Consider the following 72089-nt stretch of genomic DNA (forward strand, 5'->3'; position numbering starts at 1 on the left):
CATGCAGCACAATTCTTGACCACTTTCATAGCCTCCATGCGGCCATGTGTGATCCATGCATACCTGCGGCTTTGCGCCAACGTCTTACGATGGCCTCCATGCCCCAATTCATCGTGGGACTGTTGAAGGATGAGCCGCGCCAGCCTGTTGTGGCGGCTGAGCAAGACAACACCTGGGCTGTCCTTCATAATCTTCCTGGGGCCTCCAGCAGCGGCCTCAAGAGCCTCATCTCCTCTCCCGGACATTTTCAATATTGTAAATGTCCTAAGAGGATAACATCCATCATGACCTACAATGGGCCAACAAACCTGGACCTTGTGATGATAAGGTTGAAGGGAGTCGAATTTCCCTTCGGCGTCCATGGTCATCTCCTTCTCTTGGTTGAAGGAAGTCAAAAACAGGTCACAAACAGAATCCATGTATGTATTTGTGAAAGTATAGTTCTCATAATGCTTAGAACTATCATTGTTGCTAACATCATCCTCAATTGTTGTAACGCCACGTTTCTTGATAAGCAGCGTTTTAAAGCAGTTGGCAGCCTTAAGAACTGCGGCTACAGTCCTCCTTGCCTGCCTGTAGGTCCTTCTTGCCAGGGACCTCCAGAAATCATTGTCCACTACCTGTGTGAACATTACCTTGAGCTTCGCCATCTTGGGATTTAGCTCGCTCTCGGGAATGGATGCATTTACCTCACCCGCCGTCTTAACGGGCCACTGGTCCTGTTCCAGGCGCAACCAGCTTGGACCTTCTTGGTATGTAGATCCAGGTTGTACATCCTCAATCGTACACAAACCACGCGTTGCCAGATCGGCAATGTTGTGCTGGGTTGGAACCCATTTCCAATCTTCAGGGCTCGTCAACTGTTGTATCTCAGAAACACGATGACTGTTAAAAACATTTAACATAACACTGTCACTGGATAGCTGAGCTAGGGCACAGCTGCTATCACTAAAAAATACTTTGCCAGAAATGTTGAAAGGTAGAGCTCTGGCTACAGTATCCACAAGCCTGGCCAAAATTAGACAACTAAGCATTTCTAACCTTGGTATAGACTCAATCTTCACTGGTGCGACACGTGACTTGGCGCAACACAAAACTACATCATATCCTCCAGGAACTGGCCATCTCAGGTAGGTGATGGCTGCATAGGCCTGGTTAGATGCATCGCAGAAACCAACAAGCATTGGAAGCCCCAACGGCTTATCAGGAACCATCGAACGTCTGAACGACACATTTCCAAGTGCCGAACGGTCCTGGAGGCTGGACACGAGCTCCGACCTCAACTCTCCAGGTATAACATCATCCCAGTTACATCCATGTATGCAAACTGAGCGCAGACAAAGCTTGGACTTAAGCAGCAATGGCGCTGCTAGACCCATTGGGTCATAAAGTTGTTGCACAATTCTCCAAACTTCACGTTTAGTTATCAACTCAGGTAGACTTCTCCAGAGATCCTCCAGGTCCAGATCCTCTAGTAACTTTCTACCCTTAATCTTCTCGCCGTGGTTGGCTCTGACAGGTAGGAACAACTTATCCTGTTTAGGGTCCCAAACGAGGCCCAGAACTTTTACACTGTCAACATCATCTCCAGAATAAACAACAGATTTAAACTTGAAATTGCCAGGTGCAATCATATCCTCCAGCTCTTGGACCAGCTGGACAGCTTCAGGTTTACTGTTATGACCGCTCAAACAGTCATCCACGTAAGTACAAGTCTCCAATTTGACCGATGGAGGATCTTGATACAAAACAAATTCAGAACTGAGTGGTTGCTGAACATCTCTCCACACATCCTGCTGGGCTACAACGTCACAACCTCTAATCTTCTCAGATCCATAAACATCTTGAACATCCTGCTGGGAACGTCCACCAAAAATACGACCAGTGAGTCTGAGGGCGGTCACGGCCATATCTCCAGCCAAGGCCTCACCAAAGTTGATGGTTTTGGTAAGGTAGACCTCTGGCTCTCCATCAACTGTATCAGCGAAAAAAACACGTTTCAGCTGAGAATCTTCATAGGTAGCTAATAATGAATTATAGAACTTCTGAATATCAGCCACGAATGCACACTTAAAACTTCTGAACCGAATAAGATTGTGCATCAGAGTATATAATGGAACTGGGCCGTCCATCATAATACTATTGAGGCTTAGCCCCTTGCAGCAGAGGCTGGAATTTGCGCATATCCTCAACGGCGTGGAAATAGACTCTTTATATGCGCAGACTAGGCTCGAATAATACACGGGCTTAGTATAAGCTAGGTCTTCTGGCGAAGCTTTCTGATACACTCCACGAGACACAGCTTCTTGAAACACTTGGCAGAAGGTGCTGTATTCACCTTTTTTAATCATTCTCTGCCGGTCACGTAAGCAGATCTTATAGGCCTGCTCTGAATTGTCAAATAACACACTTGGCGGCTGCTTGTAGGGATATGAGGCCGTCCAAATATGGTTCTCAAGATCTAATGTCAGACCTTCTTCAATCAGCTGCCGCTTACGCACATCCAAGGCGGACTGCCCGGCAGCTATGGCGGCGCAATGACGGCAGTTCTTACAACCGCTGCACATTGATGGCGGCTGTATTCCCAAACTCTCAGTACTCAGGAACTCCATCTTACTGACCTCCAACTTCACAGCTTTACAGGCGACAGGATTAGCAACAGTCCTGCCATCTGCAGACACAACTAAATAGCCTGTACCAAATAAGCTTCTGTACAGTCTAGAATCACCAACCATTTTATCTGCACACGGGAACATAGCTGGTGTTAAATGGCCGATTAAAACATCAATCTTGCCGTCGACCATAGAAAAATTATCAGGCTTCATGTTGAAAATGTCGGCGGCGGCTGTAGGATCAATAGAACGCAACCCTTCTTCAGTACCAATGCTGGGCACTACCGCCGCCTCCAGAATATGTGAATTCCGGTTGCGGTCAACCAAACAAATCTTGACTGTAGGACACGCTTGGCTCTTTCCATCTGCCAGAGAAATAGTAGCTGTGCGACCAGTAGATGGCAACTCTAACTTCTTGGCAATACTTCTAGAAATCAACGTCAAATTTGCTCCGCTGTCCCACATGGCATTGACGGTGACTTGACGTTTGTCAGCCGCCAACGCCGGGACCTGCTGCAACATCAGCATAAAATTGTTCTTGCTAAACAATTGTGACTCATACACTGCCGCAACTTGTCCACTAGCAACCGATTCATGTAATAATGAATTATGAGGCTGGTTGCAACTGTCAATGGTACAGCTGCCAAGCTTATCGGCTCTGGGACAATCGGCCACCCGATGCCCTTTTTGTAAGCAGAGCAAACAGGCGCCTATCTTCTTGATGAAGACTTTGCGTTCAGGAACAGACATATCCCTAAACTTGGAGCACTTGAACAACAGGTGATCAGAGTTACAACCTTCCGACGGGCAAGGCTGTTTCTTCTTGGTCTTAGCTGGAGACCCAGGTTTACCAACGGCTGTAGCTGCGGCCGCAGGATTACCTTTCTTCTTGGAGGGGGTGTCTACATCGAATGAACACCTCATCAAAATGGCACCACGCTGTTCCTCTATAATCTTCAACAGCTTAGGAATATTTGGGGTATCCATCGAGCCCAACGCCAGATTGAGCTTGTCCTGGAAATCACGTGGCAACTTTTTGGATAACATTTCCAAAAGAATAATGGTCAACCACTGGCTTGTGGTGACTTCCTCATCATCATCATCCTTAGTCAGCTGCTCGAGCTGGCTAACTGCACCACCAAACTCTGCTAAGACTGTCACAATCTGGTTGGAGTCCGACGGTTTAGGCTTCTTCTCCCATTGGTTGAAAAGGCAGAGCATCTGACGTGTTTTGGACTTAAAACGTGCGTCGAGGTAAGCCCATTGAGATTCATGTGATTGAATCTGAATTAACTGAAGTCTCAACTCTTTATTTTTGCAGACCTTTTCACTGCTCAACAATAACTGTAAATATGACGGGTCCTGTCCTACGGTAAGCTTTTTAAAATTGTCCTTGAAACTTACGTAGGCTGACTCTGAGCCGTCAAAGCTTGGAAGAAGACGTTCGTCGACACGATTCATATATCCTGGCGTGAATATAGAACCGGTGCCGAACTGTGGTGTGCCAAACGGCGACACAAATGGCGATGCTGTCGAAGCACCCGCCGTCGTTGTAGGCGGCTTCACAGGTTCAAGCTTAACCTCGGCCAGCCGTTTCATCAAAGCAGACAAAGTGTTTATAATTGGTTCTGGCAAGGGAAAGTATGACCCTTTAATAACTTTCACAATCTTTATGCATCGATCATATAGTTCAGCCTTATGGTCAGGCAAATTATCACCAACTAAATCAACAACACTTTGAATGTCACTGAGCTCTTCCATAGCATCTAGAGCATCTTTCAGAGCGTTATAATCCTTTTGCACAGTAATTATATTAGAATAAATGTCACTAAACTCCTCAAGCTCTTGGATTCTCACTCCAAGCTTGCTAAAACCGACCATAATGCTATCGAATGTCTCGAACTTGTCATGGACAAGGATTGACTCCTTAGTGAAATGTCTAACATCAAGCTCTGAAGATTCACTGACCAACTTCATCACTTTATTTAGTTCACTGGTTAGGGCCTCGACGGCTGGGCGCAGCCGTAGTCCCAGTTGAGCGCCTTTATTCTTTTTAGGACCCATGATTGTCACAATAATTAACTGTACTGATTACGATTATAATAGTGTGTGGTAAGGTATCACAACCAACACATTCACAAAACTTCACAGATATTTTCTTAGCCGCATCTGTTCTGTCTCGTTTTCATTGTTTCGGTACGCATGCCTTGCCGTACACGAAATCTTAATCTCCAAGCCCTCCGAATGACCAACATGTGAATGTTTACAAATGTGTATTTATTACCATGAAAACGGTGCATCTAAAACAAAATATAAAAATTAATAACATAATATTAATGGTTTATTATTTTTGTATATCGAGGTTGCGTGATTTCAATTTAATTAAAAATATAAAATTTCTAAAAAACTTTAAATTGGCACGAAACATATTAAATAGCATCAGAAATTGATAATTTTAGATTCAAATGATCAATAAAATTAAGGAAAATATTCGTATGTCAAAAGTTAGCAGTTAAATGGTCTATTTGTTGAAAAATTAATGTTTTAAATTTCTTCGTAAAAAAATATACCATACTACACTTATTATTAAGAATTAAGATAAATTCTTACCACATTATACGTCAAACTAAGCAGGAAGGCTTATTTGAGATCTTCCACGGATTAGAGCGCATGTATATCCATCCAATACATTATTTTTATTCACGTAGCTCTTCACATGGGAATCAACAAGGAAAAAATGTGCGCGCCTTTGTTTGTTTACAAGCTAAGCGCGGAGATAGTTAGGAATGCCGCGTAACACACTCATTCTCTGGAGTAAGGAAAAGGGAATTAATGGGTTCGAACTTGCCAGGGAATATAAGAAAATCATTCCAACACACAGACAGACATCGTTTTACTTTGTATTATAGATGATATGTAAAAGTTGAAATATATTATTTTATTACAAAACAAAACTTTATTAGATAATAATCTATCATACTTTTGTGAGAATTTAATTAGTTGAATTTAATTGCGTTACTTATTGATATAATTGTCCTGTCTAATATTTGATATTTACTTTATATGTATGTTAAAGTTGTAGAGCTAATTATAAAAAGTGTAATAGCTCAGGGATCTAAAGGGATAAGACAATGGCCGAAGAATCAATGTAGAACCCCTATGATGATACACAAAATTACCCCTTCTGTAGCGTAAAATTAGTTTTTTAATGTTTTAACACTCAACTTAATAAACCAACCAATCAAAATTCACAAAAAGTCTCCAACTAAAATGAAAACGTTCTTATAAAACTTTTGGGACCAGAGTAATAATAAAGGCCATTGTCCTCACTCTCTCTATCTGGTATTAACTATTGGTTTAAGTATTAGAAATCAATAATCCATTATTTAACAATGTTCATATTAGCTTTTAATACAAGGGTGTGCAGTGCAATGCATAGTATTTTTAAATAGAAAAAGTGTAAGAAATGTGATAATTTTGTCATACAATACAAATGACCAATGGTGGCCAATAAATAGACTTAGTTACCAATGACAGGCCTGAATACATTTTAATTGACCAATGGTAGGCCAATATAACGTAATTTTTTATGGGCACTATAAAAGCGTCGTATTAGAGGGGTGATAAAATCTAAACTGTTTTAGAGGTCTTAAAAGACATTACTTTATTCATATGAAGTGTATGCTTAACCTGAAATACGCCAATGTAGTGGTAATGAAAATTAGTGTGTTCATATGTATAATAATCATTTATCAATAAAAAAAATCTTATTTATTTTACATTCAACCAGGGAGGGATGAGACATTGAACTATACATTTTATTGGCCCCTAAACTATAAGGGTTCATTTTGTATAACATAATTAAAAGGACGAACCCCAATCTGTCCTACTTTGAGAAAGACGATTCCAGTGACGTCATATACGTTTAGGGAAGGGGGGAAGAAAATCTCTTCCCTTTTCTCCCATCTCTCTTGAAGAGATTTTCTTCCCCCTTCCCTTTTTCTTTCCCGAAACGAATATGACGTCACTGGAATCGTCTTTCTCAAAGTAGGACAGATTGGGGTTCGTCAATTAAAAGGTATTGGCTATTGTCTCATCAATCCAAGATCCCTATATTCTACCATGGATTTTTGTAATGTGGACAGGACTGGTGGCTGGTTTGTTTGAGAATTTCATATTGTTGTGTACACTATCTACGCAGTTTCTCTCTACAATTGTGATATTAAATTGTTTATCTGCAATCATCCCCACACATCCTTATTATACAGTAACTGGATGACTGTTTGTTCTGTGTGTTTGCACCGAAGGATCTCGCTAACCGATGAACTGATCGGGTTCTCCTTTACAGGATAGCTTCTCATAGGTCCCGGGAAGGTTTATAACTATTTTTGGGGAAAGTACCACCAACATCCAAAGAGAAATCATAAAAAAATTTACTTAGAGACTTGAATGAAACATAGAAATAAGTTAACATCTAAAGTGCCACTAGAGGCTTCTAGGGGCGTAGCCGCTAGTAAAGATATATTTTGTTAACAGTATTGATTTTTCATTCTTTAATGTCCTCTTCCACGAAACTTAATAATTTTAAAAGTTTAATTTTACAACGTTTTAATAAAAAATATATTAAAAATTATGAACTTACAAAAATAAATGTTAATTTCATGTGTTATTTTCTTGGGTTTGTGATATTAATTGATAATATTTTACTGCACTCATTTATTATTTATGATTCCACACATGATTTTTATATTTGTGCCTTTTCAATTTTCACTTATAATATACACAAAGACAAACAACTTTTTACAGTTTTCATCTGAATAAATTCGTTAATATTTTTCGTCTATTAATTCAATTAGAATTAAAAGAAAAAACAATATTGTATTGCGTTTTTTAAGCTATAATTTTGGAAATGATGGACTTGTGCTTAACTCAATTGACCAAAACCTGCATCTTTTCAATACCAAGCATTCCAGATAATTATAATTTATGGACCTAATGGTCAGGCATTGTCAGGATCCTACTTGATAAACACCCTTAGACAAGCAGGATTAATTCCAGACCTGGTGATTATATCTATTTAAAAAAAACCTTATGACTGTTTTGTATTTTTCTATAATATAAATGTGAACACAGTAATAGTGTCTGACTGATTATGACGTAACCAAAAAAATTAGCCAATGAGAGGCCGTTATTGACCAATGGTAAAATTTATAGTGGCCTCTCATTAGCTAATTTTTTTGTTACGTCATAATCAGTCAGACACTATTACTGTGTTCAACGCACTAATAAACAAAATGTACTATTGAGAAGCTACGCTTCTCAAATACATGGGTCCATAATATATTTACCTTCTAAACCCATTTATTTAAACATGACAGCAGTGTTTGAAACTCAGTGAGGCCGCGAGGTTATCATGGCCTCAATTCTACACAATACAATTATTTATTAGTTATAGAAATAGAACTTTTAAAAATAAAAGTTTAAAAGACAGTAAAATAATAGAAATTAGGATGGAAATAACAAAGGCAATCTTTATTTTATTTCAACAAAGCATTGCCAAGTGTAATCCTAATGGAAATAAATTTTTGAAAACTTTAAATTCAGATAGTTGTCTAAATCTGACTATTCAGAAAAATTTATTTACTGTATCGTATTATAGACAGTTTTCCGCGGATGTTAAAATGAAAAACTATCATTGTTTTGTTTTTATGATCTTTATGATAATAATTACTGTCTGTAATACAATACTACACATAACTATTCAGTTTGATTATTCAGCGAATATTAATCTATTTGGAAGCCATACTGGAAAATCTTTTATATATTTCATGGTTTAAAGTCTGTTGCTTGAAAGCGGCTGCCGAGCCCTGACTAATAATTAAAGCAACCGCATCCATGTTATATCTTCCTTATTAATATGCAAGCCAGTTCCTACATTTTTAGAAAATCGACAAGAATAGTGCTTTATCATTATCCTAGTAGTAAGGTTTTTTTTGTCTGAAGCTTAAGATCTCATTAACTTCTGAACCGAGTAGGTTCTTTATTTAAGAGAAGCTTCACTTAGATCCTGCGATGGTTCTAGGCTATTTTCAGATTTGAGTCTTATGATGGCTTTTACTTTTTTTTCTAGTCTCTCTCTGCCCCTTCGAATACAGAGCCCATAGATGCTAGGGGTGCATATTAAGTAGTAAGCTTTTATTGTCTGTAGGGAAGGATCTTGCTAAACCCGATATGGGTTTCTTTTATAGTAATGCTTCTTATGTCTATGGAAGGTTTTTAACTATTTTAGGGGAGGGTATCCCATCGCACCGAATAAAAACGACCTCATTTTTCTTCTTTCAAGCTGAATATTCAACATCCAATTATAGAGATATGTATGAACATGTACATGTTTGTTTAGGAGGTTCCAGCAGTGGCCGAAGACCAGTTCTTAGCAGCTATAGGATGCTGGGGAAAATGGCAACTCAGGTAAATAAAAGTTTTACCACCAAGTGTAGCGAAGATCTTTAAAAAATGAGGATAAAATAATCAACATCAAGGAAAAGAACAGCAGAATATAATAATTAAAAAGGCAGAAAAAAACTGTTAATAAACTACATAGATGTTGAAAATGTAGCATTACTGAAGGACAAACAGACAGGGTCAATTAAAAAGTAGCTTAGCTACTTAAATTCTGTATTATTGTCTACTATAACTTATTTTCTTCAACCATCATGAGATCATACATGATATGATGATAGACAAACAACTGCAACGTACATAAAATGTTTACTGAACATTACATACCATTAGATTTTTTGTTAAGAATGTTCATATTATCTGGTCTGTTTTGTATACCTACAGATTGGCATGTTCTCATCATAACATTCATGAATGCAAAGGTAAGTGTTTTCACACCAAGTGCCTGTTGAGCAAAGATATCCTCTCCACTCAGGGGCGTCCAAGCTTTTTTATTTGGGGGGGGGGGTAAAATTTTGGAAATACATTTTTTTTTGGGGGGGTAATCTTTATTCTATAGAGGCATTTTTTTTATTGGGGGGGGGGGGGTTAATTACCCCTTTACCCCCCAACCCCCACTTGGACGTCTATGTCTCTACTATACCTGCGGTGCCCTAATTCTGCGTGGCTACCCACCACCCAATATAACATAACCTAATCTGACCTAAAGTGATAAAGAAACAAACGAAAAACTACTCATAAAAAAGAAAGTGGGGGTTATTAGAGATCAACCAACACTTTGCGTTAAATCAACATAATTAGAATAGTTTTTAAGCCAAATATTTTTTGTATAATAGGAAATATAATTTAGAAATTAGGGCATACCATTACCCAAGCAGTATAGCTTTGAACTAAATTAAAACATACAGGTAGAGAGCTGGTGTGCAAGACCAGAACAGCTGTCAGACATGCCTGTTTCTACCTGGAAACAGCTAAGCGGTCAAGTTAACCAGACTTGCCAGATCAAGAATATCGATTGGGATGCAGTCACCAATGAAACAGGTTTTATTAACCTCTAAAAACAAATATTTTTAATTGTTTTTAGTTTGAATTCCCTCTTTCTTTAAAACAATTTTATAAAAACAATGTAAAAAATTCTTTTATTTTAAAAGTGAAGAAAAAACACGATTTAGTACAGTTTTAGATATTGTACACAGAAACGTAAATAATTCTTTGGACCAGAGCATTTTTGAGACAAGAGAACAAGCATCAATTTTATACTCTTTTTTCGTATCTATGGTCAACATCTACTCAGTATTTAATCTTAGTAGAATATAAATAACAATTTTAGATATATCTGGAGAATTTGGAATGAAGGATTGTACAAAATGGGAATATGATGATTCTCAATTTCAAAGCACTATTATAGGTAGCAACTTTAAATTTTGCATCGAATTAAATTAATTTTATCCAGCTCACCAATAACGAAATTAATTCGGAAGAAAATCACGAAACCTATACCTGTTTTTCAGCTGTCGTTGGGGGGCAACACATCGTAAAATTGACGACCTCTCCATTTGCCCCCCAAATATTTTTTTAGATTTATTTTGCTTGTTGGTTATACCTTATTCCTGAATTTTATCATCCCTATATAAAAGTGACATGATTATTTGCACCGAATTGTCTAGTTAACAGCATAACCGATTTACAATGTCTTTACAAAGTAGTTTCTCATGTGTCCTGGGGAAGGCATATAAATATTTTTGGGTATTATCTCAAATTCAATTATTATCAATTGAATATTTCTATACAGGTCCTGAACAGTTTTTTAGTCACCCCCCCCCCCGGCCCCCCCCTGCTCCTTAATTTATTATTCCCCTTGAGACTAGGGCACAGTCATAATTAAGTTATAAATGTAGGAAGTAATTACATTAACAACATTTAAATTATTTTAAGTGCATTTAAAAAAAGACACTTGTTTTGATTATGCTTTACGTTGTTGTTCTGACCTGCATAGTATTTCAGCTTGACTGCCCACAGGTAGAATTTTAAAGTTTGTTTCTAGCCATTCTGTGTTGACTTCTGCAAATATTTGAACTTTATTTACACACAGTTTCTTATTCTTATTCAATAGTTTCTTACATCAATGGTGCGGTAAACCTAAAAAGAATAGACCATTAGACTAATCCAGATATCCTTTACAATAAATATATGCATTTGATTTAAAATTTAAAATGTTTAAAATTGATAAAAATAAAACTTTTGGAATGATTTTGAATTGAATATTTTTTAGTGACAGAAGGTCAAACTTTATCTGCTTTTGTAAAAGAAATTGATTGAATTTGAATTATTGAAGAAAGAAATTAAAATAAATTGGTTTACAATAATAATTAAACTTACATAGTCTTTCTCAAGCATCTTTTACTTCAACATTTCTTGGCTGTCAACATCAATAACTTCATCACTCATAGCTTCTTCATCATTACTTTCATCATCATCTTTGGTATCATCATCAACTATATCATCATCTTTGGTATCATCATCAACTATATCATCATCTTGATCAGATCATCAGCAATCAACTCTTATCTCATCCTCTAGTACTTCTTTGTCAATTGGTGCTCCTTGTCAGCTTGTGATTGTCAGCAGCTGCAGCTCTAAAAAAGATATACTTGAGGAGCTGGAAGATGATGATAATGAATCATCAGTTATTTTAAAGACTTGACTTAAGATTCTTTTGTTCAACACTATTAAAGATGACTTACAGGACTCAATTGCTGATATTTATGAAATTGCTAGTTTCAAGGCTCTTTAAATTTGACTCTTAAATGTATGTACCTTTTTCAAGTGGCAGTTTTGCTTGTAGGCCACTTCTTGCAGGGTTCCCTCTCTACTGGGCTGGCTCCACTCCAAGCCACTCCTAAAGATCATCAGATTAGGATTGAATGGATACATAATCATCAGACAATTTAAACTATTCAGTGCCAGATTCAATTTTAAGGAGATCAACTTTGCTTGCATGAATTTGATTGCTTTAAACATCAGATAGCATTAAATTAAACTTTACACACCTGCAAGCTTCCCAACTCAAGCTCAACCCTTGTTTGGTAGGGTGTTGGGGATTTGAGTGCCAGACATTTATCCACAGTTGACCAACTCTAGTGTTGCTTGATCCTCCTCTCTGAACTCTACCAGATCATCTCTGTCACCATCACCATCAGCAGCAACAGTCCTTAACAAGACAAGATCAGGATCAACATCAACAATGCCTCAGCCCCACCTCTCTTGGCTACTGAGCAAATTGTAAAAAAGAGTCAAAATTCTACCTTTTTAAATCTTTGGTTTCTTTCAGATTGTTTCATACATTCATTTTAAATAAAACACTTAGGATATCTGGAAATAAAATTAACAATTAATAAGGTCTATTCATAGATTATCTTTCCTGCCTATGACTGCTAATTTAAGTTAATTTAAGGGAATTAAATGCAGCAAAAGCAAAATCAAGAAAAGAATCATTTAGACTTTTACATTTACAGTTACATAGAATCATTAAGATTGGCATCCTATTTACATAAAGCCTTACTCAAGCTAAACAAGTTTAAATAATAATTTCATAACTAAATCTTCTTGATCTTTGGTGGAAATAATCATCTGGAGGATCCTCTTGACAATGGGGACTCTTCTGCCAATGATGATCTAGAAAATTCAGAAGATTAAGGTGAAATTCCATTTTGCTGCTCTAGATGTACATTCTGTACAGTCCCACCACAGAAAGTTAGCCACAATGGAATTTCAACACTCCAGTACTTGAATCTTGACTGAACTCCAGCTCCACTTTGATATGATTTGGTTATTTGAGCTTTGATTAGTTTGTTTAAAGTCTTTAAAGGTTTCATAAAATGTTCATAAAATGACACAATTTGTGCCAACTATAATAGAGATAGAGGAAAACATGGAAATAAACAAATATTTAAATGTCCTTTGTTTCACATATCAATTCATCAGATTCAAAGTTTTTCTTACAGACTAAGTGTTCCAACAGACTTATAATAAATTCATCAGATAAAATCACTAAAACTAGGAGTGCCATAAAGGCTGACTGTGGCATAGATGTTTTACACAGTTCAAAATGTATGCCAATTCACTAATAAGAAAGGACATTTAAAGTTCATAGAAGAAGAAAGATAGAGAGTTCATGCTGTACTTACAGTATTGATGGTCAGGTTGATGTTGGCTCTGGCAAGGGCTTCACTCAATTGGCCTGGCAAATCCAACTCATCCTCAGATTCCAACACAGCAATCTCTCTTACAGATCTCTTGGTGTAGTAATACTTCCCTCCAATCTTGTTTCTGTACTTGATACTCACTGACCTGGCAATACCATCATGAGATTCTTCCAAATTTGCAACAATACCAACTCTCCATGATAATCCACCAAGCTGAACACCAGTATCTCTCAGGAAAATAACAACATCACCAACCTTCACTATTGGGATACCATCACCATGCCATTGTCTTGATTTGGGAATATAATCAGCAATTCTCTGACTTGCCCAAACTTTCCACCAACTCTGCTCAACTAACTCCATATGCTTAAGCATTTGGGCTCCTGATGCCATTGTGATAGAACCAGCTGGGGCACACCTGTTGTTTCTTCCTAGCAACAACCTGGCAGGGGTGATCAAATCCATCTCATCCAAATTTGTGTACCTGTTCCCCATACACATAGGCAAAGAATTGAGTTCATTGGTAATCCAACAGAAGGCAGTCTCATAGTGAAGAACATCCAACTTCAATCCCTTGAACACAGCATTAAACAACTCTTTAATCCTTCCTACAGCTCTCTCAGCACCACCAATGAAATTATGGGAACCAGCAGGACAAGTTTCAAAACTAAGCTTTGTCTTAGTTTTAGTGTTGATGGTCTTGGTGAGGTCAACAACAGACAACTCCATCTTCTTGCAAGCAGCAACAATCTGTGATCCTTGGTCAATATACACATGATTGGGATAACCATATCTGGAGCCAAATCTGAGAAACACATCAACAAAATTCTCAGTGTCATATGCTTGCATAACAAATGCAGCACAAGCATTAGTTGTAGAACACTTGAAGACAACACCATACACCTTGATTGTTGATCTCCTGCCATGTTTGCAGTGAGCTTCAAAGGGTCCAAAAAGATCAGCTTGACTTGAGTAGAAAGCAGGAGCAATAGTATATCTTGATGGGTGAACTTTGGCCATCTCTGCCTCTAGAAGTCTGGCTTTGTATTTCTGACAAAACTTACAGGATTTCTTGATCTCAGCAGCCAAACTGTCAGCAAGAAGAATGAATGCTATATCTCTGGAAGCTCTCAAAGTACTCTTGATTCCACCATGATGAGTGACTGTAACATGACAATATGTCATAATGCTATAACTTACAGGGCTGTATCTGTCCAAGATAGGGTTGAAGAAGGTGAAGGGCTTCAGATCCACCATCACATTGGCAACATTGTCAGGCTCATCCCCTTCAAGGATTCTTCCATCATGTCTAAGAACACCATCAACAAGTTTACCATCAACCAACTTGGAAGGATTATTAAAATGTTGCACTTCCTTAGTTGTAACTTGGAACAGATACCTTTTAGCATGTTCTTCATCTTCATTATCAACAACTACAACAACCTTCTCTGCTACTACTTCAAGACTCTTAGCTTTCTTTCTCCAAATCTTGGTCAATCTAGCCAATATTGCCAACTTCCTCAGAACTTTTGGCCAAGTGGTGGAGCAAGGATCAATTATATATCTGGAGAACTCATACCTTTCAGAAACCTTAGCAACCAAGTTTGTCAGAATGATCCCTTGAATGTCAGAGCTTCTGATTTCTTTGGCAACAATCATCTTCTCCTCCTTGGACAAGGTCATCTCTTGAACAGTCTTGACAGGCATCTGTTGCTGGGGCTGCTTCATCCACTCATGTCCAACCTGCCAAATTGATCCTTCCATTACATCAGAAACTTTGCAAGGCCTTGTACCAATATCAGCAGGATTAAGTGAAGATTCAATATGTCTCCACTCATTAACATCAGAATACCTCCTTATCTGGATAGCACAATTCCTTACTCCTACTTGCAATGGCCTGCTGTCTTGGTGAATCCATGAGAGGGCCACAGTAGAGTCTGTCACATACAGACATCTCTTGATTAAACCATTAAACTGCTTCTTGACAACATCACCAAGAACTGCACCCATTGTACAAGCCTTCATCTCTGCCCTAGGCACTGTCAACTTTGATGTCAGCTTGGACTTTGCTGCTATCAACTGGCAAGCAAATTCTCCATTGGGACAGAGGAGTCTAACATAAACAGCAGCAACTGCAACAACTTGGCTGGCATCAGTAGCAATCAGAAGCTCAATGTTATCAATGTCAAGACCTTCTTTTGGGAAGATTGTCCTAGGGATTCTAATATTTCCAAGCAGCTGAATACTAGCAAGATTCTGCACCCACTTGTCAAGATGTTCATTTGGCAAGGGATCATCCCATCCTTCAGACAGCTTGCACATCTGGCTAAGATCAACCTTCAAGTCAGCAGTCACTGGAACAACAATACCCAGAGGATCATAAACTGAAGCAACTCTACCAGAAAGAGTTCTTCTTGTAAATGTTTTGGCAAGAGCTTCCTTAACATCACCTGTGACAAGTTCAGGCATTTTCCCCCTTTTCTTTTTACCAAAAAAGAGAGGTTTTATGTCTAGTCCAATAGTGTCTTCTTTGGGGTTCCAAACATATCCACACACTCCAACAGATTCTCCATCAGCAGATACTATATCAGAAGGATCTTCCCCATTCTTGGTTATAGCTTTAACACCCATCTGACTAAGGGCAAGAGAATCAATCAATCCTTGTGCAGCAAGATCTCTGGCTTGATCAGTTAAATGAGAAGACATAGCATCATCCATATACAACTTCTTCTTAAGCACAGCAGGTCCACCAGTATATTCAAGCTTAGGGATAGTAGCAGCAAAATCAGCAGTTTTCTTGAAACCAACCATAGTCTGATTTCCACTGGGTCTTACTCCATAGATAAGTGTACAAACAACCATTTCCTCAGCTGGGTTCTTAGGGTCAAGGTCTTCACACCAGAGATACTTTTGATATTTCAGGAACTCTGGCTCCAATTCAACTGCATTGTAAGCCATCTGAACATCTGCTGTAAAAGCAGAAGCACCAACTCTAAACTGTATCAGAAGATTTACAAGTGTTGCAAGCATATTGGATCCTTTGGCAAGAATACAATTAAGACTATAACCAGTGCTTGTTCTTGATGATGCATCAAAGACCATTCTGCATGGTGTACTCAATGATGATGAGAATACACACCTCCAAGGTATAAAATATCCATCCTCTCTTGCTAACTTCTGGGTTTCTGGAGGCAGCTCAGATATCTTCTTTACAAATCCTCTTGATCTTAGCTTCTCATGGGAATGTAAAATATCAGGAATCATCTCAGGGCTTTTACTGGCAATTCTCAATTGTGACTCAAGGATCTTTACAGCAATATACTTATTATCAGCCAAATACTTGCTAGGATCAAGGATAAATGGCAACTTAGCAGTACACTTCTTCTTGGTAGGTACATAGGTAACACTGTCATGAATTAGCAAATCCTCATGCTCCTCCTTAAGACTAGCTTCCTCAAGAGTCTCAGCATTCTTGCAGTCTTGGCAATTTCTGCATTTCTGACATCTGTAATTATCCTCACCTCCATATTCTTCTAGTAGCTGGAATTCTTTGATCTCTCTTTTAGGGGAGTTGGCTGCAATGATCACTCTTACCTTGTAATCTTCATAATCCTCCTCACACTCACACACTTGACAAATTAGTGGTTTGGTGAACTCCTCAGAACACTCCATTACAGGAAAAGTAGGACCATAAAGAGTAGAGTTGACAAAGTTGTATGTTCTCATTTCCATGGTTAAGAACATCTTTGGACCCATCATTTGAGCAGCATTCCTTGCATTCCTCCATGAGCTATGTGATCCTCCAAGGACTCCTTGCTTGCCATTAAATCCTTTAAATCTGGCTGTAAAGATGGATAATCCACAACTTAAGGAAAACTCATACACAGGAAAATACTTGAGATATCTAATCCCAATCATCAGATCAACTGTGGCTCCACCTATCTCCTCCTCAACAGTAGGTAGTGGTTTACCATCAGGGTTAGCATTGTTGTATGACTCATTCAATTCATCCCAGGCTTCACAGAGTCTCCAAACAGGAAATTCAGAGCTGACTTGGTCCATCCTCAGCATAGTCATTTCAGCAACCTTATTAGGATCATCCTTGGCAACAAGTGGTAAATGAACAGTATAGTCACCATATGGAATCCTGACAGTTCCACCTCCTGCTACCTCCAATACTGTTGGCCCTGGTCTTGTCAATGAAGAATCAAGTACTGAAAAGGCTCTTTCAGACAACACAGCTCCCATACAACCACTGTCATAAAAGCAGAGCAACTTTTCATTCTTGGGTCCAGGTACATATTGCATCATATAAATTGGAGGGCTATCAACATCCTTAACTACAGCAGGATTTTCAGGTACATCATCAGAATCAATCTTATTGTCAGTTTAGAAGATGGGGAAACTGCTAAAGTGGATCTCAGCATTGGCAGGCATATACTTGGTGTCTAAAGTAGCAATATATTCCTCTTTCCTTTTCTCATTCTCCTCATGATGAAACTTGCACAATAAAATATGATTCTGTCTCCATGGCTCCTTGTCTCTACATATCTCTTGATCACAAACATACTTATCAAGACAATATGGCTTATGCTGCTTGAACCATTCCTCTCTCTTATCATATGTAAATCCAGCATCCATTCTCAGGCATCTTATGCAGCTCCCAGTAGCACATGCTTGCTTAAACCTCTCATAGGACTTGTTCTTCAGAAATCTTTTACAGTATGACAAGTGAGTGTGTTTCTTGTTACACCAAGAACAGGAGACAACTTTAGGATCCTTGGCTTGATTCACTTGATGAGCAGCATTCTTAGACTTATTACTGCTTTTCTTCTCCTTGCCAGCAGTTGGACTGTTAATTGGAGTGCTTGTGACAGGTTGAGAAGGGGTTGCAACAACAGTACCAACAGATTGACTTGCTTCAGTAGGATTATGATCATCACTATCACCAGTATTATCATTGACTTTAGCTGCATATGACTTGCCACTCCTGGTTGATTTAAGGCTCTTCTTGCCAAGATCAGTAATTGTCTTCCCACAGATAGAGATATCATATTCAAGCTCAAAGGTAGCTTCATCAACCATAGTTTGTAAGTATTCAATCTGTAACATCATCAGTTCTTCTCTGCCAGGCATCAATCCACCATAAGCTCTCCTTTTACTTTTAACTCTCTTCTTCAACTCTAGCACATCATGAGGAAGCATATTCTGTTGCACAATAGACAGAATATCAGTAGATCCATAAACATCAGTAATCTCATGCCTGGTAGCCATCTGGTGCAGACTAGACAATTTGTGTTGCACATTAATAGCCCAATTTCTCCTCTCAATATAACCTGTAGGACACCTACCAAACTCTTCAATTTCAGCAGCCTTCTGACTAAAGAGAATCTTTGGCTGACCATAAATTGACTCCAGCAGCTCCATACATTCCAAATATGTTGTCAATCCAGCACAGGCTTCCTTTGGAGTTTTGTGCAAGCACTCAGTTGTTAGCTTCAGGTACTTCTCATGATCACTAAAATCTCCTTGACAATCAAAGTAATCATTCAGCTGAGTAGAGAATGTGAAGTAGTCATTTCCTTCCTTATAGTTGCCAGAGAATACAGGAACCTTGAACTTGATATCTGCCTTACTCTTAGTGCTTCCTGGTGTAATTCCAAGCTTCTTGGCTGCAGCCTTGAGAGCAGTTTTAGCATCCTGTTTAGCATTCTGAACTTCAACAGACTTCAGATCTAATCTATGAACAGCTTCTCTCTTACCAGCAGCAATAGCATGTTTAACAATGTCATCAATCTGACTCTTTACTTCCCTGGCTTCCATTTCAGCTGCCTCATAACTAGCCTCCATAGACTTATAGTTAGCCATTGTCTTGACAGATGTCTCCTTCACAGCTTTCAACTCTGCAAGGACATTATCAACCAATTTCAAGACTGGGGCTTCCAAAGCCAAGGCTCTTTCACCAGAAATCTCATCAGATATGGAGTTTGAAGAAGTGTTTAAGGAAGAGGAAGGTGTGGCATGCTCTGCTTCATTAGCTGCTTTGATAAAAGTAGAGAACTTCTTCCTCAGCAGGTTAGCTTCTTCTAATTTGTTTTCAAGGAACTGATCAGAAGGATTCTCATTGAAGAAAGTGATAACTTCTCTGGTTTTAGTTGCTTGGTCTCTGGCAATTTCAACCAAGCCACTTCTAGCAGCTGCTGTAATCTTAGTAGGATCAACATCCTCAAAGTCATCTTCCCAGACCATAGAGGCATCAAGCAGTTGGGTGAGATGCTTCTTAATTGTTTTTGCCATAGTTTTGGAGACTGTTTTCTTTACAACAACTGTATCTGTGTTTTGTAGAGAAAGAGCTGAGTTGTTGGTTGAGGGTACTGGAGTTGTAGGAGCACTAATATACCTTTCAAGATCCCTAATGGTAGCATTAGCTTCATCTTCCTCAGTACCATCAGTATCAGAGACAAAAGCTATCTGTAGAGGAACACTTGTTTTATTACCATAATTAACAGGAGGATCTTCAACAATATACTCAGTACCAGTAAGATCTATATCATAATCATCTAATCCTGAGGCACTTCCAACAGATGATTCTGGTTCTGTTTCAAGAGCTTCAATCCTTCTTGATAATTCCAGTGATATGTTGATTGCTGTTTCAGTTGATGATAGGCTAAATCCATGTAATTCAGAAGCATCAGATTCAGACATTGGCTTATAGTAACTGGTCCACTAGATTTACTATGTTTACTGTTCTGACCTGCATAGTATTTCAGCTTGACTGCCCACAGGTAGAATTTTAAAGTTTGTTTCTAGCCATTCTGTGTTGACTTCTGCAAATATTTGAACTTTATTTACACACAGTTTCTTATTCTTATTCAATAGTTTCTTACATCAATGGTGCGGTAAACCTAAAAAGAATAGACCATTAGACTAATCCAGATATCCTTTACAATAAATATATGCATTTGATTTAAAATTTAAAATGTTTAAAATTGATAAAAATAAAACTTTTGGAATGATTTTGAATTGAATATTTTTTAGTGACAGAAGGTCAAACTTTATCTGCTTTTGTAAAAGAAATTGATTGAATTTGAATTATTGAAGAAAGAAATTAAAATAAATTGGTTTACAATAATAATTAAACTTACATAGTCTTTCTCAAGCATCTTTTACTTCAACATTTCTTGGCTGTCAACATCAATAACTTCATCACTCATAGCTTCTTCATCATTACTTTCATCATCATCTTTGGTATCATCATCAACTATATCATCATCTTTGGTATCATCATCAACTATATCATCATCTTGATCAGATCATCAGCAATCAACTCTTATCTCATCCTCTAGTACTTCTTTGTCAATTGGTGCTCCTTGTCAGCTTGTGATTGTCAGCAGCTGCAGCTCTAAAAAAGATATACTTGAGGAGCTGGAAGATGATGATAATGAATCATCAGTTATTTTAAAGACTTGACTTAAGATTCTTTTGTTCAACACTATTAAAGATGACTTACAGGACTCAATTGCTGATATTTATGAAATTGCTAGTTTCAAGGCTCTTTAAATTTGACTCTTAAATGTATGTACCTTTTTTCAAGTGGCAGTTTTGCTTGTAGGCCACTTCTTGCAGGGTTCCCTCTCTACTGGGCTGGCTCCACTCCAAGCCACTCCTAAAGATCATCAGATTAGGATTGAATGGATACATAATCATCAGACAATTTAAACTATTCAGTGCCAGATTCAATTTTAAGGAGATCAACTTTGCTTGCATGAATTTGATTGCTTTAAACATCAGATAGCATTAAATTAAACTTTACACACCTGCAAGCTTCCCAACTCAAGCTCAACCCTTGTTTGGTAGGGTGTTGGGGATTTGAGTGCCAGACATTTATCCACAGTTGACCAACTCTAGTGTTGCTTGATCCTCCTCTCTGAACTCTACCAGATCATCTCTGTCACCATCACCATCAGCAGCAACAGTCCTTAACAAGACAAGATCAGGATCAACATCAACAATGCCTCAGCCCCACCTCTCTTGGCTACTGAGCAAATTGTAAAAAAGAGTCAAAATTCTACCTTTTTAAATCTTTGGTTTCTTTCAGATTGTTTCATACATTCATTTTAAATAAAACACTTAGGATATCTGGAAATAAAATTAACAATTAATAAGGTCTATTCATAGATTATCTTTCCTGCCTATGACTGCTAATTTAAGTTAATTTAAGGGAATTAAATGCAGCAAAAGCAAAATCAAGAAAAGAATCATTTAGACTTTTACATTTACAGTTACATAGAATCATTAAGATTGGCATCCTATTTACATAAAGCCTTACTCAAGCTAAACAAGTTTAAATAATAATTTCATAACTAAATCTTCTTGATCTTTGGTGGAAATAATCATCTGGAGGATCCTCTTGACAATGGGGACTCTTCTGCCAATGATGATCTAGAAAATTCAGAAGATTAAGGTGAAATTCCATTTTGCTGCTCTAGATGTACATTCTGTACAGTTGTAGGTTTATATAATTTGATGATTTGAGATTTTACTTCCTCAATTATAAGTTGAAATAACTAAGAAATTTAAATCAAGTACAATATTTAATCTGTATTTAATATTTTTTTTCATTAATAAGTAGATATATCCATAACAATTAATAGTTATTTATCGCATTGTATTATAAACAGCTTTCGGCGGAAACTAAAAAAATATAAGATGAAAACCAGGTTCGTCAGCACCGAGAGCCAGACTTTCGGGCTAACAAAATTAGTATTAATTTTATAATTATTATTTCAATTTACGTGGAAAATTGTCTACAATACGACTATACATTTGATTTCCAGTATAACTGAGAACCAGTTCTAATCCAGCGGTTATTATTTGGTTTCTAAGCCATACTGAAAAAGTGTTTTTTGCTTAAAAATTGCTTGGAATTGTTTTGAAAGTATCTAATTCAAGTTTTGAAACTTAAAGAACTCTTAAGATTATTTCAAAGGTGATTTTGACTTGGTATGTGGACGAGATGTTTTGATAGATTTTGCCCAAACAATTTACTTTGTCGGTATGATCTTTGGGGTACTGACGTTTGGTATCCTGGCGGATATATTAGGAAGGAAATCTGTTCTTATTATACTCCTTCTATTTGCTTGCTTAACTGGTAAGTAAGAGATTTATCTATTTATCGTTTTTTAAAATAAAAAATAGATAAGTGTAAATAAAGTAGAATAAACTGATTTTTACAGATGCACGGACATGATCGTCTTATAGATTAGCGCCTATAATATTTTTAAAATGTGATCGAAGCCTCTGTCATAAAACTGCAACTGGAGGCAAAAAGTTAAAACAAATGGTTTGATGTGAAATGTTCTGTTTGATTAGTTAGCCAATAAGTCATTGAAATTTATACAAAATCATAAAATCAAAAATACAATATAATATAAATGCAATTAAATTCCAAATTACTTTAATTTAACAATAAACAACCTAAATCTGAATTAGTTATGCCCGGGTAACCATGAATAGCTCAATATGTATATGTCTAAATTGCCCAAAATAGATTAAATATAACAAAAAATTATAACGTTGCAACTCTGTATGAAAATTGTCTGTAATTCGAGCTGTACATGATATTTCTGGATGACTGGGAACCGTTCTAATCCAGCGGATATTAATCGGTTTCGAAACCATACTGGAAATACTATTTTGATTGACTTTGTACAGGTACAATAACTTCACAGATGCCAAATTTCACGATGTTTGCCATCAGCAGGTATAACTAAGTGTATTATACAGGGATCTAAAGGGATAACACAATAGCCGATAAATTGAGGTACAACCCCAATGACAATTATCCCTCCTGTATATTACAGTTAGTGGTTGAAACAATTGTACACTCAACTTAATGAACCAACCAATCAAAATTAAATAAAAGTCGCCAAAGTTGATAAGCCAATAAACAAGAAAACGTTATTATAAAACTTTGGGAACTATTGCAATAAACAACTTCAACTAATCAAGTTAAAAATTTCCTACAAAAATTAAATGATCTTAACAGCATTACTGTGTAAATAAAATACTAGATGCTTATTGCAATAGAGATTGTTCACAAAAAAGGCCGTTTATTCTTAATGGCAGCCGAGAAAATCACGTTTTCCCTTTAGCGTAGCTGACAGACGGAAGGACATTACAAAATATAGTTAAAAAGGAGTTAGACAGGCGAATTCAATTTATCCATTAGCCGACTTAAAAAACTACTGAGATTACAACTGAAATGCCCTTGTTTTAATTAATAAAATTTTTATTAAGGGTTGTTAATGCATTTTTCATCATTGGTATTTTTGAGACTCATTTCACATACTGTATTGAATTAGGTATAAAAAGTTTAGAGTAGCAAAGATACTCTACAACACTTATTTTGTTGCTTTGTCTGATTATTATAAGTTAGGTCATACCCTAATGTTTAGATGTCTCAAAATTATAGAAAATGTAGTAAAATGGCAGTAAATAGGACCAAATTTAGATTGCACCCTCAAAATATTGTTGATTTTAATTTAGCTAAAGAAGAGTCAGAAGAAGAGCTTATTGTTAGGCTTGGTGAATGCATGCAATAAATAGTCCTTTTTAAAAGTTTTGGTTATATACTCTTACTACAGTGCCAAGTGTCATCACATTACAGACTTTGTAATTAATACTTATCAGTTGGAGGCAAATGGAGCACTATTATCGGAATGGGAATGGAGTATTTCTGGGTGATTGGTTGGCTTATTCTAGCCCTTCTAGGATATCTAATCAGGTATGTACCGAAGTACCAAAGGTTACATGTGTTTACATATTAAGGCTGGAATAGATGGATTTTAAACTTAAATTAGTAGGATGTTCATCAGCCAGATTTGGTGAATTATTGATTTTCCAGCCCTTTTCTGCTTCTTTAAATACAAATTCCCTAGATGCAAAGTGCGTAGCCGCTAGTGCATATAATAGGTAGTAAGAAGTGTATCTGACATCTTCTTAAGCTTTTTTTATAAAGTAATTTCGCTACTTTTTGATATAATCGATCTGGGTTTGGAAATTTGATAAAGGATCCTCCAAAGAATACTTATTAATAAAATAGTTTATAATTCTATAAAACTACTTAATCAATATCAAAATGCACGTGTTACTTAATCATTAATTGCCTTTTAATGATATTTAATGAATTTAGAGTTAAAATAATCAAGCACCTGTTTGTGATTGAACGAATACCGGCTAATGAAGTTATTAAATCATAACATCACATAAGAATATAAATTGTTCATCCCAGATATTGTGCTGTTTTACTGTGAAATTTCAACTTTAAACTCGCTGAAATTAGTAATACGGTTAAACATTACCTTTTTTATGCACCCTAAGTCAAAAATAAATAAAAAAGTCCGTAGCTTTTATACGCTGTAATGTAACGCTTATATTAATCAAACAACTTAGCATAATTTTCATTGTTTCATTTCATTTTATTGTTTCTTTTCTCCTATTTTTTTCGGAATTTATTTCATTACCTTTATAATGCAACTTATTTCCATGGAATAAAATGTATTAAAAGCACCTGTATAATATAAAATCTAGAAAATTCTAGAATTATTATTTACTTATACTACAAATGTGTTTGTTAAACTTACTTATTTTTAACTTTATGGGGATAATTGGCAAAAAAATAGTTCAAGATTTTTCTATTAGGTCAGAAAAATCTATGGCCTATAGTTCCGCCTTGGTATACATTAGATTTGAAAAAAAAATAATGACATTATCCATACTCCCTGTTTATTTTGCTTTTTATACTGATTATTTTTTGGGGGTAAGAGGGTTGAAAATGTATTTTATTAAAGTTTCCTTTGGGACTGTTATATGTTTGAATAGATATGTTATTATTTGGATCTTACACCAGATTTTCATGTTCTAATAACGATACCTCCCACCTAACTCCTTTATGTTCATGATTGAACTTTTTGTGAACCTTAATTTGTATTTTTTCTCTGCAGCTATTGCCATAATCGTCCTTGTTTAATTACAGGAGCTGGAGAAGCCTAACTCTACTGATATCTTTGCCCTCACTGTCAGCTGTGTTCATGATATGGCTACTACCTGAAAGTCCTAGGTGGCTCATTGCAAAAGGAAAACTTGACCAGGTATGAAATAGCCTAAAATCGCCTAAATGGTAGAAATTAAGCAAAATTATGCTGCTTAAAACCAGGTATAAGGAAATAGCCCTAAATCTTAAAAGATGGTCGAAACAATGCAACTGTAATTACTTAGTCTTATGAAATGTTTTTTGAAACTCCTATTTTAAGGCCAACACATTGGCCCTTGTCATAAACTATATTGAAATATGCCTCACAAAGACATCTAAGCTTTATTTATAGATGGGTAAAAGAGGGGGTTTCAAAGATTTGTATTTTCCTCCCCCCACTAATTTTTGAAATAATTGAAAATAGGGGGTAGGGGTAGCTTTTCTTTTGTTTGTTTATTACCTTAGGTTAGGTTTCGATGTATTTAGCACTGTTTAACCTCTAGGTATGGCTCCACTCTGGAGTTAGTAATAGGAAAAAATATGCACTCCTTATTTTCAATTCATTTGAAAAATGTGGGGCGATTGGGATTTCAGTGCTCGACAGGTACTTTAAGGAAAGTCCTGTGTTATGAGTATTATCATTAAATGTTTTATAAGAATTCAAATAACCATATATATATGCGAAGGTCAAAATCCAAGTATACATATTTTCATTGAAATACATTTCCATTAGAGAAAGCTTGGGTATTAATTATGTTGGCTCAATGAAAAAATTAACCCAATAGAAAATAATGAAAACAAGTATGACAAAATGCACAAACATTCAAAGACGTAAATTTATTTGCTAATGGAACTTTTTAGCAGCTGTTACCTTAATTTTAGGTATCTAAAGGGATAAGACAAGGGGCGATAATAATACACAAAATTACCCCTTATGAAGGTTACACTTAGTGGTTGAAACGTTTGGATACTCAACTAAATGAAAACGAATAAGAAAACATTATTATAAGACTAGTGTAAAAAACAGACTAATGTCCCCTCCCTCCCTGCCTTTTTCTGCTCTTGTAACATCTATCAAACAATCAATTCTTTGTCCAGAAGTCCTAATTATTTGGGTTGTTTATTAGTTGCCCTTGTTCTTATTAGCCAATGCATTTCACTTAATACAAGACTTGTATGTTTTTCAGCCAAAGTTTTGAAGTGATGAAGCTATGATTAGAACCCATCTAATAATTAGAAATATGATATCCAATGAAAAAAAACTATGTGCCTTTTTTACAAACGGCATAAAAACACTGAAGTGACATTTCCAAAGATATAAGTTATAGAGTAACTTAATTACTTTTAATAAAAAGTGTTAACTATAAATCATCATTAAACTTACATTATGATTATCACATTAAATAATATATTACATAAGTATAATCGATTAACAAAAATTCCAAGGCTGAAATATTAATTGAGCGGCTTGGCTGCTGATTACATGTAATGAAGAAAATTCGGATAGGCAGCCGATAGTTTTTTTTTCTCCCGTCTGTATCGGTTAATGTTCATCATAAAAGCAAAAGGATATTTTTTATTTAGTCAGATTTAGTGAAGTATCTCACTATTCCACTCAACCTCCTTTACTGTGAAGCTTTTCATTTGTAAATGAAATGTAAGGTTTAAACTGTTTTAATGGAGTGTACCCCAAGAGAAATTGCCCCTAGAAAAAAATAACCCTCTCCCAATAAATTTTTGTTAATTCTTCCTTCTCTTTCCCCGCTTCATCTCTTCTCGCAGCCGCTAGCATAGAAAAATACAATAATCTTACAATAAAAAGTTCTACTCTACATAAAAGTCCTTTTTATAGTGGCAAATATTTTGCAGATAAATATAAGGGTCGCTGCAGTAATCATTGGTAAATACATTTGAGCAAGGTCATAATCGTATTAATGGAGCCTCAAGCAATCTTATTTTTAGGCCGAAAAGATTTTAAGAGAAGCCGCAATAATGAATGGTAAACCTCTGCCTGATGAATGGAAGCTTAAACCCGTCAAAGATTTTGAAAATACAAAGAAAACGACTATATTCGATTTATTCAGGTATTAATCCATATGTCTGTCCTTCCGTCAGCCAATGGTTGATGTGATTTTCTCAAATGTTAGACATCCGATTATTTTAGGACGGCTGTTATTGATTACTAGTGGAAAAAAAATTGGGTGGGGGGGGGTGGACAGTAATTTTTTTTCTCTTTGCAGGGTAGTGGTACCCTCCTAAAAATATGTAGTTATAAACCTTTCCAGGACCTATGCGAAGCTACACTGTAAAGGAGAACCATATTGGTTCATCAGTTAGTGAGATCTTTAGGGCTAGACAAAAAGACACAGATCCTGTTACTTTTATATAAGAAATTATTTGAACAATTTATTAGATAATATTTAACTTAATTGGCATAGTTTAATTTTCTAGGACCAGGAATATGAGAGGAAAGATACTGATTCTGTATTATAATTTCTTTGTGACTGCTTTTCTGTATTATGGACTCATCTTTAATATTGGAGACTTGGGTGGAGATGTATTCGTTAACTTTGCTGCCTCAGGTATAGTTAGATAGATTGATGGACAGATAGATGGATAGATAAATGGATTGATAGATGGATAGCTATATGGATAGAAAGATGCATAGATAGATAGATATAAAGATGGATAGACAGATGTATAGATTGATGGATACATATATGAATAGATAGATGGATAGATAGATGGATATATAGATACATGGATGGAAAGACAGATAAATAGATGGATAGATAGATGGATAGATAGATAGATGAATAGATAGATGTATAGAAAGATGGATAGATAGATGGATATATATGTAGATGGATAGATAGATGGATAAATAGATTTATAGATAGATAGATGGATAGATAGATAAATGGATAGATAGAATTGTATATAGATAGATGGATGAATAGATAGATGGATGGATAGATAGATGGGTGGATAGATAGATGGATAGATAGATGTATTGTATACGTATATGAATAGATAGACGGATATAGAGATGGATAGATAGATTTTTAGATAGATAGATGGATGGATAGATAGATTTATAGATAGATAGATGGATGGATAGATAGATGGGTGGATAGATAAATGGATGAATAGATAAAAAGGTAGATAGATGAATAGATAGATGGATAGATAAATGGATAGATAGATGGATAGATAGATGGATAGATTGATGGATAGATTGATGGATAGATTGATGGATAGATAATGGATAGATAGAAGGACGAGACTTTAATACGATGCAATCAATAACTACTAATAATTCTAAATTCGTGTACTCTATTATAACTGTTAAGGTTTTCTGGAATTTCCTGCTTATGGAGCAGCCATCTTTGTTCTGATGAAATGTGGCCGCAGGAATAATTGCCAATTTTTACTATTATGATTCAAGTTCCCTAGATCTGTAGAGATGCTGTCGTATCAGCTAAAGTAACATATGAAAATATTTATTTTTCACAGACAACCATTCCTGTGATTGAAAACTTTATCTAGGAGCCATAGCAGAGATAAAACTAATTCCTTTTTAAATGGTCTTTTAAATGCGTTCATTATAATAACTATTATTTTCAAATAATGCTTTGCAAAACAAACTTTTAATCTAGCAGATTTATTTATTTTGACTTAACAAACTAACAAAACATTGGCAATTGGCTAAATCTATAGAATTCCATATGGAACCTCGTTGATTCTTTCTGGATTATTTCTTCTCTCAGTCTCCTTTGTACCTAGAGGTATTTATTATTAAAAGATTACTAGCTTTATAGAAAATTATACATTTTAAAAAGTAATAATTTTTTTTTATCTGTAGCTTATGATTTTTTGACTGTTGAACTGCTTATTGCGTTGGCCTAAGGATGGTTTTAGGCTTTTTTTATTTAGTAGATTTATGTCTTGGGGCGGTTTTAGGCCACTTTTATTACCTTCCCTACTGCAAATACAAAGGCCCTAGGTGCTAGGGCAGCAGTGCTAGCTGAAATATAAAATAAGATATTACACAGTATTTTGTTATGCTTATGTATTCTTTCTTTAGCTTGGGGAGTTTTCTTTTATGAAAATCCTATCCTCTTTAAATAACCTAGAAAGCATATTTAGAATTATTGACTTTGGACTATTGGATATTGTTTTAAGGCATTTTTAATGTTCTTCTAGTAATGCACGGGCAGATACTATAATGCCAGCAGTTTGGCACTAAATACATTATTTTTGTTGTCTAAATATGACATACTAATGCTTTTTAGGCGTATACTACAAAGACTGGCCCTGCATGGTGTTAGCTTTGATTGGAAAGACTTGTGTTACGTTTGCTTTTGGAGCCCTCTTTGTTTATGCGGCTGAACTAGTGCCTACAGAGATTAGAACGTCTGCAATTGGTAGTGCGTCTTTCCTAGGTAATTATAAAGTATTATTTCTATAAGTGTCCATCTTACATTTTTCCTCACTTACATTTGTTATCAATGTTAGCTGTCCATTTGGCTGATCATACGCCAGGGGTCGGAAGTAGTGCCTTCAGCCATGTAAATGCGGCTGGAGCCGAATAGAAATGAAAGGATGGACTGTGGTTATCGTTATTTTATCCAGCTGGAAGTACATGACTTTATTAGAGTACATTAAAATCCTGTGCAACATTCAAGTAATTTATTATCGATTTATTCCTTAAATGTTTTTTTAAGGTAGAATCGGAGGTACTATAGCCCCATGGGTGGGTAAACTTAGTATTTACAATCCATACCTCCGTGTTACTATTTTTATATTTAGGAAGAATTGGAGGTACTATAGCCCCATGGGTGGGTAAACTTAGTATCTACCATCCATATCTCCCTGTCACTATTTTTGGAGTCAATGCTTTAATAGGTAAAACTCGATTATTCTAAATAAATTTTTAACGAAAAGAAGACTTTTTGGTATTGGGTCTGTTTATGTGAAATATATTAAGGGATTTCAGTTATTTGAATTTTTATAACAATTTGTATTTTCAGCTGGCTTAGTATCGTTTCTTCTACCAGAAACTCAAGGACAAGAATTACCCTACACTATTGAGGTAATTTTATCAGATATTTTGTAAATTTTTTGAAGAACGGAATCTAAACTAAAAAACCGTTAAATAAATCAAAATTTAAGTACATGACTAAGCAAATAGTGGTAAAGGTCCTGGGAAGGTTTATAACTATTTTTGGGGAGGGTACCACCATCCTCCCAAGATAAATCGAATCTAGAAAAATATTACCCCGACTCCAAATAAATCATTTGTTGAATTTTTTATTAAAAAAAACATAATTTTATTACCTTCTTCTTTATTTAGGAATCAGAAAAGCTAGAGTTGGCCTCATTGATAGCCCCTAGCATTCTGAAGCCAGCTAAAAGCACTCAACCAATGGAACAAGAAATGATAGAATTTAATAACATTCCTGAGAAAGTTGAAGAAAATGAGGAGGATAACCTATCCTGTTACTCAGGAGATTCGGCACTATCACAAAAAGTTTGCTCTTGAGCAACGGTATCCCCCCGCCCCCCCCCCCGCGTTTATTTGAAAATAAGGAGAAGGATAATTTTTTGTTTGTTTGTTACTTAAGGTTAGGTTAGGTTATATTGGGTACTGGGTAGCCCCACAGGCTTGGATCTCTAGTAATGAAGGAATGGTGGTTAGGTCTGCTCAAACGGCCGTTGTAAGATTCTACCCCAGAATAAAAATGGTTCGATTCATTCACATAGTATTGCTCCCCGGATCTCCAATTGTTTACCTAAATTATAATCTCATGATCCATTAAACTTTTAACATATCAATTAGTTGAATAATAAAGTAGTTTATGTTAATCAATGGTTAAAGATGACCCGTAAGGTTCATAATCAAATTTAATAAAAAGTAAAAATAACATATTTTTTTTTTGCAAAAGTAGATTAAACTAGTTAATTAATTACAATTAAATAAGTATTATATTTAACTCTGAATTTCCTTGTTGTAAAGGAAAATAAACAAACAAATAATACTTAAAAATATATTATAAGATCTATGCTTAATCATATTTTGATTGACAATTTCTTAAAAAGAGTAAAATACTCGTTAATTAGACTTACTCAAAGCATTTGATGTAAAAAGAATATATGTTATTTGAATCACAAATTGATGTTTCTTGTATAGTGATTACCTCGTACGGGCGGGATTACAGTCCAGGACCTTTTCGACTTGGTGTACTGTCTAGGTCCTGGTCCAGCAATCCAGGAGAACTAAGGATGACTGTTACGCACCCTTCTCTGTCCAAACACCCAAGGATATTAGGTTAAGTAACATCCAACAGACAACCAACTCTCTGTGATGCACGACCTTTGTCTGAGAAGTCCCAACTGTGCATGGTAACGAGTTGCGCCTGTTTTGGGCCAAGGCATTCCCCCTACTCTAACTATTTATGTCGCGCATCTGACATAGCAGCAGTAGGAACCATTTTTAACTTCTTTAGTTATGACGCGGTGTCGGCCCGAGATTCGAACCTATCACCTTCCCGACGACGAGCGGATGCGCTACGTGTTGAGCCACGGTCGCGGGTTTCTTGTATAGTGATATTAAGGAATAATAAAATTGGGATTAAGCCAGTGCTAAGGCAGGATAGTATCTTACACTGAGACCGATAGCAGCTGCAGGTGCCAAGCCCTAGTTTTTAGTAATAGGTTTAAGAATTTGAATAATTTAGCCTCACATACGAACTCCTTTATTTGCTACATCTCCCCCAGTCCTATCTTTCATTTTGAAATTAATTCTAGAGTTCAGGAAATGCTTAAATCCCAGCAAACTGAAATGAAAGTACATTACGTACAGAAAGAGATAAAATCATGAATATTAAGTAGCTTTGCTGCATGCTGAAACACCTGATTAATTATTCCTTAACATTTGTTAGTAAAAATCAGCACATATGTTTAACATATTTGTGTAAGTGTGGCAACTCTAAATATCATGCATTCATGTATCCAGTATTTTCAGGGAGCATTGGTTTTTTTGGTGGTTTCCCTCAGAGTGTCTAGTCGAGCACGGATACAGAAAAAAATAAAAGAATTGAAGAAGGGATAATTACTCTAGCATAGGTTTGGATAGGTTGGGGGTTTCTGTGCTCGCTAAGCACCGTGATAAAAAGCACCGAGTGTTAGACCTGAATTAATCTTGCAGTTTGAATATAAACAGACTATATATAGATTATAAAAAATTTCGGTTAATTATTGACAATTTTCTTTCAAGGCACCAAAAATTTTAATTTAAGATTTTAAAGAATACATAAATATATTTTAACCCTTAATATTTTTTTTCAATATTTCAATTCAATGTTCAAAATTCTTTTTATATATTATGGTTTTATTTTTCTTTCATTAAATTGTACAGTATCTGAAGCTTAATATCTTAATAACTACTGAACCGATTGGGAAATCTTTTTAAAGCAAGCTTCATATAGATCCAGAGCTGGTTTTTGTCTAATTCATTAATTCTTTGGATAGTTTAAAGCTATTTTTCTAGCCCCATTTCAGCCTTTTTAAATACAGATCCCCTAGATGCTAACGCACAGTCGCTAGTTTTATTAAAAACTAATGAGGTACTGATCGACAAAAATGTGCATTATTTATGAATTATTAATGATAAATACTGTGATGTATAATTGTCTTTATAAATGTGAATTATAAATATTAAATTATGGTTTTTGAATAAATATTATTTTTATTCTCCAAAAATAGGTCATAGTAAACACAGGATAATACTTAATTATTTACAAAAAAAAACAAAGAAATATGAAACATAACATGGATCTACCAAAATAGAGATTTGTAGAAAAAAGATGTAAAAAGTTGATTTTAATTAATACAAAAAAAGTTATTGCTTATAATTATTTGTAAGCATATATATTAAGGAATTATATTTGTTCTCGATTTACTATAATGGTTTAAACGTAATAAATACCCATGGTCCCATATGCTATTTTACTAATCTATGATATCATATTCTTGATATAAATCATCAATTTTATTTTTAACATACGTGATAAACATTTCATCAATATTTGTATTGAAAGCAGCTTCTAGTCCATCAATAATACTTTTCCTGAAAATAGAAAACATTTATGTGCAAGGGTTTGCAGAAAATTTCACTCATATTATTTTTGGATTACCAAACCCCTCTCTCATTATTTTCATGTTTAAAAAACAAACATAGTTCTAGCCTCTACAAGGGCTCTATCTCTGCGGGACTTATACCTACGGGGATTTACCAACTTTTACTTAATATAACAAAAACCCCAAAATAAGCACCAATAATACTTATTTCCAAACCGTTCATTGTGATACAATAATCTAAATCACATAAAAATCTTACACAGATATTTAGATTGAACATATAATGCAAGTGTTAATGATAATCAAAATACATACATATATACTCAAATTTTAGAATAAGATTGAATATTGATTGATACAAAGTAACAGCGTCTCATAATTTTACTATAGATTTGGAGTAGGTTTGTGGATCATAATTTATTTTTGGGGGGTTGGGTGAGGTTATTAGCACTATTAAAAACTTTGCTAATAGTCCTTGTTTATCATTTTCAATTACCTAACTGCTTCCCAGCCAACACCAACATCTTTCGCAAGATGTAAAACCTCAGCTGTTGGGGATGGTGCTTCTTTTAAATCTCCTAAAGTTAAATTAAAATGTGTATAAATTGTAAATAAAGAATCTTCACATAAGGCTGATATCACCAATCAAATATTAGTACATACTCGAGAACTAGGTATTAAACACCGACCAATCATTTAACCCTACCTAAGGAAGGGTGGCAAAGGAATGAAGGTGAGCGTCAAATCTAATAAGTTTAGTTATTTAAGGCTTTATTTTTTTTAGGAAATATCAAAGAATATATCTTATTGGAAAGATTTCGTGATTATATATTTTATTGGAAAGATTTCGTGATTTTTTCTTGACTAAATGATATTAAATAAAAAGATTAAAACTGAACCTGATAATAAAAGGTTATCTGAGCTTAGACTGAATTTTGCTCCTTCCTCCTAAAATTTAGAAAGTATAATTAGCAAAATGTTTTGAAATAAAACAGGACAGACAAAAATGTATACAGAATATATAACGATACAAAAAATACAATTCTAAGTTATTAAGTTTTGCCATTTATTGAATTTTATTTGGATGCACATTTGATTTTTGTGTTTGAATAATTTAGTTAATGATTTAGATTGATAATTAGATTTTTTAAAATTACAAAACTTTTCTTTTTGAAATAAAAACCTGTAGTATTTTAGCTGGATGCACAGAATAATTAGCCACTTTGAAACCATTTCCAATGTTAGATGTCAAACACACCTGACAAAATTACAGTTTTTTTCTCTCTCAAAAATCTGGTTTAGGTATTTCCTAGTTATTCAATCCCTATACATTTTTCCTACGCCAGCCAATGAGTTATGGTTTCATTAGCCTTATTATAGATTTAAAGAAATATATAAGGTAACACCCACTCCCCTATTGCTAGCATAAGTAACTTTACAGGATTCGGCCCAATATTATAAGCAAAAGAGGTTGTGAGATTATTGAGATATAAACATCTTCTATAATAATAAAGGTACTCTCATAATTCTATTTCTATAATACAAAGTAGAACGATGTCTGTCTGTTTGTTTGTCTGTCTGTTTGTTTGTAGCGAAGGATTTCGCTAACCACTAAACCAATCGGGTTCTCCTTTACAGGGTAGCTTCTCATAGGTCCCGGGAAGGTTTATAACTATTTTCTTGGGGGGTGGGACACCTCCAACCCCCGAAGCTAGGGGATAAGCCGCTAGTTTTACATAAAGAATGTACTGAAAATACCTCAATTGTGATGCCATTTTCTTTAAGTTTTGAAACTAAACTTGTATCAGATCTAGAAAATTTTTAAAAATTTTATTTATTAAAATTCTTAAAGAATCAAAAGAATTAAATAGCGTAACAATAAAGAAGAAGAATTTATCCTTTGTCGACCTTATCCTTTATTTGAATATATTACCTTATTGCAATACCATGACCAATACGCCTGATTTTGTTGTCAATGGCCCACTTCAGATTGCCCAAAGAACCAAATTTTTCGGGCCATTCTCCTGAAGTAGTTTTGTATTCAATGTATAATCCTTAGCATCTAGGGGCTCTGTAAGTTAGGAAAAGGGATTGAAATAGCCTAGAACCATCCCAGGACTAATGTGATTTTTTTTCTAAAATTGAGCATCAAAATTTTCTTTATTAAGATATCAGTTTTGTTAGGTGGAACGTAATCAAGAGTATTTTTAAAAGCGAAGGTTTTCTATAATTATTAAATGAAAGCTTTTCTATAATTAGGATCAGTCCTTTTTTGTTGTTAATTTTTATTTAACAACAAGGTGCAAAATTATAATCATCTCTATGCTCTCTATAAAAAAATGATAATGTGTCCTTTAACAGAATCCTGTATTTACGCAATTTTTCAACAAGTTTTACTTTTTTTCATACCTTTAAATCAATATTCTGCACTTTAAGTTTTTACATTCTACAAGAGTTATATTGTTCGCTTGTTCTATTATTAATGTTGTCATCCTTGTTTTGCTAAAAAATCAACATCAGAAACATGGCAATATTAGAAAGGTATTTTTTACTGCATTTTATTTAGTAAACTACCATACCTGCATGTAGGGTCACAGGAACACCCAATTTCTTTGCTTCCATAACACCTAAATGAAAAGTTTGACATGGTTTCTAAATTACAAAGTCATGGTACTAAAATAAAATTACAACAAGTAATAAGCATTTTTTGTCTGTAGCAAAGGATCTCGCCAATCTCTGAACTGCAATGGTTTTACTTTAAAGTTAAACTTATTACATGTTCTAAGATGTTTTAAGGCTATTATATATTCTTAATAAGTCTGGGTATGGTTTTAGGCTATTTTTCTGCCCTTCCATATCCCTTCGAATATAGAACCCCTAGATAATAAGGTCGCAGCCGCTCATTTAATCATAAAGTTGGAACTTACTTGAAATATAATTACAAACCTGCAAACATATGGCTGTCTTCAGATTTAAGGGGGTAGGTCCCCTCATCCCCGGCTACGTCCATTCCTACCACCCCATCTGGTCCCTGATATCTGCATTAAAAATCATATAGCATGGAATGAAAGTGGGGAGGCGGAAGTGACACTTTTTGAAACCAAGACTAAAAGTCAAAGGAACACAACTAAATAAAGAGTTACAGCTCTGAGATTTGGCATGGCAGTTGCTTTAAAGAGGTATAATATGTAACTGTGGAGAAACGGCGGAGGAACTGACGCTTCCGCCGAAAACCGCCATATCCCGTCGAAATTTTGTTTTTGCCTTTTCTCGCCAAATTAGACCATTTTCAATCATCTGAGTCCCCTTTTATTTCTGCCTTCAAAATTCATATAAGGCATGAATGATAAACCTGACTTATTACCAATTCATGAAAAAGACGTTTTCTTACTTTTTGCAGAGTTGTGCAATCTCGATTCCATGCTCACTATCTTTAGACCTAAATAAATCCTTTTTTGATAGGTGATAATTAATAACATATTTTAATGAAAAAAAATAAATTAAAGTTATAATTCATTACATATTTAGTAAATTGCTAAAATTGTTTTAGAAATTAGAAAATTATAGTTTACCTTAATGCTGCTAGTATTATGCCTGTTTTAACAGCTGTTTGGGATTTGGCTCCATCAATAACAGATTCTATTACTTCATTCACAGATAAACCCTCCCTGAAAATTTGTTTTCTAAAGCATCTTAACCCTTTACAGTCGTGCCCCCTGCAGCATTTTAATTGGTCGGGGGGGGGGGGGGGGTTCAACGCCCACCCCTATTATCTCAGTTCCTATTAGAGCTAGAAGGCTAATTTTTTTTGTACAAGTCCCCTGTTTGATAATGAATTTCCTACCTTTCATAAGTCTAAGTCAATTTTCGCTTCCTTTACCCTTTTATTTAATAACCTTTGCTTTTAGGTCTTTTTTAAAATTTTTTTCCAGAAAATGTTTATCTTTACGTAAATTTTACATTAGAAATATCAAAATATAAATTTTAGCGGCCGCATCTGTACTTGGCAGCTGCCAGCCGCCGCAGTCGGCGGTCGGCGGGAAAACGGCACAGGAGCCTTTTAAAGATTTCTGGAGACCTGGAGGATCAGGACCTGCAGGATCATACCTGGAACCTGAAAGTGACTTGAACACCTGTATTTTATACAAGGATGTACTACTAGAGGATATTTTAGTATTTTGGTATGATAATTGCTTTGTTTTAGTAAAAACATATTTTTGCTCTTTACCTGGATGACCCTGCCAGGTTTGCTGGCATTCTGTGCCCGCCAGGATAGAGATATTCAAAAAATTCCAACTCTCAGTTATGTGTGATACCCATACTTAAAAAGTCACGCAATTTGGGCTCTTTATCTTTCATACACAGAAAATGAGATAGAAAAAACCGGAGGGGGGAGGGGCGTTTAACGCCCCCCCCCCTTGACCGTTAAGGGTTAATAATACTTCCAGGGTGGCAGCGATTTAATGTGGCTGCCTGCAAACCACTTAACTTCCTCGAAGCCGCATGGTTTGCTGCAGAAGTCGGTAATTTTAAAATTCCTGATAGCTGAGAGTAACTTAGACTAAGGGTGGCTTTGGCTGGGTATCTTATTGATTTTTATTGAATTGCTTATGTAAGTTTTGCGGCTGCATGTAGCCGATGCTGAGATTTATATCTCAGTAGTGACTTTCCTTATATTAGCTTATATTCCTGATATCATCCTTGTTTCAAGACTAATTATACTTGAGTTGAATTAAGTCTAAACTAAAACTTACAAAGTGTGCAAATGAGGACAAAATCTTATTTCAGCATAAACAACATTTTCCTAAAGATAACAAAATAAAAGATTTAATTGGAGACAAAATAAACATTTTAACGTCTATATTCTTTCTTTCTAATAATTATCAATAATTTGAACTTGAAAGTTAAAAAGAAGAGATTGAAATTTACCTTTCCTAATCTTTGAAGAATATCTTTTGTTCCTTCAAATAATTCTTCCTTGGTCTGCAAAAATAAGAAGAAAAATTTATATTTACTAAGTATATTTGCGATTACTTTTATTTAATGAAATCTTCCAATTTTTAACATGTACAAAACGGCCTGCTTAATTGCTTCAAGATCCATGTCAGATCTATATAGGAAATAAATGTCTATAAACGAGCTCAAGTTTTCCAAGGAATATATGATTAAAACTCATAGTGCTCCAATAATCCATAATAAACTCTCATTGCCCAGAACGACAAGACCCATTATTTTACTTTATTAAAAATAAATTCATTTTTTTCATTTCATGTTGCTATTTACCTTATATTGATGTATTTAATTTCTAATCATAAAAAAAAAATTAAATTTATAATATGATAAATTTAAGAAAACTATGTTTTAAAAGAATTCGATTGTGGCGACATTTTGTGTGTTCAAATATTAAACTAAAATTGTAATCATCATCATTAACCCTTTGGTGATGGTAATGTAAAGAAAAAAATATAATTTAAAAAAATCTTTTAAAAATCATTTAAATTATTAAATATTTACTTTCTTTTAGATAGTAATGCCGGGTGAGGAAAATAGATTTATTGAGAAAAAGATATGCATATAGAAAACTAGCCAATAGGGAGATAATTATATCGAGCCAACTCTAGTGATAACATATGAGAATGAGGTAGAATGTCTGTATTTTCTTAAAATACCGCAAACGGCCGAACAGAATTAAGGTCTTTGAACAGATTTTAAGCACTTTCCAGAAGAGATAGTCCTATTTCCTAAAAAAACCACCTTCTCTATATTTCCGTTTTGACAAGAACAATCGAAGACGACAAACCTTAACATTATCTAATAAAAGTAACAGGATGTGTATCTGTCGCTAATTACTGAACCCCCACGAAACCATTGCTGCTAGTTTTTCAAATAATTTCACCTGTAAAAATTGATTACAGAAATCAAACACAGGCCAATTGCCACCTTTATCTGCCCTAAACATTTTAAAGTGGAAAATATTAGGAAAAATCTTTTTAAAGACCTTTATCAAAATATTAAAAAGTTATGAATAAGATAAAATATGAACTTACTTATTATCATCTTTGTGTAGTTTTTCTAGCTTCTTTTTCATCATAAATTCTCGTAGATTTTCTGCCAAAATAAATAAATATATTTTAAAATTTCTTGTCATCAAGAAATAGTAATAGGGAGAGCTCAGAGTAATATTGGTCAGTTCGTTTATCGATAAGGAGGGGAGGGGATTTTTCAGTGATTTTGAAGCCTCAACTTAGGAATTATTCTTTTCTGATGTAAAGGGATAAATTCTAGTAATTTTTATTTTTTGAACGTCCTTGGCACATATTGTATATTATAATATTTACCTGGTGGAACCGGTAAGGTGATATTCCTGGCCAGAGCCCGCCTGCCAATAAATTCAGGCGACAGAGATCCGTCCAAATGTAAGTGTAGCTCAACCTAAAGTTCACAAATTGTAAATTACCTACAATAAATCAAGGAATAATTTAACATACCTCTGGTGATGGTTAATAACTACATAGAATCAAACCTTTATATAAGGCTTCAAAACACTAACATCCCAACTATTGCAAAAAAACAACCTTTTGATTGTACGACCTTGTCTGTAAATCCTAACTGTATATGATAATGAGTTTCGCTTATTTTGGGCAAAGACATTCTGTATACTTTCAATGTCTTTAGTCTTGACACAGTTTAGGCCGAGATTGGATTCTCTCCAACGACGCTAAAGTCGCGGGTTAATATGTACTTTCATACCCGTCATTAAAATATTGTGATAATCTTGTTAAGGTTTCGTGATTTTCTAAACCAATGATTATTAACATTCTAACCTACCTTTGGAAGGCTTTTTGCCAGTTCTACATCTTTACTTTCAAATCTAAATAACATTTTGATGTATAAATATAATTTACAGATTATTTATTTTTATTTTTAGGGTATTATGTTGCCATGCAAATTCAATGACTTGTGTCGACTTTCGTCAGTTTAGAGGTAGTTTGCTTATCATTTACTTCGATATTTTTAGGTATTTAGAGGGATAAGACAATGGGCGATAAATTAACATTGATTTCCAGGGATAATAACAAAATTTAATCCTTCTATAGATTAATATTAGTGGTTGAATCGTATTGACATTCAACTTAATGAACCTTTCAATCTTGAATAAAAGTCCCCAAAGTTGTGAAGACAACGATTAAGAAAACGTTATTATAAATGAATTGACAATGATCCCGCATGATAATGAAGAAAATTATCTCTTACATAGATGTAAATTATTGGTTGAAATGTTTTGACACTTTTAGTTTGGAACGAAACAATTTAAATTTAATAAATAGCCAACGAATGTGATAGCATGGCTATAAAACTTTAGGTAACTTCCCTTCCCTTCTTGGATATTTTAACTTATATTATGCAACACTCACTATTCTGGAAATATTTTAATTTGATATTTGATTTTATTATGGTATCAAAGTTAAAAATCTCATCTCTAAATCGTAGTACAGGGGATATTAATACCTGGATAAGTCAGCATGTCCAGCAGGTTGCCAGTTGTCAGCATGTCCAGCAGGTTGCCAGCTGTCAGCTAAAGATCCAGTATGATCCATTTCTATACACAAGTTTAGGATTTTTAAAAAGGGAAGGTAGTAACATAAATAATATATAATCATTTCATCTGTAAAATAAGTATTTTTTTAGATTAAGACGATTTCATGAGAAAATTAATTAATGATAAAATAAATTAATGACAATTTTAATAAATTTTAACTTTTAAAAAATCTAAAAAATGATACTTGGTTTGAAAGAAAAAAAATAATATTATAAAAAAATGTTTTACAAAATCAAAAGTGTACAAACTCACCGTTTTTATGTCCTTCAAAACAAAAACAAACAATAAAAACTTTGTTGATTGATAATCACCAAAAATAAACGAAATCTATGTCACTCAATGTTTTTAATAATTGAAATGACTGTTTTGTTAAATAATGTAAAACTGAGGGTGTGTGTGTTGTGTTTTGGAAATTCTTATCGTTCAGGAATACAGGTATAAGTCAATGACTGATAAATCAAATTGAAAAAGTGTAATCAAAGAAAAATAATAGAGGGCTAAGGGGTTAAATAACTGTATGTCCCCATCCTGTGGACCCTGTGTAAACTTTCAAAAAAGTCTTTAATTATCAGCCATTGGCGTTGGAAATATTAACAAAGCGAAGTCGCTACAAAAGAGCAGAGAGCAGTTTGCTAGATGACAAAATATGTCTTCAGCACTGGATCAAGATAGTTATCTGGATTATATATTTTTACTTATACATTTTAAAAGTGTAAATATGTTCCTTTGACTGGCTTAAAATATATTGGGTATTTGTTGGATTATTATTTACCTTATTTACCAATCCATATTTTTTTGTTATCGGTTGACTTATCTATTTCAAAATACATATTAAACAAGGTTGGTTATGTTCATAGCCATCGGGTAGTTAAGGGATATTGGACTGTATGTTAAACTGTTACCCACAGTAAAGTAAATCCGTTCTCTCATTCGTTGGCTTTACAAATGTGGCACCTTTAATTAAGCAGCGTCCAAACTTTAAGTTTTTGCCAATAATTTTAATCTACAAAATTGGTAATTTTGTTGGTTGGTTGGTTAAAAATAATTTATCGTTCATTGAAATATTTTAGTATTTTTAAAGCAAAAGAAGCAAGGAAAGGGGGTTAATTGTCAAGACGTACAAAAACATAGTAAAACTAAAGAGAAGCTACTTTTCCATGTACATATACTATCGCAATATAAATCAGATGTTTTTTTGTGGAACAAGTTTTTATTTCTTCTTATCTATCTATTAGCCCCCCCCCCCCCTATTCTAAGGTACATAGATCAAAACAAGAATGATAACATTTTAAGATTATTAGCTTGCCATTTAAATTTTTTATGCTGCTTATATTGTTATTTTAAAATAAGCGGCATGAAATAATAACCTATTAGAAATTTAAAAAGTTATATTTTCTTAATAATTTTCTTTGAAAACATTGGTGTGCGGTAAAGGGGTGTAAAAGAGTGTCAAAACCCCACATAAAATTGAAATTGTGAAGGCCTGCCTTACTCCTTTCCATCCTTCTATTTGTTTCACACCCCCTGGTGAATCCCTGTGCAATGAACATCACTGTTTGAAATTATAAAGAAATAATTATAATTACACATTTCTTCAATTAAAAGCTTGGCTCAACTATGAAAATTACCTTGAATTTAATTTCTTAATTATTGTTTTTATATTAAAACAGTCAAAGATTAAGGTATAAAACATAATGCTTAAAATTTTTCATGTTAAAGGCCCATGCAACTAAATTATTGATGATTACTTAAAGAAAATAGCTATTAAATAAGTGTTATGAGCCTTATATTGTTTTTGATTGGTCACATTCCACATCACATATTTCTGATTTATCTCTTAGTTATTACCTTTCCAGTATGTCTTCGAACCAATTAATATCCGCTGGATTAGAACCGGATCTCAGCCAAACTGAAAATCATGTAAACAACGTATTACGGACAATTTTCCACGTACATTTAGAAAATAATCCTGTATGGTTTAGGGCCTTTGAATGCCAAGTCCCTATTGAAATGGGATAAAATGAAATAAAATTATGATTTGCCATACTGGAATATACTAAAGTCTAATTTCTATATCCTTTTACCCTGATAAATTTGTGCACCACATATTGTATTAATTTAATGTCAATTGCATTTTTAAAAGTTGTCATATTGCTTGCAAATAAGAAATGGCTAGCATTTAAGCTTTAAAGTGTCTTGTATTAAAGGGAGATTCCATAGGTCTTAGTTTATTGGCAATATAAAATAGAGCTTTTTATATTGCATTCGACAATCTATAGCTACTTAGTTCAAAGGTAAAAAAAAAGTTGGAAATGATACATTTTCAGTGTTTGTAAAAGGATTTAAAATATACTTTGGCTTATTAAATTTACTAGGTGTCTAAGAAGAATATTATACAAATTAAATCGTATTACTGTTCTAGCCCTAATCCAAACCTGGCCTGTAAGAGTAAAAAAAAACCAAAAAACCCACCCACTTATTTTCAATTTAATTTAAGAAAAGGTAGGGAATTTCTGTGCTCTACATGGCATTTGAAGGAAACTGCCCACTGTTTAGTTTATAATAAATGGTTTAATTATTTTTAATCAATTCCATCAAAAAATAAAAGAATTTTAGTTTCCTTTTAAAACCATTTGTTTTTTGAACCTTGTGAGTTGATGTGTAATTTTTTGCCCAATTGAAGGTGTTTACTTTTGCACAAGTATTATAGACAATTTCCTTGCAGTTTAAGATGACAACAATTGTTACCTCGTAATACATCAGTATATGAATAAACATATTGAGTTTAATATATTGAGTTTTTGGCATAGTGGGAAAACTATGAAAATATTTTAATATATAAAGGGATGAAGAGGATATTGGACTGTATATTATAACAGTAACCAAACTTATTCATTGGCTTCAAAATTTTAGGTCTTTAATTCAAAATATTTCACTGTTACTTAAAATTGTAAATTCAAGTTATCTGTACACTAAAACATTTTAACAAAAATTACACGACAAATATATTACACTATAGCGTATAAAACTACATATCTTTGTTATGACACAGCACTGGGAGTGGGAAAAATACATAATTTGAGTTAATAGGATATTGCCATAGTGAACATAATGATTATCTGGTCATTGCAAATGTTTGTCTAAGAAATTAAAACCCTTTGCAAGTGCTTTTAATGTCACCATGGAAAAAATCTAGACGTTTTTTTTCAAGTGCTTTAAACATCACTATGGAATAATAAAATATCATTGAAAACTCTTTCAGTGCCTTCTGACAATCTTAATATTTTCTTTTATAATTTTTGAACTATTAACTCTGGCTGCGGCGCTCGGCACTCTTGCCCACCAATCCGCAGCGCTCGGCCCCCTATCCTGCCTAACCGCGGGTGCTCGGCCCCCCAGCCTATAACCTAACTTAACCTAACCTAATTGTAAAAAAATTTGTGTTCAAAATTGAAAAAAAATTATAAGAGAATAACGCCGATTTTTGACATTCATTGAAAGGTTTTGAGTCTAAAAGAAATCTGTTAGACATTCGTATGGTCCCAATGACCTTAAAAACATTGGTCTCCAAAAAGTCGGTATGTGTGTGTTTAAGTGTCTGTTAATCACACGTCCTAACCATAAAGATTGATTTTTTAAATTTCCGAAAATACTTCACCGTATATTGTACCAACCCACTTATAAGTACTTTGTAGTGAGTAATATAGATGTCGGAGGGGCCAACAAGTGACACTTTTTTCATATTATTCATTGCCAATTTTACCAGGGATCGTCAACCGGTGCCGCTCTATGATTTATTGTTATAGATGGATAAAAGACATTTTATATTCATGTTTTTTTTTGCCAATATTGAAATTAATAAATAAAAATTACTTGATAACTTCACTTATAAGTATTATTTGTACAACATGAGGTTATTTGGATATTGATTCAGCTTAAAATATTTTTAGCATTATTTAAATATATAAGATGGATTATCCAATATTGTTTGTATTTTGTCAATCACTAGTTTTAAAACGCTGTAGCGATCCCTGTGAATTTCTTAAATGTAAAATGAATGCTTCTTAAGACGACAGGGACTTATTTCATCTAAAATGATTGATTATTAAGTTCAGTACATGAAAAGAATGGATGAGAACATTACGGAATTTCCTTCTCCCTATCTTTGTAAAGCATAATCACAGATTCAAGAGGTGTCAATTTAACAATTTGATATCATACCGTACTCGTTAAAGTCAAAATTAAAATTAATTAAGGTTTCCCTAGCTTTACTTATAATAATGATCGTAGTACATAAACCAGCAAAACATACCACATTACCACTTTAAGAAACTTTAAACTGTGTTCATGACCAATATAACTTGTATCTAAAATAAAAATAAATAATTTTACATGATATCTTTCCTCGTTGCAGTGTTTTGCAAATTATACCAAACGTTATTCTCACTTAACGTAATCGTTCACTCACACAGTTGTCGCAGATTTTTATTTTCTGTAGCTACGCTATAATTTATAGCAAAATTGTAAAATCAAAAGAAAAAAGGGTAAAATCTTTCCAAACTATTATTAAATGTTAATTATTCTATTTATCTGATTTTTGGAAAAAATATTCCTCTTACAACAAGGTACAATGTTATAAGCGAAGCACCTATATATTAAAGTCCTAAAAATGTATGTATGTCCTTAAACAGCATCATGTATTTAAGTAGCTTTGCAACAAATTTCCTTACATTTTTGTTGCATAGTTGAATTTTTATCAAAAGTAGCAGATTATAATTCTAAATTAAAATGTCTCAGCTCTTTGATAATTATTATTCTTGTTGAATTAGTGAATATGAAAAGTAAAGCATTTAAAAGGAAGTAATCATAGTAATTCAAACACACAACAAGTAAGGTTAATTCCAAGGGTTATGACGTATCCATTAATGCGCTTTATGTACCCCTTGACTGAAATTTATAGTGCAATATATTCTAAAATACAAATGAGTAGAATGTTTGTTTAAGATTAAGATCTGTCAAACTGCTGAACTGACAAAGTTCTGTGGTGGTTTTAAGCTCTATCCCCTAAAAATTCCCACCCTTCCAAGTATTTTTCATCTTATAATCTTTCTTTTTTTTCTTTTTAGTAGCGAAGCTACTCTATAATTCACTTTGTCCGTCAGTCAGTCAGTCCGTAACGCTATGGGGGGAACGTGATTTTCGCGGCTCCTATACAAGATAGACAGCTGAAATATATAGTAAAGATTCCTATGGCATATGTCCATCTAATCTATACAATTCCTAGATTTTCTCAATTCCTTTTCAAGATAGAGGGCTGAAATTTTCAGGGATATAATCAATTTTAGATTTTACTTATTTTCACAAAGTTTTGATAAGATTTGTCTATTCATTGGGGTGATAGATCGATTCCTCGATTTTTAGGTTTTCTTGATTTTTTTTTGATTCCTATTCAGAATTAACGAATTAATGAAATTATCAGGGATTGAATATGCTCATATCATACATATTTTCATCAAGTTTCATTAAGACTTGTTTAATAAATGAGGTGCTAGATCGATTCCTAGATTTTAAAGATCTTTCGTGATTTTAAAGGTTTCCTGTTTTACCTATTTTATCATGTTAAATGTTTATTTTATGATACTGCTCTATTGTAAATTTTTCCCCAATATCCATTCATAATTTTTGAGCTTCGCTACTATGGATGTTGTCATCCGAACCAAGTAATAGTGTCTAACTTTTTATCTTTGTGACGTAACAAAAATCGAAGGATGAGAGGGGAGGTGGGAAAGGAAACTCCTAAAAAAGAGATGGATTTTTGTTACGTCACAAAGATAAAAAGTTAGACACTCACGGTTGGACTCTCAGATGTCAAAACTTTATTTTAGTGTTTGGCCAAAATGACTTAGCAATTGTATCTGTAAGTACGTCTAATAACATCCTTTGCTATTTTTAAAATCCTAGAAAATTTTTTTTGCAAGAAAATTGCATAAATTCGCAACCTTTTTTAGAACCACTACATAACTCGAGTTTTAAAACTTTTTATATAAAATCCTTTTTACAAAAAATATCAATAATTACTTAAAATTAAACCTGAAAGAAAAAAAATCTCATTACACGTGTTAATTTGCATGTTTTAGGTCTTTTTTTGAGGAAAGTATAACTTCCACATTTTTGACAATAATATATTTTTTTAACATTTCAAAGTAAAATATAATAAAACTTAAACGATTTTTCTTGAATTATCAGTTGAAAATTTCATCAAACATGCAATTTAAGTGATGAAAATTTAATAAAATCATTTTTTGAATGTTTAGAATTACCAATTTTCTACATTTAAAACAAAATGTTAACAAAATTTAAAAACATTTTAACATATAACTTCAAAAATCATTAACATTTTATAAAAAGATGTTTCAAAAAATAAATCATTAAAAGGTATTAAAATGCATTTGAAATTACTTAAAATTAAAACGAGAACATCTTTTTACACTGTATTCTATGTAATAGAGTTTAAATGACATGATTAGTGAATGAAATATTTCCTAAACTCATTAAGCCTTTTTGTGACTATATTAAAAATAATTTATTTTGTTTTATATTGCTTTTTTATTCAAATATTTGACAAAATTTTCCCTACGTCAATAAAATAAAGTCAGTTTTTTACTGTTTCCAGGTTTTTCTTTATAATTATAACAATTAAATATAATATAAATCTTCATTATCTTTTATTTGAATTATCATACACATTAAAATGTAAAGTATAAGCTAGAATAGCACTTTTTTCAACGAATATTTTAATGACATTATATCAAAATATTTCCTCTTAAATATCACACAACATATGATTGGGAAGTATAGCCATTTCTTGGAGGTATAATATTTACAAAAATACCATTAATTCTGTTTGTATCAGAAGTTAAAAAAATTGAACAATTCTAAAACAATGGTTGGCTGTCTAGATATTGAGTACACTAAGACTTCGGCTCTGTTCTATTGAAATAACGTTGCAAAAAGAGGGGTTCTGAAAGTAATCTACCTAATTTTTTTTAAAGAACCAACAAGTACTGTCAGTATCTTTTTTCTTGTAATCTAGCAGACAATCAAATCATAACACAATTTTCATGATAAAATATTCAGGTTTCTACTTCACATTTTAAAAAATATACTGATCAATAAAATGTTCAAAATTTTACTTTGTACTAATTGACAAAATATGTTGTAATTCTTATTTTAAAGTTACATTTTTATCCCTGACAAAATCATAGACGACTTTTAAAGGCATCTTATCTAAACTTTTTGAAGAAAAACTTAAAAACGTTAATTAAGTATGAAAACTATTTTCTTCGATTTTTCTGAAGTTATTATCGCATTCTATGGGTTTTTTATTATCATTTACTTATATCGAAAGTGCCAAACATTGTACCCTAACTTATTCATTTAATAAAAAACCAACCGTGCACTATTACTAGGTTCTTGTCATCCTTGTTTTCTTTAAAATTCTTCTAGATCCTAGAATTTAACAATTTAATGTGTTATTAATTCTATTTCAATTTGACAGACATCAGCAAATTATAGAGTAGCTGTGCTATAGCAAAACACACACTTGAACATATTGGTTTCATTGTTTTGTGAATTTTAATCGGCCTTGTTCAATTCATTTCAAATTACAAATTAACAAATGGTTGGTTAATTTTACATGAATGGTATTGGTCAAGTTATTCGATGCACTGGCCTCCCAGAGCATAGCTTAATCTTCAAATTTAAAAATAAAATAGGGTTTTCAGTACATCAGCGCTTAATTACTCCATAGTAATAAGTTTAAAATGACTGTAATATTTGGGTTTATTAGTAGCGAAGCTACTCTATAATTCACTTTGTCCGTCCGTCAGTCCGTCAGTCTGTAACGCTATGGGGGAAATGGGATTTACTCAGCTCCTATAAAAGATAGAAAGCTGAAAATTGTTTGACAACATTCCCATCATTAAGGAGCACAATTAAGTATAAAACATTGATGGCAGTAGGACCGCTTTTTAGCAGGTTTTATGCTATTTTTGTATTTTTCTCACTTTTCTCCATATCTTTAGTGTTTATGGTGCGATTTTCAAAATTTTTTCAGTTATATATATCTAAATTAAATTTCCAGTCGTTTAAAGAAAACATCTATGACGGTCAGACTGCCTTTAAGCAGGTTTTAGGCTATTTTTGTATTTTTCACATTTTTCTCCATATCTTTGGTGTTTATGGTCCGATTTTCAAAATTTTTTTAGTTATAGATATCAAAATTAAATTTCCTGTCCTTTAAAGAAAACAACTATGACGGTCAGACTGTCTTTCAGCAGGTTTTAGGCTATTTTTGTATTTTTTCACATTTTTCTCCATATCTTTGGTGTTTATGGTACGATTTCCAATTTTTTTTTCAGTTATACATATCAAAATTAAATTTCTTGTTGTTTAAAGAAAACAACCATGACGGTCAGACTTCCTTTTTGCAGGTTTTTGGCTATTTTTATATTTTTTTACATTTTCCCCATATCTTTGGTGTTTTTGGTCCAGTTTTGAAACTTTTTTGGGATATCATTATCAAAATAATTTTTCCCATTATTATACGCATCCTTTATGTAATTTACTTTGACCGTCATCATTATACAAATAAAACAGGGTTTCTTGTTTATTTTCTCCAATAAATCAATTAATAAATACACTTCAAATCTACTTGTACATATTACCATCCATGATTTTTTTTTTATGCTTAGCTACTTATGGATGTTGTCATCCTTGTTGACTGATTAAAATTGCTTTTGTTTTTGTTGTAGGTATCTTGTTATTTTGACCAAATCTGACTTATATTATTAGTAAAGCATGTACTGCAAATCAAAATGAAACATAAGCATTAAGGTTAAAAAAGCTCTGAATTTGAAATCTAATAATGTTTTATAATACCTCCATATACGTGAACGACACACATATAAGAAAATGGGTAAGATATCAACTCCGCAACAATCTTGTCCAATACATTCAGTTCAACAAACTTTAATTGAACATTTCATCATTTCTTTTTAGTGACAAAGCTACTCTATAATCGAAATGTCTTTTAGTCCGTCAGAACCGGATGGAGAAAATGTAAATTTCTCCGCTGTTATTAAAGATTTGTTGGTCTATAGGTAATGCTATGCTAAAAGTCTATGCATCTATTATTAGACGGCTTATTTTGTGTGTGATAATTTTGCTGAACAACGAGCATCTTTTCTATATCTAACTTTGTCCTGGTCTGTTTGTAATACATTATGGAAAATCAACTTTTCTAAGGGTATATTGTATTTCTCTTCTCCTATTTGCTTAAGATTTGTGAACCAATGTACATCTACTTTATAATACAGTTGGTCCGTCGGTCTATCTGTTCTACTCTAAATTGCACAATATATTTATAGAAAATATACGTTTTTTTTCAGCTGTCATCAAAGATGCCATTCCATCCTTATTGCGAATATATTGCCTTATTCGCAATTAATATCATGCGACAGTTATTGTACACCAAGAAAAGATAACAATAACATATACAAATATTTATTCTTAAAATTTTAATTTTTACAACGAAAATTCACACACAACGTTTATATATGAATATATGTAAAATTTTATTATTCAACATTGATGTTAAACAACAAATAGGACCTATTGCTACAGATTTGGAATTCAAATAAGAAAAATTACCCCAACCCGAAAAAATAAAATAGTTGGACGTCCTTGTTAAATGATTTTTTAAGTGTCAATAGCCGCGCAAAATCTGCGCGGAATCCGCAAACCGGCTTCTCTATTGATGCGAACATTTGATGCGGCTTTATGCACATAAATTTTCTACTTTGTGTTTACAAATAAGAGCGGTGTTGTCGAGGAATGGAGCAGTATTTCATAGAATGACAACATAGGGAGGAGTTGGGATTATTTAACCATGTAATTAGAGACGAAACCCATTTGCACGGATCTATGGGGACAAGACAATGGGCGATAAATGTACATCCCCAATGATCATACACAAAATTACCCTTCTGTTGATTACAATTTGTGGATGAAATGTTTGGGCATTAAACCAACCAATAAAATACAATAAAAATCCCCAAAGTTAATAACCAACGAATAATATAACATTATTATTAAACTTTTTTATACTGTGTATATAATCAAAACCCTATTGTAATATTGTGAACTAGCGGCACTTTGTTGGTTTTTTGTTGCGTTCAAGTTTCTATGATATGTTGCATAAGAGTCTCTTTATACGATACCTCGCAATGTTACGTAGGAGTCTCTATACTTAAAAAAAAAATTTTGATTATTATTTCTCAGCTTCTACCAATAACGAAATTAATTTGGAAAGAAATCACGAAACCTATACGTGTTTTTCAGCTGTCGTTGGGGGGCAACACATCGTAAAATTGACGACCTCTCCATTTGCCCCCAAAATATTATTTTAGATTTCTTTCGCTTGTTGGTTATACCTTATTCCTGATTATTTCTCTTGGGAGGGTGGTGGTACACTCCCCCAAAATAGTTATAAACCTTCCTGGGACCTATGAGAAGCTACCCTCTTAAGGAGAACCCGATCGGTTTAGCGGTTAGCAAGATCCTTCGGTACAAACAAACACACAGACATCCTGTTACTTTAGTATAAGGATTTCGCTGATCTCTGCTACACTATGCTTCACTTTAGTATTAACTAGCGGCTATGCCCCTAGATGCCTCTAGGGGGCACTTGAGGAGAAGAGAGTCAAATTTAATAACCCAATTTCTTATTTTAAATTTTAAAAGAAAAAGTAAAAGAAAAATTTTGAGGGGGGGCAAAAATTTTTTTTTGGGGGGGGGATGCCTCCCCCCTCATTTTTAATTTTATTTAAAAAAATAAAAAAAAAATAGTTATAAACCTTCCCGGGACCTATGAGAAGCTACCCTGTTAAGGAAAACCCGATCGGTTCAGCGGTTAGCAAGATCCTTCGGTACAGACACACAGACATAAGGATATATCGCAGTATATATCGGTATCTGTATATATAATCACTCTATGTATACAATACTCTATTATAATATTGTGAATTGCGCTGATTTCTGCTACAATATGCTTCACTTCAGTGTATAGCGCTGTATATATCTGCATATATAATATTAATCACTCTATGTATATAGAACTCTATTATAATATTGTGAATTGCGCTGATTTCTGCTACACTATGCTTCACTTCAGTATTGATATTGAATCAGTGTTGCGCGCGTCGCCCTAACGTTGTGAATCATCAAAAGATGAGTTTTTAGTGTTTTTGTTGATGTTTTTATTTATTATAAAAAGTGAATATCAATATTATAATTTTTAGTTTTTCATTATCTACTTCTAAAGTGTTATGTTGAACTTTGTTTAAATGCAGATTTAAGGAAATTCATAAAAAATAATTTTAAAAAATATTTATTAGTTTTATACATCTGTGAAGATTTAGTATTTTAGTAATAAAATCATATCTTTGGGAATAGTCCCTTTCGTAACATCGCCCCATAAGGGGCGATTCGTCGTATTTTTAAAATGTTTTTTTTTATAGGTTATTTTAGGTTAGGTTAGGTTATATTGGGTCAGGTGATTTGCCCCACAGGGTTAGGTAATTGGCCCCGCAGGGTTAGAGCCCCCCGCAGGGTCTAGAAATAGGAGAAAAGCTACTGTAAAAAATACGAAGAATCGCCCAATAAGGTGCGATGTTACGAAAGACACTATACCCATATCTTTTTTGTTTGTTTTAAAGGCATTATTCAGATTATTTTGTTTGATTATCCAAATAATGTTAATTTAATACACATTGGATATTTTAACTCTTAACGGTTTCTATCTCATTTTTGTGTGTGAAAGATAAAGAGCCCAAACTGCTTGACTTTTTAAATGTGGGTATGAGACATAACTGAGATTTGAAATTTTTTGAATATCTCCATCCTGGCGGGCACAGGATGCCAGCAAACCTGGCAGGGTCATCCAGATAAAGAGCAAAAATATTTTTTTTGACTTAAACAAAGCATTTTATCTTACCAAAATACTAAAATATCCTCTAGTAGTACATCCTCATATTAAATACAGGTGTTCAAGTCAATTTTAGGTTCCAGGTATGATCCTGCAGGTCCTGATCCTCCAGTTCTCCAGAAATCTTTAAAAGGCTCCTGTGGCCGCAATTTTTGACTTAGAGATTTCAAATTTCAAACTTAAGCTTATCTTACATGTTTACATAATGTATTAAAATTTCATAAAGATCCGCCGCCGTTTTCCCGCCGACCGCCGACTGCGGCGGCTGGCAGCTGCCAAGTACAGCTGCGGCCGCTGAAATTATATTTTAATATTTCAATTATTAAATTTACATAAAGATAAACATTTTCTGCAAAAAAAAATTTATTCTAGCTTCAAAAATAAAAAAATTACAGCCGTTTGAAATTTATAAGTAAAAAAGGACCTAAAAACAAAGGTTGTTAAATAAAATGGTGAAGGAAGCATAAATTGACCTTGACTTACTTAAGGTCGGAAATTCATCATAACACAGGGGACTTGCACAAAAAATTTTAGCCCTCTAGCTCTAATAGGAACTGAGATAATAAGGGGGGCGTTATCTCCCCCCCCCCCCGACTGATTAAGGTGCGGCAAGGGGCAAGGGGTTAATACCTAAAAATATGATTATGTATAGCATAAATTTACATTAATTATTGTTTATCTACATTTGCGCTTAATACTTAAATAGGCCTTAAAATTATATTTTTAAAATCGCTCTACCTCGCCCTCTAAAATCTGTTAAAATTATACAACAAAATTTAATTGTCAAATATAGCGCTTAGATCATTTTTTTTGTGTAGGCTTTTTTTATACGGTTATCAAGTCGAAAAATATTTGCAATTTTTTCATTTTTATTAACTAAAACACCGTCTAAATTTATTAGGCAGATTAACTTTACCTTAGAAATTATACAGTTTTAAGATTATTACAACTTTTAAATTTTGAACAATCTAGAGATAAATGAAACTATTATAAATCTAATAAAATGTTTTATAATTGTCAATATGTTGTTTTCAGTAAAGTAACTCAAAACATAAAATATACTATTAAACTAAACCCAAGATTTAGAGTAGCATTGTTATACAAACCATGTATTTAAAGCCTATTATGGTTTAGCAACCCAATTCTACCGTATGTGTGAATAATGGATATAATGTACGTGGATATTATGACAGGGTTATTATTGTCGTCGATAATTAGGTTGCTATTTTAGTCCTGATTTATTGGAGGTTAAATTCCTCTTTTGTAGGAGAGGAAGGGATAGGGTTAAAGGGGTGGATGGGTGGTATAGTTATATTAGAGATTTAGTACAATTTTATCAGAGAAGGCGAAAATATGGTGCAACATCCAATTAATAATATATGATTGTGTGAACTCTAGAGTGATCTAAACTGGTGTACTTTCACTTCCGCCCATGTATCACATTATCAAATCGTCATATTCGTATGTCCCTTCAAAAGCACCAAGACTATAGAGATCGGACAAGTACAATTTATTATATTTTTTTTTTTATGGAACTAATACTAAAGTCTATGAAAACGCGCAAACATTTCCTTAGTTTGCTCTCAACATTAAGCGAACACCTTATTTATTTGCTTTTGCGTTATTTTGCAAATGAAACTTCATGAAAATGTATTTTTTGTGTAAGTGAAAGCACACCATTTAAAACTTATAGGTGGGTTTCACAGACTTTTTTACTTTTAAATATCATTTTGCTTGCTTAGACTATATACCAAACAAAGTATATAAAATTAAACTGTGACTTAGTATCCTTGGAACTCTTCTTATGACTCATCTTACAATTAAGAGTTCTTTCAAAAGTGCTAACTGGATGGATGTTTGGTCTTCATGCAAGTGAGTAAAAAGTAATGATAATAAAATCTACAGCAAGCTTACGAGGTAGTTATTGAAGTAGGTTTTATTTAATTAACTAGAGTTGGCTCGATAAAATTATCTCCCTATTGGCTAGTTTTCTATATGCATATCTATTTCTCAATAAATCTATTTTCCTCACCCGGCATTACTATCTAAAAGAAAGTAAATATTTAATAATCTAAATGATTTTAAAAAGATTTTTTAAATTATATTTTTTTCTTTACATTACCATCACCAAAGGGTTAATGATGATGATTACAATTTTAGTTTAATATTTGAACACACAAAGTGTCGCCACAATCGAATTCTTTTAAAACAGAGTTTTCTTACATTTATTATTTTATAAATTTAAATTTTCTTTTTTATGATTAGAAATTAAATACATTGATATAAGGTAAATAGCAACATGAAATTAAAAAAAGGAATTTATTTTTAATAAAGTAAAATAATGGGTCTTATCGTTCTGGGCAATGAGAGTTTATTATGGATTATTGGAGCACTATGAGTTTTATACAAATTTTCTTTGGAAAACTTGAGCTCGTTTATAGACATTTATTTCCTATATAGATCTGACATGGATCTTGAAGCAATTAAGCAGGCCGTTTTGTAAATGTTAAAAATTGGAAGATTTCATTAAATAAAAGTTATCGCAAATATACTTAGTAAATAAGGGAAATCCAGGAATGTACGGATGTGACAATGGATTGAAAAATCAATTGTTTAAAGGTCTTAAACTTTTTGGACCAGCTTAAAGTGCTTGTGAAGGAGATAGCAAATTTAAAGAAATTATGGGGACCCCAGCCAATTATGAATGACGTCACGCGAAAATCAGTGACATACACTAATTGGTTGAATTGTAAGAATACCCCATCATCTAACTGATCTAAGCGCCAAGCTTACATATTCAACACTATTAAAATGTACTTTGTAACTACCCACTCTTAATTCGCACACACAATGGCGTGCTTCAGGGGGGTACAGAAATGTGCCAACATACCCCCCCCCCCCCCCCCAAGTTAATCTCTAAGCACATATCTTAGACAAACATAACTTGTTTACAAATTGATTTTTGCATTTTAAATACTTAATATGTAATTACTTGATTCAAGAAGTAAATCTATAAGTATAGTTGTTTTATGAAAAGATTTACTTATAAGAAGACAAATATTTTGCTATAATTTTAACGTTATATGGAAATATATTGTTCTTAAGATAAATTATGTAGCCATCTATTCTAAATTTTAGATATATCTATAATATATTTAAAATGATAAAATATATAAAGATATTTAAGATAATCTTTTAAAACAAATTGGTATAAATATATAAATATATTCGTTGATTTTTTTATTTTAGCCATATTTTGAAATAAAATGGAGATAAAGTTACAAAAAGTAAAAGGTATACAGGGATGTCCAAGCTTTTTGTTTTGGGGGGAGTTAAATGAGTGGTTTCAAAGTTTGAGAGGGGTGGGTTAGAAATAGTCCTTTACCCCCACCCTTGGGCGTCTATGCTAGTATAGCTTTGGTAGGTTAAGAACTTACAGGCCACCTTTATGATCTAGAAAACTCTTTTTTTCTTAATATTGGATGTTATCGTTCTTGTTTTAGTGATTCATAATTGGACCGTTTTGTTTATTTTATTTGTTTTACCCTTTAATTGTTTTTGCACTACATATTCTAAGAAATTAACATACATAAAGGAATTATTAAATTATTGTTGTGTTCCTTAAACAAGAATTAAATATGAAATAATAAAAACTGTCTTTGTAAAAGAACTATGAAAATTTGTTGTTGTTTAAAAATTACACATTCCAAAAGCATATAGATTAATTACTATGATACTAATTTGCATTGCTTAGTTAATAAGTAAGTAAAGGTTTCCTTAAATTAAATTACCCCTATATTTTATTTTAACCCTCCTCCCCAAAAATTAAAAGCACAGTTTCATCGATTGATTTTAAACGTAATCTAAGTCTTTTTACGAATTTTATGCCAGCCTTGGTAATATCTGTTATATGACCTTTCAAAGGTTTTAGGTAAATCAAATTAAAGAGTTTATTATAATTTAGGGTGTTAATTCACTTCCGCGCATTTATCAAATAATCCTAAAAAAATTAAAATAAGATGTTACACTCATATTCATTTGCTATTTTACCTTCATGATAATATGGAACACTTTGCACTTTTTATAAAATTCCGAAGGGGGGACGTCCAAAATTTTTGGAAAAACATTTGATTCCCCACCTCCAAAAAAACATAAACAAAAAGCTGTGACGCCCTTGTGCGAATGCAAATACTCTCAAATTAAGAATAGAATTAAACAATACAACTTTTAGGTATAATCCTTTTCGTGACAACGCTTCTGAAGTGGCGCTTCGTCGTATTTTCAAGGTTTTTTGAAGTTTAGGTTAGGTGATTGCCCCGCAGGGTTAGGCAATCAGCTCCGTAGGTTAGAGCCCCCCGCCGTGGCTAGAAAAAGAAGATTTTTTAGATTTAAGCCTTGAAATGGTGTAAGGTTATTATCCCTTTGAATGCAGAACCCTTAGATGCTACTAGTACAATATAACTTGTTCATCATAATAATAGCGTAGGTGTACATTAACTAATCGTCAATTTGTCTTATCCTTTGAAATCCCTGATTTTTTTCTGATTCATTATCATTTAAATACAAAGTTTATAATCATAAATCTACGACTTTAGGTCTTTTATTCCAGAACACATGTTAGGAATAATTAAAAATGAAATGCTCAATCAAAATTTTAATCGATGATACGGGGTTACATAACTAGGAAACCACTGCTGATTTTTGAAAAATAAGCGGTGCTTCTGCGGATTATTAGACGGCTGTTTACTACATTGAACAAACAGCTGTAGTTCTGGATGTCTACGGATGTCTGAATGTCTGTCTGTCTTGTTTGTAATTGTTTGTTTTGTCTGTTTGTGGTTTTGTAAATGTAGTTTTAACAAATAGATTAGAATGTAAATTAGTTCATTGTATGAAATATAGAGATTAGGTGTTATTAAAACATTTCAAAACACTTCTTGACCAAGAATCGAATTAGTTTGATTTTCTTAGATTCTAAAAAAGGCATATGAATTTGAGATTTTAATCTACTTATAGCTTATTTTGTCTACTTGATCGATTTTACTTGATACTTCAGTGAAATGTTTTTATTAGCTTCGTTACTTATGGATGTTATTAACATTGATTTCTTTAGAATTTTATGATTCAGTGATAGGACAATTCAGGTCAAATTAATCATCCTCTAAAGCCAAGTTTTAAATTCTGTCCTAAAGTCCTTGTTATTTTTTTTAAAACGGGAGGAGGGTGGTTTTAGATAATTAAACCTAGTGTGTTTTCTCCCAGCTTAAATTATTCTTAAATTTTACTTAAGTTAAATTAACTTTAATCTTTCAATAACTTTTTCTAGATACCTTTAAATCCTGTTAATCACATATGCATTATTGAACTTTTAAAGCATTGTTTGTCTCTACAAAGTTTTGGATAATTCTCATACATAAGAACAAGAAAGTTCTTGTTCTTATGAGTAAAGTATATCTTAAATAAACTCTAAAACTAAAACACTTTATTATGCTTAGTATCTTTTATGAAGTGCAAGTTCAAACTTTCAAAAACAGTTACAAACCGTCATTTCACACTGTAAGACGATTGTCTTTGATGTTATCCGTTTCCTCATTGAACTATATGTACTATGTATAATATCAACTGCCATACCAAGTTACAAACTATTTTTTAATGGGTTTCATTAATATATAAACAAAATAAAGCTATTTAGAAATTACTAAATAAATTAGTTTTATGTTAATTTAAAATAAGTTGATGAGTAGCTGCGCTTCTAAAAAATAAGGAACTAATATTTGTTAAATATTTCTTCCTGTTCAAAGAAAATTCAAAGAATAAATAGAGGGATAAGTAATACGATAAACCCGCGACCGTGGCTCAACACGTAGCGCATTCGCTCGTCGTCGGGAAGGTGATAGGTTCGAATCTCGGTCCGACACCGCATCAAAACCTAAAAAACGTTATAAATGGTTCCCACTGCTACTATGTCAAATGCGCGACGTAAATAGTTAGAATGGGGGGAATGCCTTGGCCAAAAACAGGCGCAACTCGTTACCATGCACAGTTAGGACTTCTCAGACAAAGGTCGTGCATCACAGAGAGTTGGTTGTCTGTAATGTACTGTACCACGGGTATGAGGTGAAGGACCAAGAGTCTGGCCTTGAGCTGACAAGTTGACTGTTCAGTCCAAGTGAATAGCAATACGATAAACAAATAAATATGTAGAGAATAAGACAAGTCTGCACTGTAAAGTCTGTTCTGTTCAAATATAGAAAATATTGATAAATGTAATGTTTTTTTTTAAATAGAATTGTATTCAGTGAAAATTGATCTTCTTATATAAAGTAGTAAGTTAATTTTGTCCGTAGCAATAGATTTCAATAACTACTGAACCGACTAAGTTCTTCATTTTATGGAAACTTTACATAGGTCCCGGGTTGTTTTTAGGCTATGATACTTCTATATAAATTCTAGGAATGTCTTGACGCTCTCTCTCTTCCTGCCCCATACAATACAGAGCCCTAAATTCTAGGGACAGCCGCTAGTTCCTTGTACGCGCTCACGGAGATCAACAACAAACTCTCGCACACAAATGCCGAACTATCGGAGGTAAAATTAGAGGAAATGTCGTCTTTTATTGATTCAGCGGAGTAAGGTTTAAAAGGCATAGGAAATTTTCACAAAGAGCACGACGAATGACTCAAGGAACGCTCCCTTTCTGATACAGGTACTTTTAACAATTTATTAATTGCAAGTCTATACTTTAAGGGTTAGTTATTTTTTCATATAAAAGATGTAAGTTTTTATGAAGTTTTTCTTATAACAACTTTCCCTTTCCGTAATGAGAATTGACGGAAAGATGACTTAGTTTTTTAGAATTGACATGTCAATGTTGCCTTGCAAATTATTTACATTTCATTTGGCTTTGGTTAGGGTGTTCGCACACTTCTGCAAACAACAACTAAATTGATTCGAAAAACTATTTGGTATTTTCAGCTGATTTTTTCGTGATTTTGTGAGGCAACGGTTCATAATAAAACACGACCCTTTTATCTGCCCCTTAAATATTATTTTAGATTTATTTTGCATGTTGTATATTAGACTATAAAAGTTGGAAAGATTTTTAATCAATATAATATATTTGAAATCTGCATAAAATTTTAAGGATTTTTTATAAAATTAGTTTTTTATATAATTCTTTATTTAAAGGCGCAAATACAAATTAAGTTAAATAATTTTGAGATCTGTGATTGGTGGATTGAAAACTATCTGCGCTCTGATTGGAGAAGCTTAAGTGACGTACATCATTCAACCAATTAGAGCGTAGGTAGTTTCCAATCCAGCTATCCTATTGGTCAAAATTTATTAACTTAAATCGTATTTGCGCCTTTAAATAAAGAATTATATAAAAAACAAATTTTATAAAAAATCCTTAAAATTTTATGCAGATTTCAAATCTATTATATTGATTAAAAATCTTTCCAACTTTTATAGTCTATTGTATATACCTCATTCACGGGTGTTCGAACACTTCTGCAGATATGTAGTAAATCTATAAAATAATTCCAAATAATTCTTGTTTACTTGTCTCTGTACGATTATGGTGAACGTGATTTCCTTAGCTGCTTTGTAGTTCTTTGCTATTTTTGGTGAAGATTCCTAAAGCCAATTAACACTTATTTAAAAATTTACTTTGTACGCCATTCTGTCCCTTATGCAATTGTGAAAATGTGATTTATTGGTAATTTTCTTGCCGGCTATTTTTAGTGTCTTTGTTAAGCCATAATTACTGATATTTGAATCACTTTGTCTTTCTTACTATGGTCAAAATTAACCTAGTTTATTTATGCAAAGTTTTGTACTCTGAAAAAATCAAAAGTATAGAATAGCGTTTTGTTTCTGCTAAACAAGAATAAAAAATCCAATAGTGTATGTTTAGCTTTAATAGTAAGATTGGCTTGCACATAGTCACAGTATCCAACCTTTCTCACCAAAAATGGGTAAATTAAAAAAATAAATATCTGTTTTAATCTAATATTTTTTTATTTAGTTTTATTCAACCAGTAATACTTAAAATACTTGAACTGAGCGGACGTGTCGTAAATGTCTCGCTTTTAATACATAGTTCAAGCCAGAAGGGACAAAATTTGTTTTAAAAAATGTCGGACAAAAACCGTTTTGCAAATCTTCCTATTGAGTTGACAAGTGAGGATATCTCCAAAGATATCATGGAGCCTATTACTAAGCTTACGGAAAAACAATCCTCCGACCACAAGCAAGTGATGGATAAGCTCAACAGCCTGGATGATTTAATACAAAGGGTCCATGTCCTTGAGGAAAATTACAAGAAGGTTCTACCCCTTATTCAAAAATTTCCACAAATTGAAAAGGATATTAGCGCCATAAAGGTTGTTAACACAAATCTGAAGACAGAGATGGAGAGCTACAAATCTGAAATCAAATTGCTAAAAATCAAGCTTGATGACAGAGAACAACACAGCAGAAACGAGTGTGTAAGAATCAATGGTGTACAAGTTGATAAAGATCTGGAAAAGTCCCTTGGCCACAATCAAGCAGCCATGAAAGCAGTTGAAGAGGTCCTCAAACCTCTGCTAGAGGCGAACAAAAACCGTCTCAAAATGCCCACTGAACCAGGTCAATTCATCAAAAATGCCCATATTCTGCCTATACCGAAAGACAAGAATGGATCATACAAAGTTCCACCTATAATTGTAAGGTTCCATAGTCGCCCATTGAAAGATTTTATCCTCTCAAACAAAAAAAATCTGCCTATAAGAGAAATTGACGTCAAAAATGGTGTAGAGAGATACTCGATAAGCGCCGACCTCACCAAAATGAGGTATGATGTAATGCAGAAACTGATCAGAAGTAAACAATTCTCTAAATGCTGGCACCTGGATGGTAGAGTGATCAAATATATTAAGAACGAAGGAGACAGGATACAATCTGTGAAGTTTTTTGATAAATCATGCAATGAACTAATGAACAATTAAATAGTGCTCAAAGTTAGTATATATAATAGTAATTATGACCTAATCTTAACCTTCTAAATTAAACTAGTAATTGAATTTTATTCAAAATAGTATTTCTCGCTATTTTTTTTCCCCTCAATTTTTAAAAATGTCCTTTCATACACCCTAAATATCTTATTTCAACAGGAAGTTAAAATATTCTCACCCCCTCTCTCCTTCCCTTCCTTAATAAAAGTTCCTAAGTTTTCCCACGCAAAATTTTACAACATTTTTTATGTGCTATTTTTTTCTTTAAATTTTGACATTTATTAATTATCTAAATGAATGTTTTGCTGATAAATTAAATAGTGCAAATCAAAACGAAATTGAAAGCCCGTATCTCAGTATAGATTTAAAATGTTCCTATTTTGACAACACACAACTCATTAATAAATTTAAGAATTGCAGGAAGATAAAATTCTTAAGCTGGAATCTTGGTTCCTTACCCTCGAAATTTGATGAATTTAAAGAATATATCAATTTTCTTCTACAAAACAACATTTATTTTGACATAATTTGTATTCAAGAAATATTTTCAATTATTGATCAAGATCTATATAAACTTGAAAATTATAATTTTGTATTTTCATCTAGAAAAAAGGGGAAGGGAGGGGGAGTTGGAATCTATATTCATAAAAAACATAGATTTACTGTAATTGATGATTTATCATATTTTGAAGAAAATCTTTTTGAATCTTTAACATTGAAAGTTATTACTGAACAGAAAAAAAGCAATATAATTAGTTGTGTCTATCGTCCTAATTCTCCAATACAAGGCATGAGTTCTAATGATCAGATGGAATATTTTATTGATAAAATATCAAATTTACAAGCAGCAATGTCATCTTATAAAGGTGACTCTTACATCATGTCTGACTTGAATTTAGATCTCCTTAAATTTGAATCTCATTTAAAAACAAATGATTTTATAGAGAACACTTTATCTAACGGGTTTTTGCCTTTAATTACTAAACCAACTAGAGTTACACATGCTTCATGTACATTGATTGATAATATTTTATCTAATTCTTGCAATAATACATTGGAATCTGGCGTTATTCTGAACTCAATTTCTGATCATTTCCCTATTTTTCATGTTAGTTCTCAAACACAAAAAACAGAAAAGCCTAAAACATTTATCAGCAGGGATATAACAAGTGAAAAAATTATTCAATTTAATGCAATGTTAAACACGAACAACTGGGGTAATGTTCTTAATGAATTAAACCCACAAATTAGTTTTGAAAACTTTCATGAAGTATTTGATTGTGCTTTTAATTTACATTTTCCCATCAAAGAAGTTAAATTTAATAAAAATATTCATAAAATAGAGGGATTTATGACGGGAGGGCTTATGATTTCTAGACGAAAAAAACTTGAGCTAGGGACAATTTATTCAAAAAATAAAACACCTGAAAATAACATTGCATATACAACATATAGGGACATTTACAATAAGGCAATAAAAGATGCAAAGAAAATTTTTTACAGGGAACAACTTAATCAAAATAAAGAAAATCTAAGAAAAACCTGGCAAACTTTAAGACAAGTAATCTCAAAATCAAATGACAAGACATCGTGTATAGATGAAATAATTGTCAATGATACATCTTACAGTAATAATCATGATATTTCTAACAAATTTAATACTTATTTTACTTCAATTGCTGATGAAATTGCCAGCCAAATTAACCCTTCCCCACTTAATCCGTGCGACTTTATTCCTGATACAGACAGTGTATTTAAGCTAAGAGAAATAAATATTCATGTTCTTTTTAATTTAGTGAAAAAAATGGAAAATAAAAAGAGCTCTGACATGTTTGGATTATCAAATTGTTTATTAAAACAAATTATAAATAGTATTGCCGTACCTCTTGTTCACATTATTAACCAATCTATTAAAACAGGTCAAATTCCTTCACAATTAAAAATTGCTAAAGTTTTGCCAATTTTTAAATATAGTAACAGCTCTAAAATGGATAAATGTAACCCTGGCAATTATCGTCCAATAAGTTTGCTACCTATTTTTTCAAAATTGTTAGAAAAAATTGTATCTGAACAACTCACAAGATATCTTGAATTTAATCAAATTATCTATGAACATCAATATGGATTTCAAGCAAAAAAATCTACACTACATCCTATGATTCACCTTTTGAATTATCTGGGACAAGCAAAAAATGAAAATTTAATTACTATAGGGGTATTCTGTGATCTTGCTAAATGTTTTGATACAATTTCGCATACAATTTTATTAAAAAAACTTAAAAAAATTGGTATACATGGATTAGAATTAGAATGGTTTAAAAACTATTTAAGTAATAGAAATCAGTTTGTTTATACAAATGGCGAAAAAAGTGATTTATTAGGAATCAGCAAGGGTGTCCCACAGGGAAGTATTTTGGGCCCAATTTTGTTTCTAGTTTATATCAATGATATTAAAAATTGTACTAGCTTAATGACACTACTCTTTGCAGATGACAGTAATTTTTTGATATCAGGAAAAGATTTGAATGAGATAATTGAAATACTCAACATTGAACTTAAAAATATCTGTGATTGGTTTCGTTGCAATGAAATGTCTCTTAATCCAACTAAAACTAAATTTATGATCTTTAATAAAAGGGAGGATTCCATAACTTGGGACCAAATTAAAATTAAATTAGATTTTAATAATGAAAATGAGAATGATACAGATAAAATTAGATATTTGGGTTATATCAACCAACAGAGTGAAATTCCTGCAATTAAATTTTTGGGTGTGTTTATTGATTCTCAACTTAACTTTAAATACCATATTGAATATTTAAGGAAAAAAATATCTAGAAGTTTGTTTTTAATCAATAGAGTTAAGCATATATTATGTGAAAAATCCTTAGTAACACTATTCCACTCTTTTATAAATAGCCATTTATTGTATTGCTTGCCAGCATGGAGCTGTGGCTTAGAATCATCTATTAAGCCTTTAGTAGTTCTACAAAAAAAAGCTATTAGAATTATACACAAATCCGCTTATAACAGCCATACGCCACCTTTGTTTAGGAAAATTAATGTTTTGCCTATTAAGGAGCTATCTATTTATACAAAACTACTATTTTTTTATGATTTTATTCGCTGGAGGCTACCAAATTCTTTTGATGGTGTATGGATTAGAAATAATCTAAGAAATCAGAGACAACTAAGAAATTCTAGTGAGTTTTATATTCCAATAGCCAAATTTAAAAAAATTGAAAGGTTTCCATTATTTTCATTTCAAAGACTATGGAATAATTTTTGTCATGAAAAAGATCTTTTAAATGAGAATATTCCTAAAAAAACATTTGCATTAAATCTTAAAGATGAACTTTTTAAATCTATATGTAATATTGAAGAATGTAATGAATGTACTTAAAATATATTGATTTGCCTGGATTTATTAAAAACCTTACATTATTAATTACAGAAATGGTTTTAAAATTTAAGAAAAACTAGCCTTAAAATTTGTTGTAACCCTTCTTTCCTTCTCTCTTTCCCCTGTCCATTTAATTTTACCTACATTTATTTTGACATTATTATTTCTTATTTTTCTTATTATTTTAATGCCAACCTAAAAAAGGCAATGCAAACATCTCGGATACGCATATTCCTACTTTTAGGGAAGCCTAATCAGTGCCACACATAACATCTAGTGTTAGTCATGCAATTTAAATTTATAAATATTATGAAAAATTGTAAAGTACACCTGGTACTAAGCAGTAGCTTGGTGTACTATTGTATGTACTGCTTCGTAAGACGGGGCGTAATCTGTCACTGAATAAATGTTTTTTATGTTTTTATGTTGTAATAGATGATTAAAGAGTTGTTACGCTTCTAAAAAAAATCGAATGCATCCATATGAAGTTTTTCTATGATATGACATGATTTAAGGACACCTAATCAGGGAAGGCAGGTATTAGTCATGCCTAGTACTCTGCAATCTACCTTAACCTAGTCCGGTGTTATAGACCTTAGATAATAAATAGGTATACATTCAATAAAACCTTCAACAAACAGGGAAAATAAATGACTAAGCCCTTTTATACGAAAAATGAATACGCCTCTATATTACCTTAAACTTATCGATTAGATTACTTTTTATAAGAATGTAAAAAATAGCCTTAAAACTGCCCTAGTTCATTTCGAACATTTCCTAAAATTACAGCCATAGTGGATAAGATTACAAGTACTACATAATGACACATTCAACTTCTATAGGTCATTCCACTAAAAAATGCGGCAAACTGCAGATAAATTATCTCTTTTATCCCAGATATTGAATTTTATTGATTGACACAAAATAGTTTTTGCAGAGCAAATATATTGCAACCAGGGCTTTGCAATATCAAAGTATCCTGAAAAACAAATCAGGCAAATATGTAAAATATTTAAGATTTACAATGTTAAAATTTAATCAAGTTCTAAAAACTCACTGTTTTCCTTTCGTGTCAACTTAAAGCAAACGGTTACTTTTGTTTTAGCGACTATGAATGTAGAATGTAGTTATAAGATATGCCTTTTGCAACTAATATGCACAGAAAAATATGATCACAGAAACTGTTCTAAAATCATTTTATGCATTTATTTTGTTCACTGAATGCAGAGCGCCTCTCCAATGTTCACATATTTTTTAATCTCTTTAAATTTTAAGAGTATATTTTGAAATGTAAGATTATTCATTGGGACTTTATCGTCAAAGTTTTACATCTAACGGACGGTTCCATCAAATTAGACCAATCCGTGCACCGTGCAGGTAATAGGAAGGCTGAGTGTGTAAAATATTTACTTGCATGAAAAACATTTTAAGCAAAAATGTAAATTGCAGAGTTGCTTACTATTAAATAGAATGTGTATTTATACTTTACCCTTGATATATTTCAATAAAATTGTAAAAAATCTCAACCAAATTAGAGATAAAGGAATACATAAATTATCAGGAAAACTTAACTTTCGGAGATTTTTAGGAAATTGACCCGGGCACTTTTGTTAAATTGTGATCGGTTGGTTCGTAAGTTGCAGTGTCGAAACGTTGTAACCATTAATTTAAATTTACAGAGGGAATAATTTTGGTTGTCATCATCGGTGTTATATATCAATTTATCGTCTTTTGTCTTACCCCTTAAGGTCCCTGACATTTACTTATGTAATTCTTTGATTCATAATATTTAAATAGTTTACTTGTCCATTTATCTGATATAAAACTGCATTTTTTTTGTGGAAGAAAATTAATTTTGGCAGATTTTTTTTCAACCAGTCACTGACCTTTACCAGTAATAAACTATATTAAGGCAAGGATGAGAAAATTAATTCATAGTGAATAGGCATTTTTGATAAGAAAGTAAAATAATATATCTTTTTGCCATGTAGATATGAAAATAGAATAGAGCAAACGTTGTTAAAACAAAGATGACAACATCCATAAAAGCGAAACTCTGAAACGGTATGATAAACGAACATTAACACTTGTAGAGTGTCAGAACTCATTGATCAGAATATAAAAGTAGAAAAAATTGTAAATAAATTTGTAAAAAAACTGCTGAAAATCAGGATAATGTTTAAGGACATACTAACAGATTTAGGACTTGATTATAGGGATGATTCGCTTATAACATCTTACTTTGTTGTTCTAGGAAAAAGAATTCCAAAAATCAGATCATTAGGATAATAATATCACATACAAATTTGTTGTTTAAAAAGTTTAAAATGGACGTACGGACATTCTGGTATTGATTATAGAGTTGCTACGCTTTCTAAATTGTACCTAACTACTACAGGAACCACAATGCAAAGTTAGAAATCGATAGGATAACGGACGGACCAACCCTATTGATAGAAAAGCTTCGCTTTTAAAAATAAATGAGCAACTTAACAACTGAAGTCTTTGTATAGGATGTAAGATTGATTTGTCTCAATTTATTTTTAATAATTTATATTCATACTTTTAGGAAATTAATACGGTTTCTTTCCTTAAAATTGAAGTACTACTACTTCAAACATAAAACACAATGAATAATTATCCTTGATTAATTAACAATAGAGATTAATTTTTGTATGCTGATATAAAAGTTATAATTGTTTTCTGTGTGAAACATTTTTGTAAGTTTGATAACGAGGATGTTTATGTTCATAAGTAAACCTTTAGCTTACAATATCAACCTTCCAATTTCAATTTAAGACATTTAAAAATAAAAAAAATAATTTTCAGATATTTATCTTCAGAAAAAGTATAGGTTTAGTAGGAAGGATAAAAAGGCATTAATGTTTATGTCAGACATTTAACTTTAATTTGGTTGTCTATTTGAAAGCCACATAACGACGTACAAACGGACTTAACAAAGTTACTACGCTTATAAATTATAATCCTCGTTTAAGTTTCTAATAAATGTTAGTTCAGCTCAATAAAAATTAAATTTTATTGCTACTTTGTTGTCAGGAGTTGTGCTACTCAATAAACTAAAATAGTTTTTTCCCCTTATAGACTTTAAATCTAAATGTTTTGCTAATCGAGGCAGCTTTTCGGTTCTTTAGAACCAGTTTTGAGCCATAATGAATATTCATGTGTCGTATTGTAGTAAAGACAATTATCTACTATTAATGAAAACAAAATCTTAATATTAAAAACAGTTTTGTAGGCCCGGGCCTTACAAAACCAGAATAAATCAAATAAGTTTTTATTTTACTATCCACGGAAAGCTGTTTATATAGATGATATAATTACCCCCAAAATAATTTGTTAACTTTTACGCCTTTAATGGTTTTGTCATTGTTATGAAAAGCTTGCAATTTTAATACCTAATCAAATGTCACTTTAAAACGTTGCAATTTAAGGAACCGACAAAAAACATCACATTTACCTTTAAGGAGTGTTGTTACTCGAAAATAAAAGTGTATCCGCTCGTCTATTAGTTTTAGGCTATTATAAAAAAAACATTAACTTTTTTTCGAATTCTATTTGCAAAATTTTAAAGAATTTAAAGTCAAATTAGCATACCAAGCCTTGAAGATAACTATAACTCTTAACATAACATAGAAAATTTAAAGAATGTGTCCAATTATCTCTGAATAGAAATTATCTTTTAAATATACATAAATTAGGTCATGCGTAGATTTTGCATACGTGTAGATTTTCTGAATAGTAGTATTTCTGAAAAGGTCTATTCATAATCTATTCATAACAGTTCTAATTATATGCAATGCAAACAGATCATAATTTTAAAGAAATTTTATTGTATTAAATACAACTTTTTTCTCATTTAAAAAGTAAACGTATTTTTAAAGGTAAATAGAAATATTTTAAAAATAATTTAAGATTTTTTAAATTAAATTTTTTCAAATATTTATTTTTTTATATTTAAAAAAAACGTGATTGTATCTTGGAGTACTGTAAACAATTATAGGTCAATAAATGATAACATAATCAACCTTTACATTACAAGAAAACTTTATTTATAATGATTTAAATTATTTTAGTGGAACAATCTATTTTTAATTTACTTATCCCTGTATCCCTGAGAAAGGGTAAAATTACAAGAAACAGCTGCTGTGCAGTTTTCAATATTTTATACCATCAGGTTAAAAATTAAAGTCATACCTTTCATGCAAACTCAGCACTTTTAATTAGATTGCTTTTTTTGGAATCAGTTTTTTTAGTAGTGTTTTTGAATTAGGTTTAAAAAAAGATTTAAAAAAGAAAAACAATTTTGGATATTTTTACTCATATGGACCATCATTTTGTGTTACTCTCCCTCATTACAATAATATTAATTTCTAATAAAAAAAACATGTTTCTAGTACTTTCAATAGGGCATTTACCTTGCATGACCCTGTGTGTTATTTTGTTTATTTGTTAATTAACTTTTTAAACTTGTTTGTTAGTTATCCTTGACAGAAAAATTTTGGACAATTAAACAACTTCCTGTGTGAAAATTAGAGTTGGGGAGTTAATGTAATAAGGATAAGCAGTTGAATTTTAAACAAACAAAACAAACATAAATATTACCATAATTTCGAAACATAAACAAGCTAAAGATAATTTTCTTCTTATACCTTTTAAAAAAATCATTATTTCAAGAAAATTAAATCGAATTATACTTCAATTCAAGTTTTAGCTAAGATTTTCTAAATCTACGTATTGACTTTCTATTATAATATCTAAAAAAAGCAGTGGCATGCACAGTGTACACCAGGAGTTGGTGCAACCGTTAGCGGTTGAAAAAAGTGGAAGACAAGCGATCCAAATTTTAGTTTTAAGGGGGGTGTTGACACCCTTCTATACACTCCTATCATATGCCACTGATATCGCGTGTTTTCCACATTTTTACGACAAATTAAGATAAAATTTATGTTCAGATCCTTAACTTTACGAGGGGGAGGAGTAATGTAATTAATAAGGAGAAAAATACCAATACAAGAAATTATGTTAAGTTGACAGCGCAGCTACTTTATAAAGATGATCTTCAAACAATATAACATTTAAAAGTAAAATAGGATAAAATTGTTTTAAACTTTTACAACTAAAACAAAAATTCATGCCTCTTGGGACATATTTAGTATAGATTATCTTGAAAATTGTGTATTATTTATGTGATTTAACATCACACAAATTATTATCGACGTTCATGAATGTCCTTGTTAATTTGTCTCATTTTACTCAGCACGTTTATTGACAAAATTTTTAAAAGCTAAGCTTTCTATCATTAGGGTCGGTCCGTCCGTCTGTCGTAACGGATAGCTTTTTTCGTTAATTTAAACATGTTTTTATATTTTTTTTAAAGATATCAAACTTTGTATGATTATTTCTATATTATTTCTATTGAATGATTTAGGAAACGTAGCATCTCTGTAATCGTTACCAGAATGTTTTAACATGTTAATTTTCAAAAAAAAATTTGACAGCAAATTTTACTATATGATATAATTATCCTGATCATCTTATTTTTACCTATTACAACAAGATACAATGATATAAGCAATGTATCTTTATAATCAAGTCCTAAGAATTGTAAACATGTCCTTACACATTGTCCTGTATTTAGGCATTTTATTTAGACTTATACATTTATATTCTATTTATTTAGTTTTGATACTCTACAATTGTTAATGTTCGTTTGTTTCAGAGCTTCGCTTTTACGGATGTTGTCATCCTTGTTAGAATATAAACTTGAGATAATTTATAGTACAGTAACATTATGATGAGAGTTTCTAATTAAACAAGGATAACAACATTCATAAAAGCATAGCCCAATAAATCAAATGGATATACACATATAAACACATGTAGTGTTATAGGACATGCCAAATTCGAATTTAGATGAACTACTTAATTTTTTTGATTTAAAGCTTGATAATATCTATCCTAAAATTAAGCATTTAACGAATCCATATTCAACAGCAGGTGAATTTAGAAAAGTTATCAAGAGCATGAAGTCAAATAGCATGCCTGGTCCAACTTCACAACCAACACAATTGTTTGCTTTCTTGCTTGATAATTTACCTAAATTCACCACTAAAGCTTTTAACAACATGTATGATATTGATTTGGATAATTCTAGTTTATCATTTGTTAAGGAAAGAAATATTACATATATTCCCAAACCAGGACTTGATCCAACAATACCTGGAAACCGCCGCCCTATTGCACAAATGGAAAATGTTTTGAAAATTCTTGATAAAGCAATTAATAAAAAAGTTACCCCTTCACTTTCTAAAATTTGTCATTCTGACCAATATGGATTTATACCTAAGCGTCATATGGCCAATGCCACTATTTCTATTGTAAGCATAATAAATCACATAAAAGCACACAACTACAATAGCCAACTAATATTTTTTGATCTACAACGTGCATATGATAAGGCATTACATTGTGTATCAAATACTATCATTAAACATATTTTTCCAGAAGGCAATTTTGCAAAATCTTGGATATCTCTTACAAATGGCGGAAGCTTTAAAATTGTTGTAAA

General features: G+C 32.8%; 2 protein-coding genes and 1 long non-coding RNA gene across 3 annotated transcripts; 1 reads left to right on the forward strand and 2 right to left on the reverse strand.

Annotated features, from left to right (window-relative positions):
• Nucleotides 1–8976: 8976 nt before the first annotated feature.
• On the forward strand, nucleotides 8977–31474 carry LOC145315267 (organic cation transporter protein-like). Its single transcript, XM_080155295.1, has 17 exons — nucleotides 8977–9080; nucleotides 9418–9493; nucleotides 9980–10112; nucleotides 10402–10479; nucleotides 22266–22427; nucleotides 22991–23039; nucleotides 23576–23640; nucleotides 23969–24062; nucleotides 25314–25428; nucleotides 27273–27394; nucleotides 27762–27892; nucleotides 28664–28722; nucleotides 29029–29098; nucleotides 29606–29755; nucleotides 30123–30218; nucleotides 30344–30405; nucleotides 30667–31474. The coding sequence occupies exons 2-17, from the start codon at nucleotides 9419–9421 to the stop codon at nucleotides 30853–30855; spliced, it is 1650 nt and encodes a 549-aa protein (XP_080011421.1). The 5' UTR covers nucleotides 8977–9080; nucleotide 9418; the 3' UTR covers nucleotides 30856–31474.
• Nucleotides 20102–20859, reverse strand: LOC145314317 (uncharacterized). The gene is made up of 2 exons (XR_013877736.1): nucleotides 20422–20859; nucleotides 20102–20181 (listed from the first exon to the last, which is right to left on the reverse strand). It is a non-coding gene; the product is annotated as an uncharacterized LOC145314317 (long non-coding RNA).
• Nucleotides 31475–33040: 1566 nt separating the features above from the next.
• On the reverse strand, nucleotides 33041–41087 carry LOC145314318 (adenosine deaminase-like). The gene is made up of 17 exons (XM_080154189.1): nucleotides 40962–41087; nucleotides 40281–40323; nucleotides 39791–39884; nucleotides 39500–39560; nucleotides 39349–39403; nucleotides 38382–38435; nucleotides 38207–38256; nucleotides 37025–37120; nucleotides 36844–36891; nucleotides 36399–36490; nucleotides 36032–36079; nucleotides 35386–35476; nucleotides 35211–35262; nucleotides 34636–34710; nucleotides 34352–34400; nucleotides 33949–34030; nucleotides 33041–33441 (listed from the first exon to the last, which is right to left on the reverse strand). The coding sequence occupies exons 1-17, from the start codon at nucleotides 41048–41050 to the stop codon at nucleotides 33324–33326; spliced, it is 1197 nt and encodes a 398-aa protein (XP_080010315.1). The 5' UTR covers nucleotides 41051–41087; the 3' UTR covers nucleotides 33041–33323.
• Nucleotides 41088–72089: the final 31002 nt, after the last annotated feature.

Source organism: Acartia tonsa, chromosome 3 (assembly GCF_053477335.1).
Source record: "Acartia tonsa isolate MP-2025a chromosome 3, ASM5347733v1, whole genome shotgun sequence".
Lineage (NCBI taxonomy): Eukaryota > Metazoa > Arthropoda > Copepoda > Calanoida > Acartiidae > Acartia > Acartia tonsa.

Bases quoted from the DNA above. Each gene is read 5' to 3' on its own strand.
- LOC145315267 (XM_080155295.1), top strand. From the start codon at position 9,419: ATGTTCATATTATCTGGTCTGTTTTGTATACCTACAGATTGGCATGTT. The intron at 22,428-22,990 runs GTAAGTAAGAGA...GACTTTGTACAG, and splicing joins TCTATTTGCTTGCTTAACTG to GTACAATAACTTCACAGATG. The intron at 27,395-27,761 runs GTATTAATCCAT...TTAATTTTCTAG, and splicing joins ACTATATTCGATTTATTCAG to GACCAGGAATATGAGAGGAA.
- LOC145314318 (XM_080154189.1), bottom strand. From the start codon at position 41,050: ATGGATCATACTGGATCTTTAGCTGACAGCTGGCAACCTGCTGGACAT. The intron at 38,257-38,381 runs GTAAATTTCAAT...TGTTATCTTTAG, and splicing joins TTCTTCAAAGATTAGGAAAG to GAAAATGTTGTTTATGCTGA. The intron at 34,401-34,635 runs GTTTTTATTTCA...TCTAAATTTTAG, and splicing joins ATCCAGCTAAAATACTACAG to GAGGAAGGAGCAAAATTCAG.